Source organism: Plecotus auritus, assembly GCF_963455305.1.
Source record: "Plecotus auritus genome assembly, chromosome: 9".
Classification (NCBI taxonomy): domain Eukaryota; kingdom Metazoa; phylum Chordata; class Mammalia; order Chiroptera; family Vespertilionidae; genus Plecotus; species Plecotus auritus.
Genome location: NC_137783.1, coordinates 123,782,096 through 123,835,333, shown reverse-complemented (window position 1 = coordinate 123,835,333; position 53,238 = coordinate 123,782,096). Strand labels below are relative to the sequence as shown.

The 53,238-nt window shown below is 39.0% G+C and overlaps 1 protein-coding gene and 1 pseudogene across 5 annotated transcripts; both read right to left on the bottom strand.

The window, feature by feature from the left end:
* Positions 1–1,121: 1,121 nt before the first annotated feature.
* Positions 1,122–2,136, bottom strand: LOC308233709 (translin-associated protein X-like; annotated as a pseudogene). Its single transcript has 2 exons — positions 1,628–2,136; positions 1,122–1,479 (listed from the first exon to the last, which is right to left on the bottom strand). The product of its transcript is annotated as a translin-associated protein X-like (transcript).
* A 5,117-nt stretch (positions 2,137–7,253) lies between these two features.
* NUCB2 (nucleobindin 2) lies at positions 7,254–46,330 on the bottom strand (the record flags this gene model as incomplete). Of its 4 annotated transcripts, none has more annotated exons than XM_080640786.1 (14): positions 46,237–46,330; positions 39,991–40,144; positions 35,100–35,243; positions 34,190–34,297; positions 27,459–27,585; positions 22,387–22,490; positions 19,646–19,831; positions 19,243–19,333; positions 18,611–18,669; positions 18,420–18,512; positions 17,351–17,440; positions 12,350–12,520; positions 11,768–11,849; positions 7,254–8,479 (listed from the first exon to the last, which is right to left on the bottom strand). In XM_080640786.1, exons 3-14 carry the CDS (start codon positions 35,241–35,243, stop codon positions 8,472–8,474), a joined length of 1,263 nt encoding a protein of 420 aa, XP_080496912.1. In that variant the 5' UTR covers positions 39,991–40,144; positions 46,237–46,330. The 4 variants fall into 4 exon arrangements, with proteins under 4 accessions (XP_080496912.1, XP_080496914.1, XP_080496911.1 ...); XM_080640788.1 differs by having other exon boundaries at positions 46,161–46,288; XM_080640785.1 differs by lacking the exon at positions 7,254–8,479 and adding an exon at positions 9,538–9,593.
* Positions 46,331–53,238: the final 6,908 nt, after the last annotated feature.

The window sequence follows — 53,238 nt, the reverse complement described above, 5'->3', positions numbered from 1 at the left end:
ACAATTATTGCTGAATTGTACAGGATAAGTTTTTCTTTGGCAACTTTTTATACTATCAATTAACACAAATGGACAACTAGACAATTATAAAGGTTTGGGCTAACTTAGTATTTCAAAAATTTCAAAACTTCATTATAATTATTTAAGTGTAATTTCTTATAGATGCTAAATAGGAAAGTCTCCAAACATGCCTAATGTCAATATAATAGACAACAAGAAATTGCTAACTATCACTACTAAAAGCTTTACAGTTGTATGTACAAGTATATAATTCAACTCAAACACCAGTAAAAATATTACAATATTAATTCCAAGTCTCTATCAGACTTTCTGTGATAAAGCACAAAAGTTAATTGTAGAAACTAACATCTGGGTATCTGTCAATTTTTCTGGAAGGCTATTTCAAAGTGGCCTAAATTAGACAGAATATAATGTGAATTCTTATCACAATGCCACATAACATTAAAGTATATTGATAACTTAGTAATTTTAATTCTGTTCTATGGAATAAGCTTATTTTGGAGACTTGGCACAATATTACCAATAAATTTAACAAAAAGCTCAAGTCCCATATATAACTAAAAAGTCTTTTCTAAGCCCTAGCCGGCTTGGCTCAGTGGATAGAGCACCAGCCTGCAGACTGAATGGTCCCAGGTTCGATTCCGGCCAAGGGTACATGCCTGGGTTGCGGGCTCCATCCCCCAGTAGGGGGTGTGCAGAAGGCAGCTGATCAATGATTCTCTCTCATCAATGTTGTTTCTATCTCTCTCTCCTCCCTTCTTCTCTGAAATCAATAAAGAAATATATTTTTTAAAAGTCTTCTCTATATATTACAAAACCATCAACTTAAATTATAAATGGCTTCCATTAATTACTACCACTCAAAATTCACACAAAGTAAAGTGAAACGGGTGGCAGAAAGTGGTGGCACATTCACACTGCAGAGACAAATGATAGAATTTAGCCAGCAAAAATTCAAATAGGCATATATGCAAACATTTGAATGCCAACTTTCATGAGTAAGACACAGAAAATGATTCATTTGATAATTTTATGTACAGCTTGTATATAATTCAAAACAAGTAAAACTGAAAATTTACTATGTAAAAGCCACAATAAAGTCAAATAAAATACCAAATAATAGTCTTACAAACTGGTCTGGGAATTTCTGAGCCTCTGACTTTCAAGGTAAAACAGGCATTCTCCACTTTGGCCAGGCTCTGTTTCAAAGTATACAGCTTCTTAGAAACCTCGTAAGGTCCGGTATTGCCAATGAATGAAAACCCATCATAAACCTGACGTAAGAACTGGCTCACTTCAAAGGGGGTGTCAATGTCCCCATTGCCCACACTGTTAATACACATCCACATCAACTCACCAGTTAGATCAGCCACTCCCAGGAGGTAATCAACAGGGGTGATTTTCAGTCTCCAGGTACCAAACTCTTTATCGTGAGCATTGAGCATCGGAAGAGGGCTTCTGTCCTCCAGTCTCAGATGATGAGTTGTCCCTCCTCTTGTTTTGAGGTTAACTCTTCCAAATGACCTTGACCCATCTCCTCCCACCTCTTCCAGGACCTTGCTTCATAAGGGGTATGCCCTTGGGCAAGTTATTTCATCTCTCAAACCCGAGTTTCCTCATAGTCTGATTTTCTTTCCCATTGTCGTCTGTTGTAAATACCAGTTGTTTATTAATTTCACCCATAGTGATAAGTGATCGTGTTTTAATAAAGTGTTGAAAAGAGACGGCCTCCATATATTTCTGAAGTCCTGTCGTTAAGTCCTGTGGTAATGGCTCTGTGGAATTAATGCATCTCTTCGGAGAGCTCCTGGGCCACCTGCAGTATCTTTTGTCTGACACCATCTAATTTAATTTCTGACTCAGTCAATATTTCCTCCATATCAGGAGCACTTGTAATCCTATGGAGCAGAAAAATTATCCTTTACTTTCTACAGTTACATCCCGACTAAGTTTCACAAGTCTATCATATTTGTCATGTCTTGCATCAAGTTCCTGCTGAAATGATTTGAAGGCCACCATCACGGGTGACAATGCATTAACACCCTACCCTTCTCTCCTCTGGTTGTGGGGAAAATTGTCATGCTTCCTTTTCCTGAACCCTCCCAATCCTTCTTTGTTGCTCACGTCGTCACAGCGTACAGCGAGTCGCTTAGAGACAAAGGGTCTTGGACCTGGTGGAGCGCATGATGCGGCGGGGGAAGAGCGAGCCTGCCAGGGCCCTTTGACATGTCGCAGGAGCGGAGCTGGAAGTCGCTTCCGGCTTGTGCATTGCCTTCTTGAGTCCAGGTGATTTTGAGAATATTTTCATTAATGCTGGGGACAGTGGAACAAAGGAAGGACTCAGGGTAGTAGAAACAACAGGAGAGAGCTTAGGCAGTGCTCTGCTTTGGCTCTCTAGAAAGATTATAGGAAAGAAGTGAGCCAAGATGGGACTGCTTAGCTCACTGGAAAGTCAGAGAAAAGGGGCCTTGGATACAGGTTCTGGGGGTTAGCCTGGAAGGAGCTGCTGCTGCCTGCTGCTCCCCTGGTTGCAAGTCTCTGTGGGGACCCACAGTGTTTAGGAGAAAGAAAGGCCTCGAGACCATGACTCTGAAATGCTATTGTTTTGTAAACAATCCATTCTTTCAATATTGTCAAATTTGTCTTTTTGCCCAAAAAATTTACAAATATTACATATTGTTCTGATTTTACATTTAATATAATTAAAACTGAACCTATACAAATGACCTTAGCAACAATATTCCAACAAATATTCCAACAAATATTCCACTGAATTTTCACAACACATAGTCAATAAATGAATTAAAATATAATAAACTTATATAAGGTCTCTGTGTCTTTCTGATTATCAATTAAAATCCAATTATTTCTTTATAGTTTACAAAACAGTCCAATTATCTAAATAAGCCAAGAAAAATTAAGTACACATAAGACTAATAAAATTTCTTTCCAAAATTTAAAATTAACAGAACATTTTGGACCACATATTTATAAAAGGTTAAATCTTTAATTCAACATTTAAATAGAAAATTTTTAAAAATTCCCCCAAATAAAATCTGAACTTTAAAATAGGATGTATAAATCATCATTATTAAACAGTTTTTATAACCATAATAAATATTGATAAAATATAGATTAAGTAGCACTGGTTTCCTTCATGAAAAGAAAACCAATAATTTAAAAAAGGTGTTTTTCATGTTTAAATTCCAGAAGACATGTTTTTCAGAAGACATGACATAACTAATGGTTTCCCTCCAGACCTATTTTAGGCACAAGCTTACATATAAACATACATGTGTTCATTCAAAAAATATGATATTTCAATTAGAGTCTCTGTTAATTGGTACATAGACAGATACTTTGAAAGTCACAAGGGCTTATTATGTCCTTCATCTATGCTAATGGATGCTGGACTAACAGCTTCAGAGAAAGAAACACCTTCACTGAAAAGGGGCTCCTTTGTCCACCTTGGCTACAATATTTCAGCCTCCAGTATTTCAGCTTCCATTCTTAGGCCCTGAAACTGGATAGAGAGGTGCAGATAGAACTGTCCAGAAGTCACCAGAGCCATCACAAAAGAATGAAACAGTCCTTCTGGACATTAACTGGCTTCTAAAGGTTGTCCTTAAAGCAAAATTCTTAGCCTCTATTTTATCTTTTATAGAAATGTTTTGGAAATTAATGCTGTTTTAATAAAGCCACATCTAAATCTTAATTAGTAATACAACAGACTCTGTGTATGTATTTTCACTCTCTTCAATATTCATAGTATATTTCTTTGAGATTCAAGGTTGATCTTGGCCTAAACAAAACTAAATTTACAGAAATGTTAGTTTTTTAAAAACTAGTTAGACAAGCAGGCAGTCACTCCTCGAGTGCTTTCTGAGCACTGTGGAGAGTGCTTTTAACCCTGAAGGAAATTTGTGACGCATGAGGAGAGTCCCTGACTCTTGACTAATTCCCTTTGACAGAAACTCTGATGCATAGCCCTTGTCCAAGTCATTAGCTTTTTAATATCCTCCTTAAATAATAATAGTTCTAAAATACATTGTGTACCCCAGCAGATATTTTGTATCTCACAGTTGTTAACAAAGGGGAATTTTTATTTTTTTTTTTACTAGACCAGGACAAAAATTGAGCAATCTCTGAAGTAGCATCATTTATTGTTTCTTCCTTACTTTTGCCTGGATGATCTGAGTTTTAATTAAATTCTTTCTTTTCTCTATACTCTCCCATTTTCCTACTTCTGTATGACTTTTCCATTGTTGTATTTCTAATGCACCTCCCTAATCGCTGGAGAAAGCTTTGAGGGATATAGAAAGTTAGTTATAGCACCATTGTCAGCTGTCTTAAAGTTTCACAGCCACCAGCTTCATGGAGCTTATTACCAGGCCCTTCAAATGAATTCTCCCCTGCCCTCGCAATCCTGAATTATCCATCTGGGACCGCTGGCTCCTAACCGCTCACCTGCCTGCCTGCCGGATCACCCCAACCACTCTGCCTGCCTGCGTGATCTCCCCTAACCACTCTGCCTGCCTGCCTGATGCCCCTAACTGCCCTCCCCTGCCAGCCTGATTGCCCCTAACTGCCTCTGCCTCGGCCCTGCCACCATGGCTTTGTCCAGAAGGATGTCCAGAAGATGTTCGGTCTAATTAGCATATTACCCTTTTATTAGTATAGATAATTTGCTGGAAACTAAGAGGCATGTCTACATTAATATCCAACCATTATTTATTCATGCATAAAAGCATTTTAAGAAATTTCTCTAAGTTCTCCTCCAATTACCTTTTGATTTAACCACAGTCTACCATCTAAAAGAGTTTATCCTGGGAAAACCCATCTTTATCACAATTTCTGGGCATAGAAATGATAATAAATAAAAAGATATTCCAGACCATTTTTTAATGTTTCCTACAATTTTAACCATAAAGATAGGAATTCTTCTCCATCCCTAACAAACCGTAGCATTACTCTGTTGAGTGATTTTTGTGGGGATTTTTAAAGCTGAATATAAGCAGAACATTTCTAGAATGCTATACTTAATTTTGGGATCCATGATTTAAGAAAAAAAATCTGAAGTATATTTGGAGGAATATGCAATAATTAGTTAAAAACTTGTAAAATGAAAACTAGAAGTTTAAAAAGTATTAATGTTAAGAGAAACAATGTAAAATTATGAGGTGTTACAGTGGATTAGTTCACTTGAAAAATTTAAACATGCATTCTTGTACTACAGAGGTAGGAAAGGTAACACCATTATTTCCCAGCCTCCCTTGCAGCTAGGGTTCCAGGTATGATTGGTCCAACAATCAGATGCACTCACTTGAGACTTTCACTTGGAGCCAAGTTTGCCAACACAAAGCGTGGCAGCAGTGGTGTGATTCTGGAGCTGGCAACTGTTCATGTCTTTCTAATCCAGCAGGCAGCTTCCCAATGTGGCAGGCAGCTTCTTCATTATTCCAAAAGCAGCAGCTTCTTTGGCAGCCCTCTCTTGTGATGTAGTTCCTAGAAGCTCAGCTTAGGTTCTGTTTCTTCAGCCCTCTCAAAATTTCTGTGAGCTATCTATCTCCCATAATCAATCCCATTCAGTTTAATAGCTAAAGAAGATTCTATGACCTACAACCATAAATCTTGACCTATACAGAATCTGATAGCTAGAAGTAAGGTGCAACAAGTAAAAGATCTTAAATATGAAGTGGGCTGAGTTGAAGAGGTAGTGCTTTAGGCCATGAGGCCTCATGCCAACTGAAGTAAGGGTTTCAAAGAAAGTGTGGTAGAACTTCGGAATGCTAGCATGTGGGGCTGCCTCTGCCTCTTTTGGCAAAATCCTACAAGACAAATACCACTCGGGCTAAGGTTTATAAGTCTGCAGAGATGGAAAGGTATATATCACTTTGCTGAGGGAATTGTTCTCTGTCTACAAAAAAAAAAAAAAAATTGACAAAAGTCCCAAATCTGGAGCCTTGAAGAATTGAAAAAGTCAACTACTACCACACTCCATAAGTAAAGGTTCTGAGAAAGCTGTTAAAATTTCCTTAACCTTTTTCAAGAATCTTCCCTTAAGAATTTTCTGCCAAGTAATGAGAGCCATCCTGAGGAAAAAGGTCAGATAAACACTGTTGTCATCCCATCCAAGCCATTCATTTAAGGGGAAAGAAAGAACACAGAAACCAGCAAGTAAAGATGGGTTCTTTGATAAAAACTATGCCTGGACAAGACCTTTCTGGTCACTCATGACAATAACTGAAGAAAACAGACCAGAAACTTACTAAGTTTTTAGGAAATTGTTTTGTCAAAAAAAAAAAAAACTAAATAAATTAAAACCCTAAACCTGGCCTGCAATAGCCTGTAACTATCTAAACAATCCCAGAGCCCCCAAACCCAAAATAATAGGAAACAAAGTGCTAAGACTATCCAACCTCCAAGAAGGGCATCCTTTCTGATGTGTACCTAAAAAGTAATGGACAATAAAGACTTCCTAGAGGGCAACACCAAGGGCCCCTGAGGACATTAGACAAGGTAGTTACTCCCAGAAAGGTGAATCAGCAGTTGCCTGATGGGAAAACCAAAGAATATATTTATGGACAGAGCAGAGAGACCTTGCTATGGATCAGTGACTGCTATGTTTCCCATTTTCCCCTTTTTCAAAAAGATTGATTTTATGCAGTTATCCTGTACCTATCCCACCTTTATGCATATGGTACCCATGGGGCAGACACCTTGATTTTTAGTTTCTGGATGGCCAGAGATATCATGGTCTTTGAGCTATATGCAATAATGGGTGGGGTTTTGATGGGTTCCTTTTGAGGTGGGTGTTTCCTATGTTTTAGAAGAGTGTACATAGATATTTAGGTAGCCAACAAGGCTGTCTGGATTAAAATTAAAAGTTGCTTACCAGCCCGGCCGGCGTGACTCAGTAGTTGAGCATCGACCTATGAACCAGGAGGTCACTGTTCAATTCCCAGTCAGGGCACATGCCCGGGTTGCAGGCTCAATCCCCAGTGGGGGACATGCAGGAGGCAGTCAATCAATGATTCTCTTTCATCTTTTATTGATGTTTCTATCTCTCTACCTCTCCCTTCTTCTCTGAAATCAATAAATATATATATATTTTAAAAGTTGCCTAACAAACATTACCTCTTCCCACCTTCCTTAATTAAAGTATCCTAATATTTATTTATTTATTTATTTATTTATTTATTTATTTATTTGTTTATTTATTTATTTATTTTGGTTAATCCTCACCCAAGGATATTTTTCCATTGATGTTTAGGGAGAGTGGGAAAGAGAGGGAAAGACAGATGGAAACATCGATGTGAAAGAAACACATCGATTGGTTGCCTCTTGCAGGAGCCCTGACCAGGGCCCGGGCCAGGGAGGAGACTGCAACTGAGGTACATGCCCTTGACTGGAATCGAACCCGGGACCCTTTGGTCCACAGGCTGACACTCTATCCACTGAGCCAAACCGGCTAGGACAAGTATCCTAACTTTTAGCTGGTCACATTGCCACAAAGATGTCTCAGTTTCCCTAGCAGCTAGATGGCCATGTAACTCAGTTTGGGCCAATGGGATGTAAGTTCAAATGTTGGGTGGTTCTCCAGGAAAATTGCTTCAAGGAAGCTGAGAAAGTTCCTCAAGTGGAGAAAGATCCTTTTCTTGTCCTTCCTAGCTGCCTCCAAAAGCAATCTTGGATAGTAAGGATGAAGCAGCTTGAGAATAAAAGCAATATACTGAGGATAGTAGAGCAGAAAGATAGGAACCTGGACCCCACCTGCCTACAGATTTATATAAAAGGGAACAACTCCTACTTAGTTTAAACCACTGTTATCTTTGGTTTTTGGTTATATGTAGCAAATCTGATCTTAAATGATAGAGTATAAAGCAAAAGTATGAATGAAAAATGACCTCAAGTAGTATCAAAAAACTATTCAGTAGAAGAATTTCTAGCAGTTAAGGGTGCTGAAAGTAGGAAGAAGTTACCAAGAAACAGGGAATACCAGTACATGGTCTTCTCAGGAGAATTGTGAGTATCAAAGAGACTTTTATTGAGTGAGGGGATGATAAGCACCCATAAAAGAATATCGATCTTCATGAGTGAGAGCAATGTATTTAAAAAGTAACAAACAGAGCTTTCTCACTTCGTGTTTACTGAGAGTTTCATCAAATTATGGCCTAAGGCTACTTGATTAAATCACTAAAGGAGAACAAAGAAAAAAGAGGGGAGGTATGAAAGTGAGAGCAGATATTGAGGTTTTCTTCCTAATTCTGGTAGGCTTTAATCTTTAAATATCTGTGTAAAAAAAAAAAAGGTGTTCTTATTTAAAAAGTATCTTTCTTTATTCCATTTATGTTTTAAAATATTTGAGTAGAGAAAAAGGAAGGGAAGTAAAAAGATGACACAGATGTTGATTTTACAGTTTTCTTCCAAGTTCTGGTGGACTTCAGACTTCAAATGACTGTTCAAAGAGAAAAATATATACTCTCATTTTAAAGGAATCTCCTTTTATACATAATATTTATTTTTAAATACGCTTAGACAATCATTGATTACAATTTAAAACATATGTTTGGCACAGATGAAATTCAGGATCTCAGAAACACACACAGGGGATCATTTATTATACTTCGAAAAGATACTATGTCAGATGCCAAAAACCTAAGTGAAATCTGGCTGTTTGACCTCTTGTCCTCACATGTTGGGCAATGAGGCAGCATGCTGGCTTTTTTGGGTGTGTGTTTGTATAAAGAATAAGGGCCTGCGACATAAATCTTCCATATAAGATGGATCAGACAAGCCAAGGTATGCGCATCAACACTGCGCAACCTTTAGTCCAGCACAGCTTAGAAAACTGAAAGATACATTTGCCGTACCCACACTGGGTTACCATAGCAGAACTTACTTCAGCTGCTCTACTTGGTGGATCAGTAAAGACTTGGTTCAAGAACCAGCACAGCAGCCCTAGCCGATTTGGCTCAGCAGATAGAGCATTGGACTGAGGACTGAAGGGTCCCAGGTTCAACTCTGGTCCAAGGGCACATGCCCAGATTGCGGGCTCATCTCCAGTGCGAGGCGAGCAGGAGGCAGCCTATCAATGATTCTCTCCCATCATTGATGTTTCTATCTCTCCCTCTCCCTTCCTCTCTGAAATCAATAAAATATATTTTTTAAAAAAAGAACTAGCACAGCAAAAAGGAAGAAGCAGTAGCTACAAACTTGCCAAGTCTGGCATTAGAAGCCCCGAACCAAGTAATTTCAGCGAAGGAGGCAGAAACCCCCTTACCCATTAGTTCACAAACACCATGAGTACTAGCTTTGTGAATGCCTATGACCAGGAACCACCTAAGACTTCTGGTATCCAGCACTCTGGAGGGGCTGGTGTCTCTGTTTTTCTGGCGGCGGTACAAGGGGTGGGACCTCCTAGTCCACAATCTTGCTGACATCATGTTCTTAAATGTTTAAAAAGACCAGTTATTTATCTTTTTCTATAAGAAGAAATCCCTCTACCTTTTATCATGGCCTGCAAGTTCCATCCTCTTAGTCTCCTGAGTCAAGGACAGTCATCGGTGCCTCTGGAGGAAGCAGAAGCCAACTAGTTTTCCTTGGTCCTAGCCTGTCCCAAGATAGCACCATGAAAGCTCTCCAACTAAAGTCAATACAATGGCCCTAGCCAGTTTGGCTCAGTGGATAGAGCATTGGCCTGTGGACTGAAGGGTTCCAGGTTTGATTCCAGTCAAGGGCACATGCCTGGGTTGTAGGCTTGATCCCCAGTGGGGGGCGTGCAAGAGGCAGCCGATCAGTGATTCTCTCTCATCATTGATGTTTCTATCTCTCTCTCTCCCTTTTTCTTCCTCTCTGAAATCAATAAAAAAATTTAAAAAATAATAATAATAATAATAAAGTCAATACGATGTAAAATTCCTGTCCCAAAAGGACCATCTTTATTTCTTACACACACACACACACACACACACCACAAACATTTAAGAGCATGATGTCAGCAAGACTGGTGGACTAGGAGGTCCCAGCACTTGTACCGCCACCAGAAAAACAATGGTTATGTAACTGCCGCTTACTGATGAAAATAGCTCTCTAAGAGAGCTCTGGAGTACACACAGGAGCTACAGCAGCCCAGTGGAACACAGAAATCAAAGATGGCCACATAGGAAAGCACAGGCAGCATTTGACCTTTGTCAACCTATCCCCCAATCCCGCAGAGCTTACTGCCAAAAGGGATGCCCTCAGCTGTGACCTCTCCCTTTGGAGGAAAAGGAGAAGACCCCAGCAGCTTTCATCACCGGGGACCCAAGCAGCCCTCATGGCTGTCAGGGACACTTAAGTTTTTTGGGTGTTTTTTTTTTATATATTTTTATTGATTCCAGAGAGGAAGGGGAAGGGAGAGAGAGATGAAAAACATCAACGATGAGAGAGAATCATTGATTGGCTGCCTCCTGCACACCCTGCCCCTGAGATGAGCCCGCAACCCATAGAATCCGGGACCCTTCAGTCCGCAGGTCAAAGCTGTATCCACTGAGCCAAACCCAACACCTAACGGTTGCCACTAAGGACTCCCTCAGTCTTTGCCTATGCTAATCTCATCTGATGGAGCTGCCCAGAATCCATGCTACTGAGTCCCCCAAAAAAGGAGCCAATGCTGGGACCCCAACCACAGTGGCCCTGGCCCAGCATATGAACACCCATACCCTCGATGGTTAGATGTAAATAAAATGGACAATGATGGGGATTGAACAAAGGTTTTAACAGTACTACCCAAGGTGGTGCACGCCAAAAGAACCCCCTATTGACTCCCCAGGATTAAAGGGCCCCAGACAAGTCTGCTTTATTTATCCTGGTTTGGAACATTTTGAAGGCAAGATTCAAAGATTATAATGAGAAATCTGACTTGCCATTGCTTTGAGCAATGGTTAAAGAGATGAATCAAGATGAAGGCTGACATAGCCCATGGACACGGGCAATAGGGTTGTGAAGACCTTGAGGGGTGGGTAGGGGCTGGGAGGAAGAGGGGACGGGGAGAAATGGGAGATATCTGTAATACTATCAACAATAAAAAAAAATTTTTTTTAAAAAAAGATGAGAGCTGACAAAAGTACCAGGGTCCCTTGACTCAACCACTCTTTACACCAGAGTGGGTAAAATGGTCAGGAGGTAGAGAAGAGAAATTTCTGGACTCATTGACATGGGAGCTCCACAAACTGTGGTACCAAAATCCACTGGTGAAGCAATGGTGTGAACTACAATTAGATTGAGAGAACATAAACGTTGTTCTCCCAAGGAAAGGATTGATGGGATTATGAGCCTTGGAATGTTTAGACAGGCTTATGCAAATAGCTTGTCTTCTTTACCTGAATGTTTTATGGGAATGGATACTCTGGCTGGGCAATGCTTACTACCAAATGTTGTAAAACCAAAACTGTGTCAGAATGGAGGCTATAGGTAAGAAAAAAATTAAAATTAAAAACATGTTCTCTGATAATATCAATAAATTATTAGAAAGAACAATAATGTTGTGAAATAAATCACTTCACCATAAATATGCCTATCAAATTATATAGCTTTTGAAATATACAGATGCATAAAAACTTTATAGACCTTCTGTAATGTAAGGTGCTGTAGTTCCACAAATATATAGGAAATAGCAAAGATATTAATAATTTGACATTATACTTGCAATAAATGTGGATTTCAATTTATTTCCTTAAACAAATAAGCAAACAAAATTACATACGTGGCTCGAACTTCGATTCTCCACCAGGCCCTGATGGAGAAATTTCTTGTTGTAATTTTTTTTGTTCCATCTGCTGTATGACCTGGGGAATGAAAAGTAATGTTTTAAAAGGAATTAGTACTTGATTTTCTCTGATATGTGTGACCTTTAACAAATCACAACTAACTGAAAATTACTTTCCAAAATGAAATAGTCAAATTCTAAAATTTAAACTAATGCCCTAACCGGTTTGGCTCAGTGGATAGAGCATCGGCCTGCGGACTGAAGGGTCCCAGGTTCGATTCCGGTCAAGGGCATGTACCTTGGTTGCGGGCACATCCCCAGTAGGGAGTGTGCAAGAGGCAGCTGAATCGATGTTTCTCTCTCATCGATGTTTCTAACTCTCTATACCTCTCCTTTCCTCTCTGTAAAAAATCAATAAAATATATTTAAAATTTAGACTAATATTCAACAAAGCAGTTTTAAAAATACCAACATTTAAAATACTGTAGCTAATAGTACATTGAAATATTACTACAATGCAGGCTTTAGCAAAGTGCTTAAAATCCTTTTTAATGCCACGATCCTTTCACAAAATACCACCTGATGATATTCCAGCTTCTGAGCCTCGAGTTGGTCATGCTGACGCTGTAGTTCTTCTTTTTGTTTCTGAAGTTCATCTGCTTTCTTCTTAAGTTCATTTTCTTGTAAGGAGATCATATTTTCATATTCTTTCAGTTCTTCCTCTGTGAAAAACTGTTGCTGATCTAATGTCTAAATAAAAAAAAAAATGAAGAAAGAATAATCTTAGAAATGCAATCGTAAGGTCTGATTCAGCTATAAAATTGTATGATTAGCAAATAGAATATAGTATTATACCTTTGGGGTAAAAAAAGAAAGGGAATTAAGAAAATACATATTTATGTACTCTGAATAAAAGGAATACTTAAAGACTAATGAGATTGTTTATCTACAGAATGAGGGAGAAACTGGGTGGAAAGGGAATGAAGACAAGGAAATCATACTCCTCTGAATACACATTTTCTGAAACATTCAATGTTTTACATACTCAAAAAACAACAACAACCAAATAACTAAAATCCACAAAGACAGAAATATTTTTATTTTAACTGAATAAAATAACTGACAGAAGGGAGAAGGGAAAAAAAGAACTAACCCAAGAAACTTCTGAACACAGTATCTGGACTACATGCACTCAGGTTAGAAACAACCCAAAAATCTAAACAAATCTTAGTCTTGTTTTGCAGAGGCATGGGTTAGCAATTCTAAAATGCTTTGAATATGCTAGGACTGAGCAAATACATGGAAAATTATTGTGGAAAATGGGAGCCAGGTTTTGTATGAAATACAGAAAAAGAAAAAGATAAAATGTATTGGAATTGAAGGTGCTGTATTAAAATTTAAGAGGATAGTGTGAATTCATGAGTTGTAATATATATTGACAGTGAAATATGCAAAATGAATATACATGTGTGTAGTGTGTCTATGTATGTGTGTATATGTATATATTCATAATAGAAATAAATAAAAATGTATTTAATTTTTTTTTAATTCCCAGCTCTATTATCTGACCAGAACTTGCTTTAAAAGCAAGGATAATTCAGTAGCAAGTAGTCAATTCAGTGCCCAGCTCCTGGTCTGTACTATCAATCTCCAATGAAAAACAAACAAATAACAGAAAAATGGCTGATTTCAGAGGTGGGACAGAGAAGGAACAAGATGAACCTTGAACATCTTATGCTAAAAAATAAGAAAGTCCTCAAAGAATGATGGGAGCATACCAACGACCACAAAAACCTGTTTGAGGAAACTCCCACTAGCCAAGTATGGAAATAATAGGAAGGATGCAGGTATACTGAATAAAACAGGAATCCATGAGTCTAGAGTGAACAGATAGAGAAGAGGAAAAGGGTAGCTTTTCCTTGCAATACAAAGGCAAAAAATAAATGTAGAAGGAATGATGATTAGAAAATCACCATTTGCCAACAGTCAGGTAACAAATGATGCTGACCAGAATCATGAGAGGATGAAACTTGTAGAGAAGTCTCAAAGTACATCCTTAAAAATATATTAAAAACAAACAAACAGATCACTCATTTTTTATTAGTGGAAATGTAAATTACTGCAATTCTTTCAATATTCTTTACAAAAGTATATCAATAGTTTTAAAAATATTCTCTTGACCTTGATAATGGTACACTGAGAATCTACTTTATAAAATAGCCCTAAACACATGAAAAGCTTTATATAAAAATGTGTTGATAGCAGCACTTTTTAAAATAACAATAAAAGGCCCTGACTGGTTTGGCTCAGTGGATAGAGCGTCATCCTGTGGACTGAAGGGTCCCAGGTTCAATTCCGGTCAAGGGCATGTACCTTGGTTGCGGGCACATCCCCAGTAGGGGATGTGCAGGAGGCAGCTGATCAGTGTTTCTCTCTCATCGATGTTTCTAACTCTCTTTCCCTCTCCCTTCCTCTCTGTAAAAAATCAATAAAATATATTTTTTTAAAAACTAAAATAAAATAAAATAACAATAAAAGACTGAAGATAATCTGAATGTCTAATCCTTCGAAAATAATTAAGCACCCATAGGTATGAAAATAATGCTTACAAATTGTATTTGGAAAGACTTATGATGTAGAATGATGTTGTTTTTTAAAAGCTGACTTAAGATTCTGGCACTATCATTGGTTTTACAAGATATGTTTTAGATTATAAAAGGTAAAATTGTAACTTTACAGTGAAAACACCTGGTAGACTTCATCTTAACCAAATAATCAAAGTTAATATTGCCAGTTAAGGGAATAATCAGGACCATATGCCTCCTGATACAAAGTCCTTAGTTAGCATCACTTCAGCTATATTCCTGTCAAAAGTAGGAATCATAAGGGAACAGCCCCTCAAACTGATGGATGGTCTACAAAATAGCTGGTCTATACTCTTTTGAAATATCAATGCCAGGAGACAAAATGACTCAGGAACTATTTCAGATTAACAGAGACTAGAAAGATATTACAACTAAATTCAATGCATTATCTTGGGTTTTATTTTGCTATAAAAGACAATATTGGGAAAATTGATAAAAATCTCAATCAAGTCTACCTGATTAGAGAGGTAGGGAACCTTTCTTCTGCCAAAGGCCATTTGGATATTTAAAACATCATTCTCAGGCCATACAAAATTACCAACTTAACAATTAGCCTGCTATCTTTGGTCAGACATTTAATAGCTCACCACTAATGCCTTGGCAGGGCCAGACCACATGATCTCTGGGCCGTATACAGCCTGCAGGCCAGACGTTCCCCACCCCTGGATTAGAGTATTGTGGGTGGAGGGGGGGAGGTTGATAATTTTACTTGATTATATAAGATAAATCCTTTTTTGCAAGAAATACACATTTGAGTATGTAAGGTTAAAGCAGTATCATGTGCAACTTACTCTCAAAAATAATTATATGTTATATATAGATACACATATACACAGATTTAAAATAGAGGGAAAAAGAGAGGGAGAGAAGTAAATGTAAAATAGGAAATCTTGGCAAAGGGAATTCAGGAATTCTTAGTCTATTCTTGCACTTTTTTGTAAATCTGAAACTGTCAAAATGAAAAAAGTACATAATTATCTATTGATCTGGTTCACCAGAAACATTAAAGGGATTGCATGTTCAAATAATTTTAGAATTTTTCTTCACTAAAGTCCAGAAATATTTCAAATGTTAGACAAAACTTATAACAAAAAGCAGCCGGCCCCACCTGTATGGCTCAGGGGTTGAGCCTCGACCCATGAACCAGGAGGTCCCGGGTTCAATTCCTGGTCAGGGCACATGCCCCAGTTGAGGGCTCAATCCCCAGTAGGGGGCGTGCAGGAGGCAGCGAATCGATGTTTCTCATCATTGATGTTTCTCTCTATCCCTCTCCCTTCCTCTCTAAAAATCAATAAAACTTTTTTTTTTTTTAAAGCAACTGATTTTTTTAATCTCAAACTAAGATGACCAACTGTCCCAATTTGCCTGGGACTGTCCTGGTTTTAGCACTAAAAAGTTCCATATCCTGGAAAAAAAAAATTCCAAATCCTGAGAACACATCCTGGGAACCTCTTCAGCCCCAGGTAAGCCAGCACAGTTGGTCACCCTATCTCAAACGATTTTCTGGACAATTAAAAATCAAATGAAAATGGTAACCTTTTTCTTATCTGTTCTTAAAGAAAAAGATGCCAAAACCAGTTTGGCTCAGTGGATAGAGCATCAGCCTGCGGACTGAAAGGTCCCAGGTTCGATTCTGGTCAAGGGCACGTAACTTGGTTGCGGGCACATCCCCAGTAGGAGGTGTGCAAGAGGCAGCTGATCGATGTTTCTCTCTCATCGATGTTTCTAACTCTCTATCCCTCTTCCTTCTTCTCTGTAAAAAATCAATAGAATATATTTTAAAAAAAAAAAGAAAGAAAAAGACAATGTTCTTTCTTCAACCTAGTTTGGTTGGTGCTTCTCAACCACTCTTGTAAGATTGTATGCACTCAATTATACACAGGCAGCTTGGATATAAATTGGAACACCTTTCTGGAGCAATTTGAAAGATATATTTAGAAACTAAAAAAAAATGTTCATAAACTTTGAGAATAGTTCTATGCCTAGGAATTAATCTCAGGGAAATCACAGATGCCACAAATGTATGAACAAATGGATAGTTATAATAGTGTTATTTATTACAGAAAAAAAAAGTGGGATGCATCCAGAATGTCTAAATCTGGAGAAACGGTTATATAAATGATGCTAGAACCACCAAACTGCATGCTAAGGAGTCATTTTTTAAATCATGTATTTGAGCAATAACATTGGAAAATGTTCAAGAAATATTGATAAATTTTAAAAAAACAGAATTTCACAAACTCACAGTCATCTATACAGTGTAAAGGTGTTTTAAATATATGTATATATAGCTATGAATTTATGTGTAAATGGGATCATACAATATACACTCTATGCTATAGATGCATATACTAAATACATAAACTATTTCAAAATTGGCATAACACAATACATAATTTTAGTGTCTACCTCTAGGTGGTAGAATTATAGTTAACTTCTAATTTATCCTTTAAATGTATTTATATTTCTAATTTTCAAGAATGATCATTATTTTATACTTTTAAAAGACTTCTAATTATAATATGCAATGTGATTACAAACAAGAGATCAATTACCATAAGCTTTCTAAGAAATCAAGTTCATTATTTAAAAGTGACATTTTATGAGAAAAGCCAAAATGGTAAGACTATACATGCAAACATAATGGGGAATAAAAGTTAAATGCAGAATAGACTGATGTGGAATTTTTTTTTACAGAGAGGAAGGGAGAGGGATAGAGAGTTAGAAGCATCGATGAGAGAGAAACATCGATTCAGCTGCCTCTTGCACACCCCCCACTGGGGATGTGCCCGCAACCAAGGTACATGCCCTTGACCGGAATCGAACCTGGGACCCTTCAGTCCGCAGGCCGACGCTCTATCCACTGAGCCAAACCAGTTAGGGCCGATGTGGAATTTCTTGAATCATACATCCGATTTCAAATAGGTTCTATTACCTCCCAGCTATCAGGCTCCAAGAATTCCTTTTTTTCTGTAGCTTTCAAAAACTCTTCTAGAGTCACCAATCGGTCTTTGTTAGAATCAACCTGATTAAAGGAAAATGTAGTAAAATCAAATAACTCTTTAAATGCTACTACATAAACATACAGCAGTTAGAGCTAGCCTAACATCCATAAACACTGAGAGGAAAAAAACAAAACAGAACACTAAACATTATATCAAAATCAGAAAATAAATATTTTTCTCTTCTATATTATTCAACCTTGGAAATGCAGTGAAATATCTATATCCCTGATACCGCCAAAATCACCAAGTTTAAGTTGCTGATCTAACTGGTTAGGCTCACCACACTATGTATAATCCCTCTTGAAGCCAAGTATTTAGGCAAGAAAAATAAGAGAATTGTTTAGCCAAGAGTAAAGGAGTTTAAGTTAAAATGCTCTCAACAGTTATTCTTAAAAACAAACAACCTAGTAAATCAAAACGAAAATTTAAAACCTCCAAATCTTCCAATGGCTCTTGTAAACGATGGCAAATTCAGTCACAAAAACAATAACCAAAGGAATTTATTGGATACCTGGGATGCCAGCAGTCAACAGAAATCCCAGGTCATCAATATCAGGTGAAAATCATCACTGAAGCAAAACAATGGGCTTTCGTTACCCTGCGTATGAAGTCTCTTAGAGTTTTCAGCTTAGTAATGTGAACAAGAAATAAATATGTGTTGTTACCAACCACTTGGGTATTGGGTTTTTGGATTTTCTTAGCAAAAACTAAAATAGCCATCTAAAATAACAAATATTGGACTACATTATTTTTTATTTCCAAAAAGATGTTTTATAGTTGATATGCAGCAGCATCTTAATCTTTCAAAATATTTTAAAGGAGTTACAAAATAATTTTATTCACAGTAAGAGAATCTACTGAATATTCTGGATCCAAAATGCAAAGTCCAATTAAATACCTATTCTGTGTATTTGTCTTCCATTTTGTGGTAAGATTTATTGCAACAACTTGAATAATCCATAGAAGTACTGTAACATAGCTTAAACTTTTAAAACATACCTCATTCATTACATGTTCCCTCATTCTAAGCCTTTCTTCTTCCATTTCTACCATATCATCCTCTTCATTTTTGGGGTCATATACTTTCTCCAACTAAAAAGAAAAATTTTAAACCAACATAAAAGAAAGAAAGATAATAAAAGGAAAAAAAGAGAGAGCAAAATAACCAAATACTTAATGAATTCATTTACCTCTTTAGTAAATAGGGCTTCTAATTCTTGTTCATCAAGGAAGCCATCATTATTGACATCTAAAGTTCCCAATGCAAAAAATTGATTTTAATGCCTTAGAAAATAAATAATTGAAATACAACTATTTACAAATGGTTTGCAAAAGCAGTACTGACATGAAGTACCAATATGCTACAAAAAAATTTCTTCTTTTTTATGAAGCCTCAGATGTGTCCAACTGATAAAAATTCATTTATTTGTAAGTCACCATAGTTTTTAGGGAAATATATCAATTTTTTTCCAAAAATATAAAGCAATATGCTGTGAGTAAAAGTAAATTTTAATATGATCGCATAAAACTTGTTAGATATAATCTATCTAGTCACAGAAATACCTTCATTTTACAGAGAATCTTGTAATAAGTCATATAGTGATTTACCAGTAAAAGCAGATATAAAGACACAGCTACTGGCTTAAAATATTTTATATTGCATATCAGCAATAAAGACTATTATATTACACTAAAGAAACACTCTAAACATTTACTCGCAATAGGACTCAATAGTAGACCTTGGCAGAAATATTAAGAGTAAAGCAACTATAATTTTTCAAACAGCACATATAAATATTAATATTTGTATCAAATATGTTACCGTGCAATTTGAAAAATGTCTTGGGGTCAAAGTCATTAGGATCCAATCCATCAGCCTCTTCCCATACCTCTTTTAGTTGATCTTTGCTTCCCTGTGAATCAATTAAAAAAAACACATTCAGATAGTGAGCACATGGTACAATATACAGATTTTTTAACATAGAAACCCACACCTGAAACTTATATGTTCATGTTGACCAATGTCACCCCAATAAACTTTTTTTAAAAACATTCAAAACAAAATCTAATCTATGTGTATATATACAAAATAAAATGTAAATATGAGGAACTTTGCAGAATTAAGAATTAATATCTAAGTACCAATAACTTATGATAAAAATCTACTATCTGGTTCAAGGAAGTATTTTCATCTAATTATGGTTTCATAAAGTCATAATCCTTACTGGATGATTAACTTTGGGATGATTTTCATGCTTTTTCTTCATTTCTTCAAATTTAGATTCTTCTTCTTTTCTCTTTTCTTCATCCAGTGTTTTTAAATATTCTCTCCTTTCATGTTCCTTCATCATTTCATACTTTTTAAATTCTTCATGTCTAGTCTTATCATAGTTTTCCAGATCACTTGTAGCCTATAATGTAATATTTAAATAAAAAGATGTTTGAAAAATATAAATAAAGCCATTCTTGCATATAGCATATTTTCCAATAGAAGATAGTATAAAAGGGCCAAAAAAAAATACAGAACTCCTCTTTCTAAATTCTACCATTTTATTTCAGTCCATTTTTTTTTTACCAGAAATGCAGGCATTCAAAGAAACTGAAAGTTTAGTAAGTTCCTCATCAGTAAGTAATATATAAATTGATTTGAAAAAGAAGAAAAAAAGGGACTGTATCAAATCTGTACAGTAGAAAAGTAGATTAGTTTCTAAACACTTAACTCAACCTCATAACATCCAGGCAAGAACATTTAGTTTGGTAACTTGGTACAGTACAATATGAGAGGAATGCAAATTCCTATCTAAAATCCCTGTGCCAAGATGAGTTCCAGAATATTCTATCAACTAATATTTGACAAGGGAGCCAAGAATACCCAAAAGAAAAATGACTGTCTCTTCAATAAATTGTGCTGGGGAAATTGGATATTCACATGCAAAAGAATGAAACTACCAGTAATCCCCTTACGGCACTCACAAAAATTAACTCTAAGTGGATTAAAGACTTAAATGTAAGACCTGAAATTATAAAACTCCTAAAAGGAAACAGGGAAAAGCTTCTTGACATGGGTCTTGGTAATGATTTTTTAAATATGACACCTAAAGCACAAGCAACAAAATAAAAAACAAGTGGGATGACATCAAACTAAAAAGCTTCTGCACAGCAAAGGAAACAGTCAACAAAATGAAAAGACAACATATGGAATGGGAGAAAATGTTTACAAATCATGTATCTGACAAGAGGTTAATATACAAAATACATAAAGAATTCTTAAACTCAATAGTAAAAAAAACACACAAATAATCCAATTTAAAAATAGGCAAAGGACCTGAATAGACATGTTTCCAAAGAAGATATTCAAATGGCCAACAGGTACACTAAAAGGTATTCAACATCACTAATCATCAGGGAAATGCAAATCAAAACCACAATGAGATAATACCTCATGTCTTTTAGAATGGCTATCATCAAAAAGACAAGAGATAAATGCTAGCAAGGCTGTGGAGAATAGGGAACCCTCATGCCCTGTTGGTAGGATTGTGAATTGATGTAGTCACTGTGGAAAACAGTAAGGAGGTTCCCAAAAGAATTAAAAATAGAACTACCATATAATCCAACAGTTCCACTTCTGGGTGTACATATAAAAGGAAACAAAATCACTATGGCAAAAAGATATCTGCACCTTCATGTTCACTGCAGCATTATTTACAATAACCAAGAGATGGAAGCAGCCTAAGTATCATTTTGGCCATAAAAAAGAAGGAAATCCTGCCATTTGTGACAACATGGATTGACCTTGAGGGCCTTATGATAACTGAAATAAGTCAGACAAATACTGTATGATCTCACTTATATGTGGAATCTTAAACTAATTTCATAGAAAAATAAATCAGATTTATGGTTTCCAGAGGCAGAGGGGTAGGAGAATGGGGTGAAGGTGGTCAAAGGGTACAAACTTCTCGTTAAGTATAAGATGAATAAGTCCTGGGACATAATGTACAATATGATGACTATAGTTAACAGTGTTGTATGGTATATTTGAAAGTTGCTAAGAGAGTAAATCCTAAAAGCTCTCATCATAAGAAAAAAACATTTTTTTATAACTATCTGAGGTGATGGATGTTAACTAAACTTATTTTGGTAATCATTTTACAATGTCAAGTCATTATGCTGTATACTTAAACAGAGTTATATATCAATTATATCTAAATAACCCTGGAAGAAAAAAATTTAAGAATTTTCTAGATTTTTTTAGAAAGGGAATATGGCACATATGCCACATTCTGGAACATCCCTGCAGAGTCTATAATCAAACAGAATAGTACTTCTTTAGCAAAATTTATGAGTACTCACACTAAGTAGACTAAATAAAAAAATATATAAATAGCCCTACTATAATTCAAGTCAGGTTTCAGTTTTTACAGGTGTTTTGTTTTGTTTTGTTTTTTGATTCTGCAATTGTTGGTAAGGGATTACTGACCTGTATGTACAAATTATTATCTACTAGAGGCCTGGTACACCAATTCATGCACAGGTGGGGTTCCCCGGCCTCACCTGCGATCGGGACAATCAGGCCGGGGCTGATGGGGGTGATCAGAACCGGCTAGCCCAGGGGAGGGACTGCGGGAGGTTGGCTGGCCATGGGAGGCTGGCTGTGGGAGCACACTGACCACCAGGGGGCAGCTCCTGTGTTGAGCATCTGCCCCCTGGTGGTCAGTGCACGTCATAGTGACCGGTCGACAGATCGTTCAGTTGACCAGTCATAATGGTTGCTTAGGCTTTTATATATATAGATACTAATAAAGGTTAAGCCATTTCCCTTTAAAGATATTCTAGAGAGTAATATATAAGTTATATTATCACTTCCTTGGATTTACTTGCCAAATTACATATATATAACCATTATATACATTTACTTACAAAACCTCAAAGGCACAATAAAGACATTATTTTTTAGAATTATTCTTACTGCTTTGATTAGCATATCTAAATCTGTAGATTCAAACTTGTCAGGATTCATGTGGTTTAGGTGATCAAATTGTTTTAGAAGAGCATGGTAGTCTATGCCTGTATCTGAAAGAAAATGAGAAAACTATAAGTGATAAATTACTGGAAGCTAAAAACATTAATATAAGTGATATATAAGAATAAGCACTTATATTTATTCCTGGTGGATTTTTTAACAAAATTCAAAGTTTTAGATTAAGGGTTCATATTTTCTTTTAAAATATTGCATAATTTATTATTCTAGGCAAAGATAAGGTCCTTGAATCTAGAATGGAACACACTTAATGTGTACATTTTAATGTTATTTCTAGAAAGACTAGTTCACCATCAGTATAATCAAGAGCAAAAACCTTTTATTACCATAAAACTATGAAATTTCCTACATTTCATTAGATAAATTCTAATACACTGCCCTCATCAAAGTCTAAGTAGAATTTCTGAAAAGAACTGCTCTAAAATTTATATGAAAGAGCCTTTGTATGCTTCTCCAATGAATCTTTTAGATAAAGTCTAATTCAGGTAAATTAATTTGAATAATGACTGGTATTTTTAAAGAAACATCAACTGTCTTTCTTTGTAAACAATTTTTTTTTAAGTAAGCTACAGTAGTATATTGTAGTTGAATGGGTGAAGTGATTCTGGGCTGTATTGTATTACACAATTGAACAAAATAGGTAACTGTTTCAGAAGTCAGGGTTTCCACTTAGGAAAAAGGAATATACAAATATGGAGTGATAGAAGGCAAGAAACCTGTGGAAATGGATGGGAATTAGTACTATCATGTGAACTTATAATTTCTAAAATATGTATATGTACATGTATATTTCATATATATATGCATGTATGTATATATATGTATATATATATACCCAAATGTGCATACATGTATATGTGTATAGACATGCATGTATTCCCTAACTCTATCTGATGAAAGTGCCAAGAAGAATATATATTCCAGAAGCAATGAGCACAGCTAGTGTCAGCCCTTGGATTGTAATATAATTTCACACTAAAAAACTAACAGAAATGCTCACAAAAATGCCTGATTCCTGGGCTGCGCAGGGTAAATACAAGATAAGCCTGGGACATTATGTCATGCAAGAAAGGAAGAAACTGCTAAATTTAGTTCAACCAAGCTTTTACTGAATTATTAGTATGGCACTGTTCTAGGAGTTTTACTTATGAAGAAAAGATGTATTATAAAATTTAGTCCTAAAGAATATGACCAGTGAAATATATGAAAAGACACTTATCCTCACTCAAAATAAGAGAAATACATATTAAAACTTCACTAAAATACCATATAACAGAATGGCAAAACTCCTAAAGTTTGAAGATGCATATTGTTAGCAAGGCTGTGAGAAATTATTGCTGGTGGGAATGTGTATTAATACAACCTTTGTGGAGGAGGCAATGTCTATCCAAATTACAAATACATATGTCTTTCAGTTTAACAATTTCACTGTGGGGAACTTATCCTACAAGTAATCTTACACAGATACGTAGTGATATATGTACAAGAGTGTTCAGTAGAAAAAAAATAAATGTCTATCAACAGGGGTCTGGCTAAATAAATTATGGTTTCTCCATGTAATGGAAATTTATGCAGCTGTTTTTAAAAAATGAAGATGGTCTCTATGTATTAATACAGAAAGACCTCCAAAATATACTTTTAAAGGAAAAACATAAGGCAAAAAAAATGTGTATTTTATGCTAGCTTATATATACAAAGAGATGAAAAATAAGAACTTTTTTTACATTTGCTTATATAAGAATAAAGGAACTTGGGAAGAATTGTGTTAGGGGAAGTGGGAACTGGCAGGTTACAAAAATATCAGGGAACTTTTTGCTATAACTTCTTACTCTTTCTGGGTTTAAACCATGTGAATATATTACCTACTTTAAAAATTATACTTGCCCCCAAATTAAGATCCTTGAAACCCTTCTTCAAATTATCAGAAATTTCACTTCATAAATTCTGAATCAATGACAAAATATTCATGTTTTCTAAGCTTATTATATTGTTTTCTTTAGATAACAGAATTCAGTCTCTATCTTGAAATAAAGAAAATATTGCCAAGATTGAGGAAATAGAGGTTGTCTAAGGAGAAAGAAATCTCAAAACACTTTAGGCTGGTTTCAAGGATGAAATTACCTTGTGTGCCTGGTAACCTGAAAGAGTATAGTATGAGCTCAGTTTACCTCTCATTGATATCCTTAATTTCAGGATAATGAGTATTTGGTACTTGTTTTCTAAATCTATTCACCAGCAGGGAGTTTAATGATCTACACGAGCATTTCTCAATATAATCCATTGACCAGAGGTGCATGTTTAAAATGCAGATTACTCATGCCCAGAATCTGAATATCTGGGGTTGAGATCCAATTATCTGTACTTTTAACTAGCTCCCCAGGCGGTTCTTATGCTATCTTAAGATTAAAAACTATTATTCCACAAAGAGTAAATGTTCAGATTCTATTAATGACAATGCATCACCCAAATAACCAACCTATGGGGGCAAGTCACAAGGACACAGGAGCCAGCTTGAAGGGTCTCCCACCTGCTAAATCTGGCCCCTTGATTTTCATTCATTATTGGAAAGGCTATTCTAAAATAATAAAGGAATCCACCTATGTTGTCACCTAATGCTTTTATTATTTTATTTTCTACACTTAAATCTTTGATTTATTTTAACTTATATACAAGATACAGAACTAAATGTACCTTTTTCCAAATGGATACCCAATTGTCTTGACACTATTATTTTTTAAATCTAGCTTTCTCCCACTAAAAATTAGATATCACCTTTAATTCAAACTAAGTTCTGTGTGTATTTAATTTTACTTCTGGAATTTCTAGCCTGATTCCACTGGTCTTTCTACTTATATGTAAAAAACATACAGTTTTAAGCTAGTTTGGTTCAGTGGATAGAGTGTTGGCCTGTGGACCAAAGGGTCCCAAGTTCTATTCCGATCAAGGGCATTTACCTGGGTTGCAGGGTCCTCCCTGGCCCAGGCCCTGGTCAGGGCTTGTGCAGGAGGCAACCAATCGATGTGTTTCTCTCACATCGATCTTTCCCTCTCTCTTCCATTCTCCCTAAAAATCAATAGAAAAATATCCTCAGATGAGGATTAACAAACAAACAACAACAAAAAACCAACATACACTTCTAATGACTGAGGCATAGTGATATATTTTAACACCTAATATATCTAGGCCTTCTTCATTCTTCTTTTTCAGAGGTATGTGGCTTTCCTTGCTTGTTTCCTTTTTCATATGAACTTTTAAATTAACTTGGCTAGTACCAGGGGGAAAAAGTACATATTTTTATTTGGATCATGTTAAATTTATAAATTAACCTACGGAGAATTGACATGTTTATCAGGTTGAGTTTTTGCATCAAAAAAAATATTATGTCTTCTGATTTTTTTCAAATCTACTTTTGTGTTTTTTAGGAGTATTTTACATTTTTTGTCTGTACATCTTGTACATTTCTTAATTGGATTATTCTGGGTATTTTATCTGTGTTGGTATTGCAAATGGAGTATTTTCTTCCATTATATCTTCTAACTGGCTATTGTTTGTACATGTGAAATATACTGATTTCTGTATAATAAGTTTACCTTGATGAGTTTTCCTGTTGTTTATACTAAGTTTTCAGCCAAGTACTTTGGGTTTTCCAAACACGTCATCTGTAAATAGAGATGGTTTTATCACCTCTTTTCCAATTAATTCACCTCAATTTATTTTTCATTTTTGTAATTGTTTTGGCTAGTACCTCCAACAAAATTTTATTTAATAGTGGTAAGAGTGAGCATCAATTGTCTTGTTCCTCATTTTAGTTATGATACATACTTGTGTTTCTCCATTAACTATGACGTAGCTGAGTTGAACATATATGATCATGATACAAAAGTAGCTATTGATTACTATCAAATTAAGAAGAGATGTTAAATTTTATCAAATGCCTGTGTTGCATTTGACATATATACAGAAGGGCATTTGACAAATTGTCTCTTTGTTTGTTTGTTTGTTTGTTAATCCTTACTGGAGGATATTTTTTTTTAAATATATTTATTATTTATTCCAGAGAGGAAGGGAGAGGGAAAGAGATAGAAACATCATTGATGAGAGAGAATCATTGATTGGATGCCTCCTGCACGCCCCTCACTGGGGATCGAGTCCACAACCTGGGCATGTGCCCTTGACCAGAATCGAACCTGGGACCCTTCAGTCTGCAGGCCGACACTCTATCCACTGAGCCAAACCAGCCAGGGCTGGAGGATATTTTTTTAAAATATATTTTTATTGATTTCAGAGAGGAAGGGCGAGGGAGAGAGAGATAGAAACACCAGTGATGAGAGAGAATCATTGATTTGCTGCCTCCTGCACGCCCCCTACTGGGGATTGAGCCTGTAACCCGGGCATATGCCCTTGACCAGAATCAAACCCGGGACCCTTCAGTTCGCAAGCGGACGCTCTATTCACTGAGCCAAACCACCTAGGGCTAGAATCCTTTTGACAACAATAATTTTGGTTTTGACATCATACATAATAAGAGTGTGGACGCTTTCCTTCTTTTTCTATGTTCTAGAACAGTTTAAATAGCATTCACAATATGCCCTTTAATGATTTGATAAAACTCCCTTTGACACTGTCCAGGCTGGTGTTTTTTGTGAAGCTAGCTCTCTGACAATTTTTCTATTTCAACTATGAAAATTGTTCCAATTAGATTTTCTCTCTCTATTTTCTTTTGGTTTACTTTGATATTATTTTTCCTCATTTAAATCAGTGGCTTAATTCATTACTTTTCATTCTTCCTTTTTATTGATATAATTATTTTAAGCCAATCATTTTGATTTTTTAATGATGTGAATGTATTAACTATTCAAATAATTAAATTTTTAAAATTCAGAAAAGCCAAATTAATCTAACATTACATTTTGACTAGGAAACATGATATATGCCAATTAATGTAATTTGACCTCAACAACCAGATTTTGAAATTTTTCTACCTTTTATGTAGCACTTACCGTGAAGGGAATCCAGTTTAGCTTTAATTAGCATTCTTAACCTTCCTACTTCTTGTCTTTTCAGTTCATCAAGTTTTGTCCTCACATGGTGACTTACTAAATCAAGCTCTTTGCTTAGCCTCCCACTCTGTTGACAAAATAATAAGTTAGTTTTATCTATTACACTGTATTTTAGAACAGATACCATATATTAAAAATAGGGTTATAATAAAGTAGAGATAGATACTTTTGACTAATTTCGGTAAATCTGATATTATGAAAGCATTTTCTTTCAGAAAATATTCAGTTTGTAAGTCTAAAATCAAGATATCTAAAAGCATAAAATTTATAAAGGCATAATTAAAACACAAAGGAGAAACTCAAAAAGTTACTTGAGTTATAAAATAGTGCAGCTATTTTGGGAAAAGAATTGGCAGTTCCTCAAAAATTTAAACACAGCCGCTCTCTCTAAGAAACATGCCTGCACCTTTCCCCACCCCCTTCCCCAGGGGCATTTTCCTTGCCTCTCTTTCTCCTAAACTCCAAGGAGAGCTTTTGCTTCTATAATTTGTTTTCTGAGCCCATTTCTTCTACACCTCACTTCTTCTGCCTCTAACTTTCTAAATAACTTTCTCTTGCCCCAGCCGAGGAGCTCATAGAGCATCGTCCCGATATGCCAAGGTTGTGGGTTTAACTCCCGGTCAAAGCACATACAAGAATCAACCAATAAATTCACAAATAAGTGGAACAACAAGTTGATGTTTCCCTCGTTCCATCCCTTCCTCTCTCTAAAAATCAATAAATACAAATTAAATAAACTTTCTCTTATAAAAAAAAAAGTTAAACAGAGTTACCATATGACCCAGCAATTCTATTTCTAGGCATATACCTAAAGAATTGAAACATATGTTTACATAGAAACTTGTACATGAATGTTCACAGTAGCATTATTCATACTAGCCAAAAAGGTAGAAATAACTCAAATGTCCATCAACTGGTGAATTCACAACCAATAAATGAAATATCCATACAATGGGATATTACTCATCCATAAAAAGGAATCAATATACTAATACTTGCTACTTTGAGATGAACCTTGAAAACATATGTTTTTATTCATTATGGCAAGTCAAAGAAGCCAGACACAAAAGGCCATATATTGCATACTTGCATTCATATGAAATGTCCAGAATAGGCAAATCCATAGAGATAGAAAGTAGATTAATGGTTGCCAGGGGCTAAGGAGAGAAGGAAATGGGGAGAGATTGCTTAATGGGTACAGGGTTTCTTTTGGGGGCAAATGAAATTGTCCTAAAATTAGTGGTAATGCTTACATGACTTCATGACTTGGTGGATATACTAAAAAAACACTGAATATTAAGCTTTAAAGGGGAAAATTTTATGGTATATGAATTATATTTAATAAAGGGTTTTTTTTAAGTAACTTGGCCTACTTCAGCTATAGTCATCCCATATATAAATACCTCCAAAATTCATGTTTTTTAGGTTGACTCCTTTGATTACTTTTTTCATAGGTAAGTAATCAGATACATGTTCCAAGATTTAATAAACAAAATAGCTAGTGGTTTACTTTCTCTTATTTGTAAGTGCACTTGCAATCACAAACTGCAAGTCTAACTGGCAATCAGGCAAACCCTTTAGGACTGAGTCAATGGGACCTGCTAAAGACGGTAAAGAAAAGAAACCCCACAAGGGAGACCAAGAATGTTCACAGAGGAAGGAGAGCTAGGGAAATATACTGTTATAGAAGCAAAAACAGCAGTATATTTCAAGGAGAGAATGGTCATTATTACTAGATGAAACAATAGTTCTCAAAGCGTGGCCCCCAAGTGGAAGTATCTGTGCCAGCTGGGAACTTCAGAAATACAGGCCCTAGACTTACTGAATCAGGAAGTCTGGAGGTGGGGCCTAAATCTGTGTATGAACCAACCCTGAAATCTGAGAACCATTGAGATAAAGTAAAAGAGCTCAGTAAGAAGAGAATAAAAAGTGTTCACTAGATTTAACAATTAAGAAGTCATTGGTGCAAAGCTGTATGTAGTTAAATGATGTGATAACCTCTAATATTTATCTAATAAATGTGTATTCAGATGAAACCTAAAAAAGAAAGAAAGAGAAAGGAAGGAAGGAAGGAAGGAAGGAAGGAAGGAAGGAAGGAAGGAAGGAAGGAAGGAAGGAAGGGAGGAAGGAAGGAAGGAAGGGAGGGAGTCAGAGTTCAGAGCAAGATGGCAATGAAGTAGATGGAAGTTACACTGACCTCCTCCCTAGACCATATCAATGTCAGAGCTGCAACTAAAGTTGGAACAATCAACCTGAATAACCATCTAAAGACTAACTGAACAGTCTTTTTTTTAATATTCCCAAGGTTTTTATTTTCTTTATTATTTCCCTCCCTTTATGAACAGAAGTCTTATAACTAAGGATATACAGAGGAACCCACATGGAGATTGGTAGGAAGAGCAGAGATGTGAAAAGGGCTGGCTCCACACTCACGTGAGGGGGGTGGGGAGGGGGAGTAAGAATCCAGAGGGATGCCCTAGCTGGTTTGGGTCAGTGAATAGAGCGTCAGCCTGCAGACTGAAGGGTCCTGGGTTCGAGTCTGGTCAAGGGAACATGCCTGGGTTGGGGGCTCAATCCCCTGTGGGGGGTGTGCAGGAGGCAGCTGATCAATGATACTCTCTCATCACTGATATTTCTCTCTCTCCCCCTCTCCCTTCTTCTCTGAAATCAATAAAAATACGTTACATATTTAAAAAAAAGAGTCCAGAGGAATATCTCGGCTGAAGAGGTCTCTGGAAGAGCAAGGGGCCTCAGCCCCACACCAGGCTCCCTAACCCATAGCACCAGAGCCAAGAATCTGAGCCCACACAGTATCTGGCTGTGACAATCAGTGGAGCTTCCACCCACCCTGGTGAGAAGGGAGACTGTTCTTTTAAAGAGCCAGTGCACAAAATCTCACTCGCAGCATTCAATCTGGACTCTAGTGGAGGATCAGCATTTTGGAGGGGACCGAAGTCATACTGGAAGAGATTGAATGGCATAGCTGTGAGCAGAGGGCTGGAGAGACAGCAGCAAATGTCCCTGTGCTAGGTCCCTCTCCCACACCATCCACGGATGCCATCATTCCTAGGCCAAGCATTCCCCTCCATAAGCCATCAGCCTGGGAGTGGCAATAGCCCCTACTTGTCGACTCCTGGAGGCCCTGCCCTGCCAGGATCACTTTTCTGGTATAGAGGTCTGTCATGCCCTCCAGCCTGGACCCCTTGTGCAGAATTTATTGAGGAGCTCTTGAGGAAGCTCGGGAAAACTCGAGGAGTACCAGAGTCATGCAGAGTGAGACTGAGTTGTGTCGCTGTCAAGCAAAGGCCATTTTTTTTTCCTGTGCACCTGAGTGGCACCAACATTCTGGGGTTGGGCTTGCCCCTACCTCCTCATGACATCAGCCTGGAGTGGCACTAGTGCCTCCCTGCTGACTCCTGCAAGCCCTGCCCTGCCAGTCTGTCACAGTCTCCAACCTGGGCCCATGGTGCAGACTTTCTTAGAGGGCTGTGGAGGAGACCTGGAGAGACTCAGGGGGTGGCAGACAAAAAGGGAGAGTCTGAGTTGTATGGTTCTAGGGCAAAGGCCATTTTTCTCTCACACACCAGACCAGCACCACTGTTCCTGTGCAGAGCCATTCCTCCACACAGCCAAATCTTGATCTGTTTTAGCCTGATGAACTCTGATGGCCTTACCCTAGCAAAGCCCTGAGACCCCACCCCACCACAAAGGCACAAAGGCCCCAGGCAGGTGGCAACTGGCCTTGGTGTACCCTCAGACTTTTGCTGAATGGCCTCAGACGCAGCACTGGCACTGAGTTTGAATCTGTATCAACCTGGTGACTCACTGAGAGAACCTATCTCACACAACTTGTGTATGGTCAATGAGTGAGCTTAACAAGCAACCAGTAGGTGGAGGCAGATCTCAGATTAACTTGGGACTTTGACTGGCCTGCCTCGGGCTCTGTACTGGTGGAAGCAAGACTTAGTATGCAGCTTGTCCCCTCCCATGCACACCCAGCCCAGCAGAGACAGCCGCAAACAGTGGATCACTCTGCAACTCCAAACAGGTAAGCGCAGGGCCAGTCACAGGTAGCATCTGACACTGACCTGCACCAGAGAGTCCCTCACAAGAGGCTCCGGAACCAACACACCCAGTGGCTGGCTTCAGATCACATTAATTAGCTCCACAAGCAGCACACCCAAAGGGAGATCTTGGCAGGCGCCAGACCCTGCTTGGATGAATTCTACTTCATGGTATCAGCCCCCACACAGCAGTTCATACACTATGGCCAGGTCAATCCTCATAGTCACCAACTTGAGAGTCAATGCACCCTCAAATGGGCCAACAGCAATCAAGACTCAACTACAACAGGAGGGTTCACATAACCCACACAAGAGACATTCTTGGGGCACCTACCTCAGGTAGTCAGGGAATCTGCACTGCTGAGTCCCACAGGACACCTTCTACATAAGGCCAACCTACCATGACTGGGAAGTATAGAAGATCTACCAAATACACAGAAACAAATAGAGAGGCTGCCCAAATGAGGAGACAAAGAAACATGTCCCAAATGAAAGAACATGAGAAATCCCTAGAAAAAAAGAGCTAAATAAAATGGAATCTACCAGATACAGAGTGCAAAACGATGGTTATAAGAAAGTTCAAGGAACTTAGGGTAAGAATAGATGAACTCAGTGAGAACTTAAACAAAGAGATAGTAAACATAAAAAGGACATAGATACAGACAACAGACTGATGAATGCCAGAGGGGAGGAGTGCTGGGGGGTGAAAAAAGGTGATGGGATTAAGAGTACTAATTGATAGTTACAAAATAGGCATGGGGATGTAAGATAAACCATAGGAAATATAGTTGTTGTTTTTTTTTTTTTTTTTTTAAATATATTTTATTGACTTTTTTACAGAGAGGAAGGGAGAGGGATAGAGAGTCAGAAACATCGATGAGAGAGAGACATCGATCAGCTGCCTCCTGCACACCCCCTACTGGGGATGTGCCCGCAACCAAGGTACATGCCCTTGACCGGAATCGAACCTGGGACCCTTCAGTCCGCAGACCGACGCTCTATCCACTGAGCCAAACCGGTTAGGGCCATAGGAAATATAGTTAACAATATTGTAATAACTATGTATGGGCCAGATGGGCACTTGAATTATTGGAGGGAACACTTTATAACCTACTAGAGGCCTGGTGCATGAATTCATGCACAGAGACTAAAATAAGGATGACCCAGAAGGGTTCCTTCTAACAAAGGTCTCTAATTCTGATTCTAGAAATGGATGAGATATTTTTTTAGAAAAGTTTTTAAAAATAAACAAAAATAGCATAAGCAAACATTATCTTGAGAGATATAACTGAAAGTTTAATATTAAATCACTGGAAGTTTTTTTACTGCTGACTCTAAGATAAACCCAACTAAACTGATTCATCACCCTTCAAGGATGAGCTTTAAAAGAATCTCTCTGGGCCCTGGCTGGTTTGGCTCAGTGGATAGAGTGCCAGCCTGTGGACTGAGGGTTCCTGGGTTTGATTCTGGTTGGGGGCACATGCCCGGGTTGCGGGCTCGGTCCCTGGTGGGGGGTGTGCAGGAGGCGGCTAATCAATGATTGTCTCTTATCATTGATGTTTCTCTCTCTCTCTCTCTCTCTCTCTCTCTCTCTCTCTCTCTCTCTCCCCCCCCCCCCGCCTTCCTTTCTGAAATCAATAAAAATATATTTTTTAAAAAAGAATCTCTCTGGTAAGTCTTTTACAACTCCCTTTCTTTATTATGAGTACTAAGGAGATGTTTGGGGCTATAATTATGTCTAATAGTATCCTTAAGACAGAAGCAAATAGTTAAATCTCCCCTATTTTTTAATTTTTTTTTTAATCCTTACCCGAGGACATTTTTCCATTGATTTTTTTAGAGAGAGGGGAAGGAAAGGGGAAAGACAGAAGTATCAATGTGAGAGAAACACATTGATTGGTTGCCTTCTGCACCAGCCCCTACCAGGGCCTGGATCAGGGAGGAGCCTACAAGCAAGGTACATGCCCTTGACCAGAATCGAACCCAGGATCTTTCAGTCGGCAGGCTCACGCTCTACCCATTGAATCAAACTGGCTAGGGCTAAATCGCCCCTGTTGACATAAAATGTGGCCCATTACCTCTTCTATTAATCTGGACCTGATTAAGACACCAGAACTTAACCTATTTTATACCTTTGATTAGCTTCCTTCTGTCCTCACATCATGATCCAAGCCCTTTAACATAATGCACAAGGCCCTCTATCATCTAACCCATGACTCTGTCCAACCTCATCTTTTAGCCAATCATGGCCTCCACTTTTAAGTCTAGGTTCCAACAACTGTTACTACTTCCAATTCCCTGTATATCTCTTATTTGGATGCCTCCCAGTCTCTTTCCTTTTCTTAGTCACATCCTTAAGCACTGACATAATCTCCACCAAAAAGAATGACTTCCCGAGCCTTTCCCCATTGCTTCTTACTGAATTATGAATCCATCCTCTGTATATCCAAAATATATTATCTACTCATCTTAATAATCTTCTGGATGTTAGTCTCCCTTGATGGTTCTATAAGGGCTGGGAGTGAATCTTCTCTTTATATCCCCAGCACTTAGATCAGTGTCAGGCATGTTCAAATATTTTTTAAATAATTATTTAATTACTTTTACCTTTATTTCCTCTATGTCTGCTTTCTGGAGCTTTTCTCTGAAATGATTATCGGTTTCCAGCACATCAATCACTTGCTTGAGATATTCATCATAATATAGTCCAGTATCCTTCAAATTAAGAGACAAACAATAAGCTTCTGAAAGATTTTCCTTCCCTGCATCTAAAGATCTCAATTTAACAACAACAACAAAGAAGTCTAGCAAAATAGCATTGAACTACTTTGATAGTTTGGGCAGTCAAAGTTAAAAATCTCAAATGAAGAGTTGCAAAAACCATGTTTCAGGGATCACACCAAAATTGTGTTTTACTGTTACATAAATGTAGGTTTTCTATATGGCTTAGTCAATGAAGACTTCAAAAAAATATTAATTGCTTTTACACCATTGGTACCTGTTTCTCCTCATTGCCATTTATCTCTCCTTTGAATACAATGTTTGTTTGTTTTTTGGCTGGTTAGCTCTACATTAGAAATGTATTGTGATTAATTCTTCTATACATTAATTAATATATTAACTACATTTATGCCTGGCCAGCATGGCTCACTGATTGAGCATTGACCTAGGGCCAGAAGGTCATGGTTCAATTCCCAGTCAGGCCATATGCCCAGGTTGCAGGCTCAATCCCCAGTCTGATCAGTGATTCTCTCTCATCATTGATGTTTCTATCTCTCTCACCTTCTCCCTTCTTCTCTGAAATCAATAAAAATATATTTAAATTTATATAAATACATATATATATTAACTGCATTAAAAAACATTGTCTAACATTAAATAATATATGCTTGTCCTATACTCTTTTTCACTGCTATTTCAAAAATAGTTTCTAAATGTCCAATTTTATAACTAATAAATATTAGCAGTATTTTAGTTAAAATTCTTCCCATAAGGTTATATTTGTCATTTGACTTACTGGTGGTTCTATCTTTGCACTGTCCACAGGCTGAGCACCTTTTACTTTTGTCTTGTCTATGTCTATAGGCACAGCTTCAAGAGCAGTAAGTAGACATGTAACCGAGAGAAAATAATATTGTTGTAGGATGGTACTCCACCTCATCTGAAATAAAGGTATAATTATAAAAAAGTCCTGAAAAGATGTTTTCAGACTGTATATACATGAATTCCCAAAGCCACATTAATAATATATTAAATTTCAAGAAGTTTAATCCAACAAAAGAATTCTAGGAAAAGGGTTAAAATAGATTATAACATAAAAATAATGCTTAAAATATAGCACTAAAGGAAATCAAGGGAGAAATGCTTTTCAGCTAAAATTAAAAAGACAAGGAAATAAAATTTTAACAGTTTATATAGTATAAGAAAACAATTGGTTAATTATAAAAGCTTCAAATAAAGATGGCAATGAAGGACTCAAAATTTAAAAAAAGAAATGGCCCATGTTTTAAAAAGAGAGAATAAGAAAAAAAAAATCATTTTTTCCTCAATTAAAATATTAGAGAGCCAAAATTACTTCTGGATATAATATTTAATTAGCTTCAACTTAATTTTGTGAAAAAGGTGTTCTATGGGCACAAGTTGATCAAAAGAAACAAATAACTAGCTACAAATATTCCCTTAACCTTATTAATCATTACCATAGCCAATAGTCATTTGCTAAAATTATTTCTGGTCAATAATTTTTCAAATAAATAGGTCAATAAAATATCCAGCAGGATGTAACAGGATTGAAACAAACAAGGAGCAACTATTGCTGGTCCCACAATATGATTCAAATTTTGCTTGTTCAGCTTCCATTCCAGAGGATCTCAGTAGCTCCAGAGGGTCTACTACAAGAATTAAAATGATGCCCAACCCTAGCTGGTTTGGTTCAGTGGATAGAGCATCAGCCTTTGGACTGAAGGGTCCCAAGTTCAATTCCAGTCAAGGGCACATGCCTGGATTTCAGGTTCTGTCCCCAGTCGGGGGCATGCAGGAGGCAGCCGATCAGTGATTCTTATCATTGATGTTTCTATCTCTCTCTCTTCCTCTCCCTTTCTCTCTGAAATCAATAAAAATATATTTTAAAAATAATCTATACTAATAAAAGGGTAATATGCTAATTAGATCAAACATCTTCCAGACGACCTTCCAGATGTCCTTCCGGACAAAGCCATGGTGGCGGGGCCCAGGCAGAGGTGGTTAGGGGCAATCAGGCTGGCAAGGGAGAGCAGTTAAGGGGATCAGGCCAACAGGGGAGAGCAGTTAGGGGGATCAGGCTGTCAGGGGAGAGCAGTTAGAGCAGGGGTGGGCAAACTTTTTGACTCGAGGGCCACAATGGATTCTTAAACTGGACCGGAGGGCTGGAACAAAAGCATGGATGGAGTGTTTGTGTGAACTAATATAAATTCAAAGTAAAGGAGTGGAGGGGAGAGCAAGAGAACCCTCCGCTCTTTCGGCTCCGCGGGCCAGATAGAACAGCCAAATGGGCCGGATCCAGCCCGCGGGCCGTAGTTTGCCCACAGCTGAGTTAGAGGGATCAGGCCAGGAGGGGAGAGCAGTTAGGGGGATCAGGTCGGCAGGCAGGTGAGCGGTTAGGAGCCAGCAGTCCCAGATTGCAAGAGGGATGTCCGACTGCCGGGCTTAAACCAACAGTTGGACATCTCCTGAGGGGTCCTGGATTGGAGAGGGTGCAGGCCAGACTGAGGGACCCCCCGCCCCCGTGCACAAATTTCGTGCACTGGGCCTCGAGTAATAAAATAAAATGATGCCCAGCCAGCATAGTTCAGAGATTGAATGCAGACCTATGAATCAGGAGGTCATGGTTCCATTCCCAGCCCGAGTACATGCCCAGTTTCAGGCTTGATCCCCAGTGTGGGGTGTGCAGGAGACAGTCAGTCAATGATTCCCTCTCATCATTGATGTTTCTAACTCTCTCTCCCTTCCTCTCTGAAATCAATAAAACATATATTAAAAAATAAATAAATAAGCTGAGAAACAAAATAGGTCCAAAGCCATGGATGCATGGAACAGAATGACAGATCTCATTGGGGGATCTGTCATTCTGTTCCATGTGGGGTCTGGGTGAAGAAGGGTTAAGAACAGGGGGAGGGGGACAGTTGTAATTTTGTCAACAATAAACAAAAAAAGCACTAGTAGCAAAAGAATTACTATACTTTGTCCCTAAGTGATACAACAAAAAATTCAAAATCTTGGAAAACACATATATAATTGGTAGAATCCTAACTAATAAAGAGGGAACATGCTAATTGACCATCACTCCATCACAAAGATGGCTGCACCCACAGTTGAGGCCAAGTTCCCTTAAGGAGCCTTAACGAGCAATCAGCAGTGACCTGAGGCCACGCCCTTCCCATCCCCTGTGGGGCTTGACAGGGAACCTCAAGCTGCGCCCCCTGACCCGGCAGGGCTTGACAGGTGACCTCAGGCCATGCCCTCACCCAGCAGGGCTTGACAGGGGACCTCAGGCCATGCCCCCACCCTGGCATCAGGCTGGGGGACCTCAGGCCGTGCCCCCCACCTGGCAGGGCTTGACAGGGGACCTCAAGGTGCGCTTCCCATCCTGGTGCTGGTCTAGGGGACCTCAGGCTGCTCCCCCTGCCCCAGCGCCAGGCAGTGGACCTCAGGCCACGCCCCCCCACCCCCACCCCGGCACCAGGCCGGGGGACCAGAGGCTGCGCCCCCCTGCCTGGCTGGGCTTGACAGGGGACCTCAGGCTGTGCCCCCCACCCAGCGGGGCTTGACAGGGGACTTCAAGGTGCACCCTCAGTGCTGGGTTGGCGGAACTCAGGCCGTGCCCCCGCCCAGCAGGGCTTGATGGGGGACCTGAGGTTGAGCCCCCCTCCTGGTGCTGGGCTGGGGGACCTCAGGCCACGCCCCCATCCTGGTGCCAGGCCAGGGGACCTGAGGCTATGCCCCCTGCCTGGCAGGGCTTGACAAGGGTGGGACTGGCCGGGTCTAGATCTAGCCCAATGGGGTGGGGGGCCGGCAGGGTCTGGGTCTCACGAAATTTTGAGGTGCATGTGGGTGGGTGGGGACTTGACTCTGGGTCCCATGGTGAGCCCCAGACTCTGACAGGAGGAAGGTTTTCATATACATTTTACTAATTTTCTTTCATCTCTGACACTTCTATTATAGAGAAAGGGCAAATAGCAATATTAAATTATTTCCTCTAATTAATCCCCTTTTAATGTGCATGAATTTCATGCACCGGGCCACTAGTAAAATTATAATTTGTTTCTTATCTTCCTTCTAATATCCCCAAAAGACTGACTGACTCTAGATCCTTCCCCTCTCCAATTTACATTCCCTGAATTTCAGTTTCCTTTTCTCAAAACTATTTCAAGTTACTTTCTCCACAGATATAATAGCAACTAAACCATTTCACATGACAAGTAGAGGGTATAGTCATATAGTATTTGCTAATAAAAGTCTGGAATAAAATGAAATACTGGTATATCTAAGTAAGTTAAGCAAGAACTAATAAAGTAAAAAAAAAAAAAAAAAGAACTAATGAAGTAAGAAGAAATTTCAAGATAGGTAACAGTCAAATGGTTAAAAAATGAAAATGAAAACCATAACTTCTGACTAACAAGGAAGGCAAAAGTGTCCCTCATGTGATCATACTGAGCTTAAATGTATATTGAGATGGATTATACTTTTCATCAAAAATTTACTTCCTAACCCTGGCCGGGTGGCTCAGTTAGGTGGAGTGTTATACTGTACACCAAAAAGTTTCAAGTTCAATTCTCAGTGAGGGCACATACCCAGGTTGCAGGTTTGATCCCCAGGGGGCAGGTACGAGAAGGTATGAGAGGCAACTGATCGATCCATGTTTCTCTCCCACCTCTTGTGTCTCTCTTCTCTCTCTCTCTCTCTCCCTCTCTCTCTTTCTTTCTCTCTCTCCTCAAACGAGGAGGTGAGAATTTAAAAAAAAAAAACAACACATTTACTTCCTAGCTTTGCACGGTGGCAGTATTGTAGCCCATGAGGTTTTCCAAGGCACGATTATTGATAACTGAAAAAAAAATTTTTTTCTGATGATTATGTGATACCCTTGGGATAACTTATCTCTCTGTCTTTTTAGTGCCTTACATAAATCAAGTGGCTCAAAAATAAAAAAAAGATGGCTCTTTTTTAACACATCTATAAATTGCACACACAAAAATCTATTAGCATTTATGAGTAATTTTAAAAATAACCAGAATAAATCCCAATCGAGACAGAAAGGCTTCTATAATGAATCATGGGATAAAAGTAAAAAACAAAAAACACAATTTATTATTTATTTTCTTCTGTAGACATGGTCAGACTTAAAAGTTGTACCATGGAAAATTACCAAAGCATCTATGAGTGGTTATCATGGCTTACAGTTCTCAGAGATAAAAGAGAAAAAGATCCATACTCTGGAAGATAATTCTATTTGTCTGCCAATAGCTACATCTTTCCTTCCTCCTCAATAACAAAAGACCGATTTTATTCAGGGCAGCTACATTTTCCTGCTTCCCTGGTAGCCTGAGCTTTGGTTCAGAACATCTCTCTAAAAGGAAAGAATACATCCTTTGCTTTTGCCTCAATGCCTGGAACTTGGCTGTGATGGTTAGAGCTCTAGCAGCACTCTTGGACTACAAGGACCAGGGCCACCCCTTACAGACAAACAGATCAAAGAATTAGGAAAAGCTTAGGTCCTTGATGACTTTATGAAGCTACCATATCTAACTTAGACTGCCTGCTTCAAGATTTATTTCACATGAAAAAATAAATATTGTGTGTTTAAGCCATCATTAAGTCTGGGTTTTTTTGTTTGTTTGTTTGTTTGTTTGTTGCTTTCTTAACTGATCACTTACCTTCAGATAAATTAAGAATTTTTATCTCCTTTTCACAGATGAGGCAACTGAGATCTGGAGAGGTAAGATGACTTGCACAATATCAAATTAATAAGAAGTTGGTCTTGGCTCCAAGCTCAATGGTTTTTCACTAAAAATGGACTCTTAACAGGATCTAAATGTAAAAAAATAAAATCATTAAATATAAACATAAATGTAGGCATATTACAGTGGTAATGGCATGACAGTGTATGAATTTGTACATCCTCTTAAAAAAAGTGCTAAGTGTTTATGATGTGGAAGAAGACTAAATTCTATCATATCCCAGTAGTGAGGGGAGAGAGCTATATTAAATAAACAGAATAAAAAATGGAATAGACAGAGAGAGTGATTGTGGTACCCAGGTTTTACTGTATTGCTCCCCTTTTAAATAAATAAGAAGAACTCGGACTAAAAGTTTATTTTGCTCAGCAATAAGACTTCAAGATATAGGGTAAGTTTTCCCATTAAATCCATAACTGAAATCTTTCTTCACCTTTACCACTACTTTTAAAAATTAACTTTGGCCCTAATCTGTCACAGAGATCAGTAATAAAGCAAAATATCTCAAATTCTTTTTTGAAACCCCACTATCTAACTATAAAATTCAAAGCAGTTAGCTCATGTGCAAACTCACTAGTGAACGTAATTATTTCTAAGCAGTCTGTGAGAAAATAAGATGTTTTCAAATTTTAAGAACAGATATATTTCTTTATTTATGGTATTTTTAACATAAAAATCTTAAGCAGAAGAGTAACCATATGCATGTTATATGTGGGAAAGGCATATGACTTTTATTAACACACCATGGTCAAAATTAAGCAACAGATTGAATCCTAACCACTTCTCTGTACTAGAACATTACTTGCCCCTCTGAGTCTCAATTTTTCTACCTATAAAATTAAACTAATACTTCTTTGTAAGTTTTTGATTGGGTGAAAAGAAGAATGAATACAATGTGAGTAGCATAATACATGGCAATAGTAAATGCTCAATAAATATTAATACCCTTCCTGTCTTGAAAATGAAATAGCTATATATTGAAATAATGAAAATATGTTCTGTTAAAAGGCAATAAACCAGTTTGACATACAACCTTTAAATGTCATTTTTTGAAGGGTCACGTTAGCACTCTCTGAGCATTGCCATAACCAGAGCCCTGATGCAGCTATAGGTCAATGAAAAGAACACATCAAAGGAAGAGGAACACAATCTCTTCCTACCTGGCATTAAACCAGAGGTTTTGCAAGAGGCCCAGGTTTCTTTCTCCAAGGCACTGCTCTGAGCCAAGAAACCTGGGTTGCTGCTTGTTACTGTCAATGTCATAATGCTAATAGTGAAAAGGAGTGGGGTAGAGAAAAAATGGCTTCCAAGTTTCTCCATGCCAGCAGTAATGAGCACAACTGGTACCCTGATGCTCAACTCCGTTTTTCCCTTTGAAAATGAGCATCAATGGGAAAGTGAGGTTCAAAATAAAATACCAGGAGAGAAACCAAGATGGCAGCATAGGTAAACACCTAAACTGCTGCCTTGCACAACAATATCAAAACTACAACTAAAAGACAAAACGGATACCATCCAGAACCACAGGAAAGCTGGCTGAGTGGAAATTCTACAACTAGAAGAAAAGAGGAAAGCACATTGAGACTCAGAGGAGCTGCAAAAGGCTGAGGTATGGAGACTCGCACCCGGAGAGGACGGACGGCTGTGTGCATGGGCGGCTGAGTGCGTGGCTGGCTTTCTAAAGCAGGAGGGAGAAGGAATCTCCCAACTGCACTGAATTCCAGTCCCAGGCGAGACGCTGGGAAACCAGACTCATTCGGGGGGAATCTGGACTGTCAGGAAAAGAGAAAGCACACTGAGACTCGGGAGCTGCAGAAGGCAGAGGTCCCGGCTGGCTTTCTAAAGCGGGAGGGAGACGGAAGCTCCCGACTGCACTGAACTCCAGTTCTGGGCAAGTTTCTGGGAACCCCAATTCATTCAGGGAGAAACTGGACTGTCTGGCAGCGGGCAAAACTTGAGGGCGGCTTTCTCTCAGAGGTGCTTGCAGCGATTACCGAGGGACACTGAGACTCAGGGGTCTCATAGGGCAGGGCTGACGGGAAGCCAAGGCTGTCTGCTCTGCCCTGAAACTCCGCCCCATCCAAGCTGAACACAGAGGCTTTTGCAATTCTGCAAGTCTTGTCTCATAAGAGTGTCTCCAGCACAGAAGTTCTCCCAGCATAGACACAGCTGATCCTCACAGCAAATTGGCCTGGAGGTGAATTCCTCCCAGTATATCAACAACAATCAAGACTTAACTACAACAAGGCTGTGCACACAGCCCACATAGGGGTGCACCAAGAGTGTCCACCTCAGGTAACTGGGGAGGCTGAGCCACTGTGCCCTAGAGGACACCTACCACACAAAGCTACTCTACCAACTAAGGAAAGGAGCGAAAATGGGGAGACAAAGAAACAGATCACAAATGAAAGAAATGGAGGAAAATAAACGACTGGATATAGAGTTCAAAACCACGGTTATAAGGTTTTTCAAGAATTTCCTAGAAAAGGCCGATAAATTTAGCGAGACCCTTGAGGATATGAAAAAGAACCAACTAGATATTAAACATACACTACTGAAATAAAAAAATATTATACAGAGACCTAACAGCAGACTAGAGGACCGCAAGAAGAAAAAAGCAAAAAGAAAAAAAAATTCCAAAAATTTGAAGATAGTGTAAGAAGCCTCTAGGACAACCTCAAGCGTACCAACATCCGAATTATGGGGGTGCCAGAAGAAGAGAGAGAGCAAGATACTGATAACCTATTTGAAGAAATAATGACTGAAAACTTGCCCCACCTGGTGAAAGAAATAGACTTACAAGTCCAGGAAGCGCACAGAACCCCAAACAAAAGGAATCCAAAGAGGACCACACCAAGACACATCATAATTAAAATGCCAAGAGCAAAAGACAAAGAGAGAATCTTAAAAGCAGCAAGAGAAAAACAGTTAATTACCTACAAGGGAGCACCCATATGACTGTCAGCTGATTTCTCAACAGAAACTATGCAGGCCAGACGGGAGTGGCAAGAAATATTCAAAGTGATGAATAGCAAGAACCTACAACCAAGATTACCCAGCAAAGCTATCATTCAGAATTGAAGGTCAGATAAAGAGCTTCGCAGATAAGAAAAAGCTAAAGGAGTTCATCACCACCAAACCAGTATTATAAGAAATGCTGAAAGGTATTCTTTAAGAAGAGGAAGAAGAAGAAACAGGTAAAATAAAAATTATGAACAACAAATACATGTCTATCAACAAGTGATCAAGTGAATAAAAAAATCTGATGAACAGGATAAACTGGTGAATATAATAGAATCAGGGACATAAAAAGGGAGTGGACTCACAATTCTTGGGGGGAAAGGGGTGTGGGAGGTGCGGGAAGAGACTGGACAAAAAGCGTACACCTATGGATGAGGACAGTTGTGGGGAGGTAAGGGCAGAGGGTGGGGTGGGAACCGGGTGGAGGGGAGCTATGGGGGGAAAAAAGAGGAACAATTGTAATAATCTGAACAATAAAGATTTATTAAATTAAAAAATAATAATAATAAAATAAAATACCAGCTGGGTTGAACTTCAATCAAGACATCAGTACAGATGTTAGTGTTTCTCATGCTCATATCAGCAAAAAAGGACATCAATCCAGGAATCCATTACATGGCCTTTTTTCCCACATAACAATCAGTTACAGTATCCTTGATAATAGTGAATTCTGGTACCAAAAATTATCTTAGAGATGGTTTAGTTCAGACCTTACTTTTATAAAAGTTTGTAAAACACAGGGAGGTTAACTGATTTGGCCAAGGTCATTTGGTAAAGCCAGGATTGGAATCTGCCTATAAAATTCTAATTAAGCATACTTTTTACCATATCATGGTGGGGTTTTCTTTTATATTTGAGATTGAAAATCATTAAAGTGATTGCAGTTTTTCCTTTTCCTAATACATCATTTGAAAATGTTAGGAGCCTGTTTTCTAAAGTCTATAAACTAGTTGCATATATTAAACATAAAAATAACGAATTTCCCCTTTCTAGACCTTCAATTATTTAGAAAAAGTTAATCATGTATCATGCCAAATATAGTCAACTCAATTACTCACAATACTTAAAAGATTATCTACTTTAAAGATTATTTTAAATACATTTTAAGATCCTACACTTGATTCCTCCAGCGACCCAATATTTACAAGAGTATTTTGCACACCTAAGTCATCCAAAAGGTCCTTAGAAAGTGGTAAGCAATTTAAATATTATTCTAAATAACACAAAATTGGTTTAGTATAGAGATATACACAACAAATCCCCAAAGACACTGGTGTAACTGATACTCCAAACTAAATCAATAATTAGTGTTTTTGTTTTGTTTTGTTTTTTGTTGTTTGTTTGTTTTTAATTGATCTTTCAAAAAGAGAAAGGGAGAGAGAGAAAAAAATCCATCAGCCACCTTCCACATGCCCCACCCCCACACCCCACCTAGGCATGTGCCCTTCAGTGTAGGGGACAATACTCCAACCAACTGAGCCACACCCACCAGGGCTCAATAACTAGTGTTTTGAAAGTTATCCTCATTGCCTTCATTGTGCATTACATTTTAACTGGGTTTTACAGACCACAAACCAGCTTGCCAAAAAGCATGCTGAATGGGTATGTACTACAAACTGTGTGATGTGAACAATAACTAACTATCTCAGGAGATCAGAGAAAAGTAAACACAACATGGACCTGACCCTTGCAAGATGAGTAAAATTAGGATAGGTGCTGAAGAACAGAATGAGTAGCCACAAGGAGACAGAAATAAATTTTTCACTCATACTACAACGTTGGACCAGATCATGGAGAGTTTAAAGACCAAAATGAGAAAAGAAGTTTTATGGTCACCCTAATAACAAGAGTGATATTATTTGAGATTTCATTTCTAATTCTTAATGTTCACATTAACTTCTCTTTTTTTAAATTCTTGACCCTATTAACTGAGGAATGTTTGTTGAAACTTTTTTTGTTTAACTTTTAAAGTTTCATAAAACAAGAACTCACACTTGGCTTAAATCAGAATAAATCCTGAGACAATTTCTATGAGGGGTAAAGATGCTAGATTCTGGATATTGCCTGACTCTAATTATTCATAAGAATTTACCAGGGAAGAGCTTAAGAAACAAATAATTTATATAGGTTGTACAAGAAGCTATAGATATTCTGATCTAAATCTGATCTAGTCATATTACTTTAAGAATTCCTTAAAGCAACTGTCTCATCAATTCTAAATCCACAATCTCCTTTAAACTATCAGAAATATTTGCATTTAACCTCACTCTCCCTCCACATTTTTTTAAACAAGATAACATATCATTTGTTGTTCATATTCATCCATGGATTTAATAGCCTTAATAAAAGGCAGGGATGGCAGACAGTACTTACTTACTCAAGTGTGTGAAATGTACATTATCCAATTAAGGAGTTTAGTGGAGAGCACCACCCACAAAAACCACATTTCCTCACTGAGTTAGTACTTAGCAGGTGCAACAAGGAAATACCATTTTCTCATATTCTGAAACTGAAAGAGCTCACCACACACCCAACAATTTGTCACTTAAGGGAAAACAATAACACAAATGACACGGACTTTCTCCTCTCCTAAGTGTCAGGGGTCACTACCTTAACAGAACGGGCAGAAGAGCAGGATTCACCGGCCTAGCTTTGCTCAGCAGCGCGGGGGAGTTAGGAGGAGGAAGCGGTGAGCATTAGCCGGGAATTTGTGGGTACACCCACCTCAACAGTTGGCACCTCCGTCACCCATCAAACCTGCCAAGGCCAGGGTGGAACCACGCCTGGGTCTCGGTCCAGCACCCACCCCCCGCCAGCTCCTTGCCAAGTGCCTGTCACCCTCATCGACCCCAAAAAAAGCCTGGGTGCCCTGCAGCGAATGGAGCGGAGGCAAGAACCGCGCCCCCCCCCCCCCCGCCCGCCACCGCAAGTTCGAGCTGGAAGCCCCCTCCCATCCATGCCTTCCCACAGTGCGGCCCCAACCCATCCTCAGTACCCCGGCAAGGCAGAAGACCTTAGCCTTATCTCAGGACCCGCCCCAGCCTCCCGCGGTACTGATCCGCACCCACCTCGAGATCACGGGCCTCATCTAGCCCAGTCTCAAACCCCGAATCTCCACCAGCTAAATGCCTGCCCCGCACAGACCTGTCCTGTCTTGCCAGCTTCCAGTTTGCAGCTTAGCTCTGTACCTCTGCCCACAGTGCGCTCCCGCCTCCTCGCTGCCTTGGCAACAGCCCCCGCCCCCAGGCAGTCGGTGATTGGTCCGACTGGGATCGCGAAGGCGCTGATTGGCTGGTGCGGAGAAGAGACCTCGCAGCGGGCAGCGCGTACACACTGAAGCCTAGGGCAAGTTGAGCCAAGAGGGACGTGGCGCTCGGCTACGCGGGCGGGGAAGCCGCGCCCCTTCCTTCGTTTGCTTTCAAGGGGAAGCCTGTAGAGCAAGATTTGGGCGGGTGAGCTGCTGTCCCAGGAGCGGCCGCCCCTTAGTTACTGGCAGTGCCCAAACCAGTTAGCGACGGGCTGTCAGGCCCATTTTCTCCCACGGGCCTCGTTGGGGTCTAACACCCCCGAGCCTCCTCCCCACCCACCTCCGTTATGCTGGGCCCTCGGCCACTGAGGCTTGACTGCTTTTTACTCCACCTTCTCTCACACCCATCTGCGGACTTACCTCTTATCTCTACATCCATCGCCCTCATAGAACGGAGGCATCTATTCCAACCATCATTTTAAAGATGGGGAAGCTGAAAGATATACGTGGCTCGAGGATTAGAGAAGCTCTTGGAGCACCAAGACTTGTTTCAAAGCTTGAGTGCTAAATAATAGCACTTCTCTGAACCTTACATAGTTTTCTCCTTTGTGAAAATGGCATGATTTACTTCACAGTTGTTAGTGAAGATTACATGAGGTAATATTCCAGAAAACCAATACAGAACCTGTTGCATATGTTACAAATAATAGCTTTTTTTATCAGGAAATAATAGAAGGTAGTAGCTAAGTGCACCAATTTGGAGCCAGACTGCCTGTGTTGCAAAACCAGACTCAAAGCAAACCAACTCCATGACAGGGTAAGTTACTTAAACGCTCTGTGCCTCGGTTTCCTTGTCTCTAAAATGAGGATTAAAATACCACCCTTGAGCATAACAAGTTAATAGAAAAGTGATTGGCACATAATTAGTGCTCTGTAAATGTTAGCCATTTTCACATCAGTGGCTGAGCTAGGACTATAATTCAGGTCTGGTTTCCAAGATCAACAATCTTTACTCTTATATACTTCTCATCTACATACTTAGAACAATGCTTCATAGTTAAGCTCCTAGTTAAGGCTCAGGAGAAAACACCCATTTTCTAGAAATCAAAATCTCAAACTGTCTCCCTCATCATCATGAAAGTCCTGACTCATGATGATGTGATGACTCTGCCTCCCCTGAAGGTTTGATAGTAGAGGCAAACATAAGAAAAACAATCATCTTCAGTTCTCATGGATAAATTGAAGATTAAAAGGACTAGAGAAAGAAAGGATGTTCAAGAGGTTATGGTGTAGGAGCACTACATTTCAATTTGAAATTCATGGGAAATATTTTAGTATTGGTTATGTATCATTAGTAACCAATGTATGTATATAAAATGCTAATATGCTAAGTGTCACTCCGACTGTCCGACTGGTCGCTATGATACGCATTGACCATCAAGGGGCAGATGCTCAACTCAGGAGCTACCGTGATACGCACTGGCCATTTACAAAGAAACAGCACCTCGGACCTGGTGCCAACAAGGCAACACTCGGCTTCCCCCAAGTGGGACATAGGCCCTACCACCACCCCAGAGCGACAGCCCACCAAATCACAGCCAACGCTGCCCAGACCCCATGGCGCAAAATGCGGCCCACAGCCCAGCGCAGCCCGGAAACGGCGGCTGTGGGTGCCAGGTAATGATGTCACATAGCAATGCCTGAGTTCCTCTCCCTAGCGACTAGCCTCCTTGGAGTTTCTTCAGCCTAGGAACACAACTTGCTTTATAGCCAGGTGCAAACATTTTACACTTTAACCAAATGTCTGTGAAGCGTTTTCATGTGCCTCATCTCATTTGATCCTCACAGAAGTTGTGGAGTAGGTAGATAGGAGACTTGGTAGAATCCTATTTTCATTAGCCGGAAAATGGAGATTAAGACAGTTTAGAACAGCCGTGGGCAAACTACGGCTCGTGGGCCGGATCCAGCCCGTTCAGCTGTTCTATCTGGCCCGCGGAGCCGAAAGAGCGGAGGGTTCTCTTGCTCTCCCCTCCACTCCTTTACTTTGAATTTATATTAGTTCACACAAACACTCCATCCATGCTTTTGTTCTGGCCCTCCAGTCCAGTTTAAGAACCCATTGTGGCCCTCGAGTCAAAAAGTTTGCCCACCCCTGGTTTAGAACCTTGACCTGACTGAAAAGAAGTAAGAAATAGTAGAACTTGAAAAAGACTTCAGGTTTTCTCACTGCACAGAATATAGTCAAACACTGCTGCAGTTAAATATTTTACCCTTTGTTCCCCCTGCATGATCTACAATAATAATTTGCTTCATGTTGATATTTACTGTTGTGTTGCTGACAATTACCTGAAAGAGAAGTTGGGGTGCTTCACTGGGATGAAAAAAGTTGAGCTAAATCAGAAAACAGGTCTAATTAAGCAAGTTTATCTTTATATATAAAGCTCTCGCTGGCGCCAATTGCACACGTGTGTTTCCATCTGTCATTGTCAATTGTGAATTTGGTTGACACTGCTATTATAGAGAAAGGGCGAATAACGATTTTAAAATATTTCTTCAAATTAATTTCCTTTCAATGAATTTGTGCACCTGGGCCTCTAGTGTTAGTGTAAGATCAGAAGGTAATACCACATTCCAACACTGTGGAAAACACTGAGTTGTGAATATATTAAAGGCAGGAACTATCTTCTACTTTTTTATTACCTGTTATCTACCACAGGGTCATCATTTTTTATTATCAATTTTTTTCTTATTCCTTCCCTCTGGTTCATCAGTAAAATAAGTTCCATACAAACATCAACTCCCTTGCCTTTCTTTTCCTCTCTTTCTCTCACCTGACAAAAACCCAGCCCTGGGTGAACCCAAAATATGCCTTATCCTTGTCTATACCACTATAACTCTGCAGAAGAAACATCATTTGTCCCATGTCTCTAAAGTCAAGGTCATCAACCTCAGACAGAATCTAACCACTGCCTAACAATCCTCCAATGTTTCTTCAGCATACTTTCTCTTCCATGCTCTCAAAGGCCATTCCACACTTCTCCTTGCATCTCAGATGCCCTGCTTCTCCTTCCCACTCATTAGCAGCTGACCCTAGTCAGCTTTTTTTTTTAAAAAAAAAACAAACACATTTTTATTGATTTCAGAGAGGAAGGGAGAGGGAGAGAGAGATAGAAACATCAATGATAAAAGAGAATCATTGATCGGCTGCCTCCTGCACGCCTCCAACTGGGGATGGAGCCCACAACCCGGGCATGTGCTCTTGACTGGAATTGAACCCAGGACCCTTCAGTCCGAAGGCTGACGCTATCTCCACTGAGCCAAACCAGCTAGGGCTAGCAGCTGACCCTAGTCAGCTTTGTTGAGAACCTCCTTGTTGAGAACCTCCTTGTACAAGTTAAATAACTCTCTCTTTTAAAGCAGGGTTCCTTGACAGCAACACTATTGACACTTTGGGCCAAAGTTTTGTTGTGGGGAATTGATTTTTGGTTTTGGGGTCTTTTAAAATATATTTTTATTGATTTCAGAAAGGAAGGGAGAGGGAGAGAGATAGAAACATCAATGATAAGAGAGAATCATTGATTGGCTACCTCCTGCACACTCCCTATTGGGGATCGAGCCTGCACCCCAGACATGTTCCCTGACCAGGAATTGAATCTGTGACCTCCTGGTTCATAGGTCAGTGCTCAACCACTGAGCAACACAGCAAGGCTGTTGTTGGGAATTGTTTTGAGCATTATAGAATGTTAGCAGCATTCCTGGTATCTATACTCTAGAATCTAGATGCCAATAACATCAACTCCAGACTGTGTCAACCAAAAATATCTCTGGACATTGCCAGATATCCATTGAAGAGTAAAATCTCCCCTAGTTGAGAACCATTGATTTAAAACAGCAGAAATCAATTGCAGCTGACATAATGAAAAAGGGGATTTATTGAGAGGATAGAGGAGTTACTCATAGACTGATTGGAGAAAGAATCCCAGAGGCAGGAGATCTTGGGCCTCCTTTCTCGAAGTGATAATTAGGCTATCTCCCTCTGTCTTTGGGTATTCCTAATTAAGTTTAAATTTGTCAGTAGGAAGAATCTAAGTCCTGGTTAGGTGAGGCATTCACTCCTGTTGCCTGGGGAATAGAGTCTATAACTAGAATCAAGCAGGAAAGAAGTGTTCAACAGAAAACAAGAGGAAACAACAACAAAAAAATGGAATAGACACCGTACTTTCCCCATATTCTGTACCTGTATTAGCTAAAGTGACATGAAACCTGACTACAGAGGCTTCAATGAACTGGAGTTTATTTTTCTATGTTAAAAATAAGTCTGGAGGTAGGTAGTTGTTGGCATTGATTCAGCTGTTAAGCAATATCATCACCACCTCTTTCCTTTCCTCAGCTCTGTCTTTTCATGTTCAAGCTTATTGAAAGTTGAAAGATGGCTATCATACTTCCTGACATCATGAATCAATCACATTCAAAAGTAGAAAAACAGGGAGGAGGGAAGGAGCAAAGGGACCTTTTATGTGAGAAGTTCCTTCTCCTTTAATCGGCAAAGGAAAAGCTTTCACTCAACAACCTTTAAGTTCCATTGACCAGAAATAGGTTAAATGTCCATTCCTTTAGCTGCAAGATGATGTGCTGCTCACATCCTCCTTCAGGAAGGGACTGGCTGCCCAGCTGTGAGGAATGGGGTTAGCTGACAGCATGCTCCTGTTACCTGCTTCAGAGTCCACTGCAGCTCTAGAGCCCAAGTTACACTCTTCTGGGGAGAGTTCCAGCCAGTGAACTAGTAACGTGGTAGTACAAGGGCCTATTCCAACACACAACTCCACTGTCAGTCTTTGCTCTGGAGATCCCCATTGGGATGGCAAAGACTTTGTCAGGTTTGCATCACTGTCTGCAACCTCCCCTTACACAATTCAGCTTATACCTCTTTTCCTTTTATAAGCACTACTAGAGGCCCGATGCACGAAATTCATGCAAGGGGCTTGGCCCTCGCAGCCTGGCTGCCTCTTGGCCCTGGCTGCCTTGTGGCCCTGCGGCCCCACCCACTGATCGTTCTGGAAGGTCCTTCTGGAAGGTTGTTCCGCCGTCCAGTATAATTAGCATATTAGCTCTTTATTATATAGGACTAGAGGCCCAGTGCATAAAATTTGTGCATGGGGGTGGGCCCCCTCAGCCCGGCCTGCACCCTCTCACAATCTGGGACCCCTCGGGGGACGTCCAACTGCTGGTTTAGGCCTGATCCCTACAGCCAAACATCCGACAGTTGGACGTCCTTCTCGCAATCCAGGACCGCTTGCTCCTAACCACTAACCTGCCTGCTTGCCTCTAACCGCTTTCCTGCCTGCCTGCTCACCCCTAACCACTTGCCTCCCTGCCTGCTCGCCCCTAACCACTCTCCTGCCTGCCTGCTTGCTCCTTACCACTCAGCTCGCTGCTCCTTAGTGTTGCTGCGTAGGAGGGAGAGGCTCCTGCCACCACCGCTGTGCTCGCCAGCCGTGAGCCAGACTTCTGGCTGAGCAGCACTCCCATTGCAGGAGCGCACTGACCACCAGGGGGCAGCTCCTGTGTTGAGCGTCTGCCCCCTGTTGGTCAGTGCGCGTCAATGCAACCAGTCATTCCGTCATAACAGTCGCTTAGGCTTTTATATATATAGATAGATTCCCTGATAAACCTTTTATACACCTAACTCTGTCTCAGCATCTTCTTCCTAGAGAACCTACTCAGTACTCTATCTTTCTAATTTCAGTAAATGGTATGCACACAGCTGCTCAAACCAAAACCCTGTGAATCATCCCTGATTCTTAGTTTTCCTTCATACATACATCCCTGATTCTTAGTTTTCCTTCATCTAAACCAGTGGTTCTCAACCTTTTTAATGCCACGACCCTTTAATACAGTTCCTCATGTTTTGGTGACCCCCAACCATAAAATTATTTTCGTTGCTACTTCATAACTGTGATTTTGCTACTGTTAATGAATCGTAATGTAAATATCTGTGTTTTCCGATGGTCTTAGGCTCTACAGCAGGTTGAGAACCTCTAGCAGGGTTGCCTAAGACCATCGGAAAACACAGATATTTACATTGCGATTCATAACAGTAGCAAAATCACAGTTATGAAGTAGCAACAAAAATAATTTTATGGTTGGGGGTCACCACAACATGAGGAACTGTATTAAAGGGTCGCGGCATTAAAAAGGTTGAGAACCACTGAATTCTAAACCATCATCAAGGTTCTTCATGATGTCTTCTATCTTTCTGTTTAACCTCATTTCTCACTGCCCTCCTTCTCAATCATAATACCCTAGCCATGCTGGATATTTTGTTCTTAGAAATCATTCCCAGCTAAGGCCTTTGCCCAAGCTATCCTGACTTCAGTAGACCACTATTTCCCCTACATTTTACATGGCTGGATCCTTCTCATTCATTAGAACTCAATTCTCTCCCATTATTCCCCCTAATGAATAGTATAGTATGTGTATGTATGTATATATGTATGTAAATTCACTTACATATATATGTATACTTATATATGCACTTTTTCTTAATTTTTTTTTATCTATCTCTCTCACTAGACCATAAGATCCATGAGAGTATAAACCATATTTGGGTTGTTTATCAGTATTTAATCAGAACCTAGCATAGCACAGTGTCTGATGCATATAATGGGTAATCAATACATATTTGTTGAATGAATGAATAAGAATAAAAGAAAAATCACCTATAATTAGATAATTCTTAGATTCTCAGGTTGTTGGGGATTTTTTTCTCAGTGTTTTGGCAAAGGGATTTCATTTTTGTTTTTATCTTTTTTCCTTTAGAAAGAGAATGGAAATTGTATCCTCCACTTGCTGATATTTTTTTCTTTTTTTCCACTTGCTGATATTATAGTAACTAATTT